Below are 72,089 nucleotides of genomic sequence, written 5' to 3'. Positions count from 1 at the left end.
CTGTATTCTAAGCTTGCGTTCCCCATCTCAGTGTAAGCATGGCAGAGTCGGGGCCAGTTTCCTCTGTGCTTTGTGCCTCATTTCCTAACCTGTTAAGGGGACTCCCGATGCCTCACATGGCTATTCTGGGAGGGAAAGCTTCCCCTGCCCGCGTGTAAACCATTGACGTCCTCTCTGGGCAGAACAAACCCGAGTTTCAGATGCCTGTCAGTAGCAATGATGGTCTGTTGCAGGGCTTATTTGAAGAAGAGAGTGTTACTGGAAGTGCTGAGTCAGCCTGTCTCATTTGGTATTTAAAGGAGACTTTGGAGACGTTAGCTGCTGGGAAAGCTGTTTCTTCAAGAATTTTTTGAGCCCTGTTCTGGTGATAAACCTGTCACCTGATAAGTACTAAGTAGTAACTGTACATTTTCAAGATAATGCCACAGCAAAAATGTGGTCATTATATGCCACCAAAGGAAATGCATTTGACTTTGGGTTTTAGATAGAATGTTCAATAGAAAACATGTTTTAGGGGTGCTAGAGTGTATTTTGCAACAGTTAGCCTGTTCCTACCAGAAAAGCTTCCTCTCTTAGCATGAAGGGTACATAGAATCATGAATAAACATGTATGCCAGATTCTCCTGAATTAAATAACTATTGATTAGATATTTACTATATGCCACGAACTGTGCTAGGTGTAGGGGATACAATGATAAGTAAGTCACAGCCTTGTCTGAAAAGATTTCTACACAAGAAGGGAAAGACATATAAACAAATGAGTACAATAAAAATGATCAGATATTAGGTTAGGAGTATGCATGGGAAGTAAGAGTGTAATGAAGAGGGCTCAGTCTTCTCACGTGGAACAAGAGGGGAACCAGGAAAGATGTTGGGAAGTGTCAGATTTAAGCTGAGCCTGGACAAGTGCATGGTGTGGACAACCCGAGGGAGAACAGTTGGGAAGGGGTGCACTAGGGCCAGTGGCTCATAGGTTGGTGAGGCCTGGGCTGTTTTTTTGTTTGTTTTATAAACATCTTTATTGGAGTATAATTGCTTTACAATGGTGTGTTAGTTTCTGCTTTATAACAAAGTGAATCAGTTATACATATAAATATGTCCCCATATCTCCTCCCTCTTGCATCTCCCTCCCTCCCCCCTCCCTATCCCACCCCTCTAGATGGTCACAAAGCACCAAGCTGATCTCCTTGTGCCATGTAACTGCTTCCCACTAGCTAGCTATTTTACGTTTGGTAGTGTATATAAGTCCATGACACTCTCTCACTTCATCCCAGCTTACCCTTCCCTCTCCCCATGTCCTCAAGTCCATTCTCTATGTCTGCGTCTTTATTCCTGTCCTGCCCCTAGGTTCTTCGGAACCATTTTTTTGTTTTTAGATTCCATATATATGTGTTAGCATACAGTTTGTTTTTCTCTTTCTGACTTACTTCACTCTGTATGACAGACTCTAGGTCCATCCACTTCACTACAAATAACTCAATTTCGTTTCTTTTTATGGCTGAGTAATATTCCATTGTATATATGTGCCACATCCTCTTTAACCATTCATCTGTCGATGGACACTTAGGTTGCTTCCATGTCCTGGCTATTGTAAATAGAGCTTCAATGAACATTTTGGTACATGACTCTTTTTGAATTATGGTTTTCTCAGGGTATATGCCCAGTAGTGGGATTCCTGGGTCATATGGTAGTTCTATTTTTAGTTTTTTAAGGAACCTCCATACTGTTCTCCATGGTGGCTGTACCAATTTACATTCCCACCAACTGTGCAAGAGGGTTCCCTTTTCTCCACACCCTCTCCAGCATTTATTATTTGTAGAATTTTTGATGATGGTCACTCTGACCGGTGTGAGGTGATACCTCATTGTAGTTTTGATTTGCATTTCTCTAATGATTAGTGATGTTGAACATCGAGCTGTTTTGAGGAGAATTTGGTGGGAGATAAAGCTGGAGACAAAAGCAGGAGGAAGATCATAGAGGACTTGGTAAGCCATGATGAAAATCTGTACTTCGTCTAGCTGGTGATGGAGTTTAAGCAAGGGAGTAGCATTATCATTTTGCAATTTTTTCTTTAAGAGAAAGGAGTCATCTTGACATTTAGGAAATCAGTTAGGAGACCACAGCCCAGAAGAGAGACCAGAGAACTGGTACTTAGGCAGTTGCAGAATGTGGGGAGGAGGGAAGGAGATGGATTGGAGAGACGTCATAGAATAGAATGCATAGGTCTTGTCTTGGTGACCAGTTGATTGCAAGAGAGGGACTAGGAGTCCAAGATCTCTGGTCTGAGTGGTTGGGTACATCAGGAGACCATTTACTAAGATGGAAACACAGTTAAAACTATTGGATAAACTCATATAAAGATTATTAATGAGGGCTTCCCTGGTGGCGCAGTGGTTGAGAGTCCGCCTGCCGATGCAGGGGACATGGGTTCGTGCCCCAGTCCGGGAAGATCCCACATGCTGCGGAGCAGCTAGGCCCGTGAGCCATGACCGCTGAGCCTGCGCGTCTGGAGCCCGTGCTCCGCGACGGGAGAGGCCACAACAGTGAGAGGCCGGCGTACCACAAAAAAGAAAAAAAAAAAAGAATATTAATGAATTCAGTATAGGATTAACAGTGAATTCTTTTTTCTCCAAGAATACTCAATAACTTGATAATTCAAGGCCTCTCAGCACTTTCTTGTCTTCTTCCTCTGCCAAGATGTGCAGGTAGTTGAAAGTGGATGTGTGCTTATCTTGAATTTTCTGGTGGATTTCTTCAGTTCTCCACATGGGAATGTGTGTGGTACCGCACAGATATTAGCTCTGAGAATACTGCTGTCTGCATTCACAGTGACTTTTTCTAGCAACTCCAGGTAACTATCAAAGCCCCAGTGAAGTATACAAATAGAAGTTGGAGGTTTTATGAAGGGGTGAGAATGTATGTTTGAGTTACCATGCCACTTTTTAAAAGTCTCAGATTTTATAAATAAATAAAACAATTATAGTAATTTTTAATGTATTATTTGTGTATGTGTCTCTTTAAGCTTTAACAAATACATGAAAGAATGTGAATTGTCCCCTAGGATACCAACAATAGAGAGCAATAGTAATTAAGCAAAAAACAAATAAATTGACATGGATGTATTGGGGCTAATATAAATCCTGTGCAATTGGCATAAAGGAATTTTTTATTTTCAAAACAGAACTAAATCTCTTTTCCATTATAGATTTAACTTAAGTAACATGATAAATAGTGGTAAATTGAACTTTATTATGTATTCATGAAATGCAGTTTAATACAATTGTTATTTCTGGCATTTGTGGTTTAAATATATTCCCTTATGGGTAGATGTTATTTTTAATGTGCAAATTCAGAAATAATGACCTCCAGTTCCACTGGTGATTTAGGGCTGATATGTACACATGGACAATAAGGGGGAAATAGTCTCTAATTCCCGACTTTATGAACATTTCTAGTGCAATCTCTGATCCTTTAAAAACTGACATTAAACAAATTATTTTAAGGTTACAACTGTATTACCAGTGAAGAGAAAAGTAATAAAGTAAATATTTTCCAAAGGTTTTTAAAAGAATGGTATTTGACAAAGACATACCTGAAGGGGGAATACTCATTTACTAAGAACAGGTTATTGAAAACTCTGCACGATTTAAAAAAAAAAACCGATTAAAAATTCACATGAAATGATACCTTACTGGCAAGCTCAGAATATAAAATTGGAAACCCAAAAGGAATAGATAAACAGGTAAACAACACACACCAAATAATTTCTACAAGCCTCTCAGAGAATCAGTAGGAAACTGTTAAGAGAAACGATGGGACTTTGTTATAACTTTTTATTTAGCTGAATTCTTTTCAGCTCTGGGAAGTTTGTTGGGTAGATAAACCAATAGGAAGAACAGTGTTAAAAAAAACAAAACAAAACAAAAAAGGACTTCAAGAAGCCCCCAGTTCATGCTAAACGGTGTGTGGTGTGAATTCCCACCAATTTTTCCTTATCGGACCAAGAGTGACCTTTCTCCTGAAGCTGAGTTCTGATGACTATTTGATCTATTTCTTTAAAAAAATCTGTTCTGGGGAATGTTGGAAGGTTGAGTTTGACTTTCATCTGATTGTTCATTGCAATTTGTAAAGATTAGGTCAGACGTGTATAGACTGAAATCCACAGCTGCTCTTCAGGAACGGGTAGCCCGGGGTTGAAAGAATGGAGACGTCTGGGGTTATCCACTTGTGACAAATGTCTGTGGAATGTGAGGCTTATTTTGGGCACTGGGACCTTACTTTTCAGCATAGCTGTGGTCTTCTCTGGAGGCAGTCAGATCTCTGGGTGCAATGCTTAAGTCCTGTTCTATTATGGAGAATTGCAAAGGAGGTTTCTTTAGATCCGAGAAGTTATACGCAGACTGAGTGACCACTGAGGCGGGCCATCTGATGGGAAAGCTGGTCTAGAGACAGAAAACTTCAGCTATTGGAATCATCTCAATGTTACCATTCTCAAAGTTTTCCTTTGAGCAATGACCCCAGATTCTCTAATTAGAGGGCTACTTCTTTCGTGAAGGGATAATTCAGCACAGGTCTTCTGGCCCTTATCCACAATCCGGACACTCCAGAGCTCTAGAAAGTGGAAGTTATTTCCATAATTTATTTTTTGGCAAAACCTGACCTCATCTGAATTTATTTGATAGAACAAGCTGACCTGAAGTTATATAAGGTTATGTATAGCCTTTATCTCACCTAGTGTAAATATTCATGCATTTTGATTATTGGGTACTGCCTCAGATTCTACTCAGGGTGTGATATAATATATGATATGTACACTTTATTAACTTCCCAGAACTTGAAAAGGTTTGAATTCTGAAACCCATATGTATCCAAGGATTTCAGATAAAGGAAGGGACTGTGGAGCTGTAACCACAAATGAGTCTTGATTTTCCTTTTTCTGCATGCAAATACCCACTAATAATGTCCTTAAGGATAATTTGTTTGGGGAAGTTAAATAGTCTTTCTAAAATTTGATTTAAACTATTAACTTGCTTAGCAAAATTAATAGTAAAATTATCACAAGTTCTGAATTAGCTGCGTTTGAATTAATGAGGCTTCATTATAAGCACAAAGCAGCATTACTTCCAAGGTCTGATTTTCATTAGTACAAAAGAGACAAATAAAGCTGAAGAAAGGAAAAGAAAAGAACCAGAATTGCCTATGTGTGTGCCCTGTAAGCATTCAAAGTGTCTCTAGATTTTTTATTAATAAGGAGATGAAAATATGTTTATATTGCCTGCCCCAAGTTGATCTGGATTAAGGCTGCCACAAAGTCCTTTTAGTCCCAGTGGGCTGTGTGTTATTCCTGGATGCCCATTTCCTTATTCTTAAAATACTGAGGCTAATAGTTTTCTCAACAAAACAAAGAGGAGACAAATGATTTTCTTTCTTTCTTTCCTTCTTTCTTTCTTTCTTTCTTTCTTCCTTCCTTCCTTCCTTCCTTCCTTCCTTTCTTTCTTCCTTCCTTCCTTTCTTCCTTTCTTTCTCTTCCTTTCTTTCTTTCTTCCTTTCTTCCTTCCTTCCTTCCTTCCTTCCTTTCTTCCTTCCTTCCTTCCTTCCTTCCTTTCTTTCTCTTCCTTTCTTTCTTTCTTCCTTTCTTCCTTCCTTCCTTCCTTCCTTTCTTTCTCTTCCTTTCTTCCTTCCTTCCTTCCTTCCTTCCTTTCTTCCTTCCTTCCTTCCTTCCTTCCTTCCTTCCTTCCTTCCTTCCTTTCTTTCTTTCTTTCTTTCTTTCTTTCTTTTCTTTCTTCCTTTCTTTCGAGAGGACAGGTAGGAAGCCTGGGATCCAAAGAACATTTTGCAAAGTGCAAAAGCAGGTAAAGCTTAAGGAGGGTAAGGGTAGAATTTCAGGGCTGAAGGAGAGGTGGGTTTCAAGGGGCAGCAGGAAGACAGGGTTTGGGAACGGGCTGCACGGGTGGGCAGCGGGGCTCAGGGCTTAGGCCGGGATACTCGCATTGCAATCTACTCTGCTTCTTTAAAATCTGTTATGCCCTTTTCTGTTTGTTGGCAAAGAGGAACTGTGTGTTTAGTTCCTACTGAGTAGAAGGAGGTTGTCTGTCTTTTAACCATAAATTCACACATAAATACTCCAGGATAATCCCTTTACTAGACAAAAATGGTTTTTAACTTGAAGCCCATGGAGATGTGGCTCTTCTAAAATCTTGGCCAGCTAACTTTTCTCTTTTTCCTTGTGGTTCGGGACTCTCTTTTTCTGGTTTCTCTTTCAAGAGGATGTTGTCACTGTTCTTCTCCAAAGCATGCACTCAGACAGAACAGCAGGCAGAGGTGGCAGACACCTTGCAGGAAGAATTTGAGGAAGGCGTTGATGTAAGCAGATTGGCTGTTTATATTAAATACGTTGGAGTAGGGCCCCGATAACAACGACCTCCCAAACACTGAGGAGCCCCAAAGGATGACGGGAGATCAGCTCACCCACCGAAATGCTGTTAGAGCTGGAATAACTTCTGTGGCAGAGCTGTCTTCAGTTCTGTGGGAAGCTCGCAGGCCTGGTGTTACTGTGCATAGGCATCTGGGTTCGGCCAGGTAGCTGTACTCGGGCCTGTGCAAACATGCCTGCCTCCGTTCCACTGCACTGATTGATGTGATGGCGGCTTCACAAGGTTTTGTCACATGAAGGATGAGAGAAAGCCCCCACCAACCAAAGAGACTGGGTCCCGGTCACATTCCTTGGTTAGAGTCTTTATTCTATGAGATGGAAAGAATATAGGCAGAGCAATGCATTCCAGAATCTCAGAGGGAGGTTATGACATGAAAACTCATTACCCTGTAAAATAACAGCGAATTCGCCAGAAAATGTAAAATATTCTTTGGGGGAGGGTATCAAAGAAAGAGCAAGGGGTGGGTTTAAAGCAAGGGGAGAAGGCGTTGGGAATGTTTGGCCTGGGCCCAGGCAGCCTTCAATTCACTTTCCACACTGCTGTTGGTTATAGTTTGGAAAAAATAAAACAGGCTAACTTTGTTATGTCTTATTTATAGAAATCAGCGAATTCCCTGCGCCTCCAGGATAAGGTCCTGGCATACAAGGCTCTTTATATGCTGATTCTAACCTAAGTCTCTGCCTGATCTCCTATCACTTCCTCCCTGCCCATCCCTAGGTGCATTTGCAAATGAATTTACCATGATAGTAGGTTGGCAGACCTTTGCATGCCTTGGACATATATACTGTTTTTTTTTCTCCTACTTTCTCCTCCTCTTGGCGGGTTCCACCTCATTTTTCAAGACGTTGGTTCAAATGCTACCTCTTCAATGGAGTATTTTCTCTCATTCATTCATTCATTCAACAGACAGATAGTGATTAAGCAGTGTCAGGCACTGGGTTGGGCCCCAGGGTGAAGGGAAATGATGGACAAGATGATCCATTACTTGTCCCTCAGGAGCATCAGTCTTACTGGGTATCTTGCCAATCAGGGAAGGAGTCCTGGAGGGAACTACTGTCAAGATGAGAGCTGAGGGCTCACGAGGCCTTACCCAAGTGAAGGCTGGGTGGCATGTACCATGCAAAGCAATATCATAATGAACTTGATTGCCTGCTATGATTCAGACGTTCCTCTATCATGTTGTATTGTAATGAGACCTTTACTGTCCCCAGTTTCATTCCTAGTCTGTGAGCTCCTTTGTCGTAAGACCATGGCTTAGCTTCTTCTTTGTCCCCAGAGTCTAATTCAGTGCCTAGTATTAAAGACTGTGGCTCTGCTGGGTTAGTAGGAACTGGAGAAACACAGCAGTAACTAAGACTACTGCTGTCACACAAGACCAGCCAGGTCACAGTGGTAGCAACTTCACGTATATTAAATGGCAATCCCATTTTTTGTTTGCTATATTCCATCTGCTAGTAAAGTAATTGTTAAAATGTTTTCATTCTTTCGAGATTGAGGAAGCATCTCTTGCATCCTTATAACTTCATCCTTTCACCTGGTAGTTAGTAGCACCCTTGGTAACCACTGCAGGTCCCAAGGGAGTCTTTAGTCCACCTGATGTGCCACCAGGAAGTCCCGCATTAGGTGCTGTGAGAAGAATGGTAATCACTGGTCAGATCGTTAAGGGAGCTATGATAGTTCCCATGCTACAAGCCAGGGGTGTCTCAACATGCTGTGGGTGTCCTCAATGGACAGGAATGGAGAGAGTACCAGCAGACCAACAGATGCCCAGGTGGCTGCCATCTCACTGGAAAGTCCTGAGTAGAAGGTGCACGCAAAGCATGGTGCTGCATGCTCTAAGAAGTCTATGAAAAAAGTGTCTTTTTCCAGGGATCGGTGGTGGGGGTTGGTTAGGTGGGTGGATGGATGTCTGAAGCATCAAGCTACTCTACATGCAAGTGAGCCAACCACAGTCTTTCTAAGAGTCACTGTCTCGTAATGTGAATCTATCTGGATCCTCTTTGACTCAGCTTTTCTTCTGGGTTCCAAGAAAGCAAGCCCCTTTGAAGCTTTGCAGAGAAGGTGATGGAAATTTCATCTTATTCCTGGAGCCCTATGTACCATTCAACACAGGAGTTGGACACCCTTTCCCTGAGGTCTACTCTCTTTTTACTCATATTGGCTAAGTCATCTCAATTGGTCCTAATTACTCTCAGGAAGGACTAAGAGAAACTTTTGTTCTTTTAGGAACAAGTACTGGTCCACAGTAAAGGCCATACTTCACAACTCCTATGGCTGTGTGCCCCAAGAACCAGTCTTTAATCCTCCTGGATATAAGGGGAACAATGGGCAGGTCAGACTTGGGATTTTGAAATCCAGTTGAAGCTAAGCATGAGTACCAAAGAATCAAATTTACCAGGACAGAAATCTTAATGCACAAATTAAGAGGGATTCTGTAAAAGAAGAGAGGGTTGGGTTTCTGTTTTGGCATAGATGCCAAGGGTCCTTTCCGACCTGAAGATGCTTGTGTGACTCTCAATCTGAGAATCATTCAGTTTCTCTAAGGAGTACAGATTAGGTGATCTTTTCTTTGCTAAAGGTTTTCTGACATAATGGTTAATAGTTTGCTATTATTTCTAATAGAGAAACTGGGACAAGAATTATTCTCTGACTAAAGTCTTAATGGGTATTCTAATCAGCAAATGTTTTTTCAAACTGTTGTTTGAAGGATTCAGTGGCTGAGGGCTACAGAGGGGCTGCAGAGGTGTGGAAAGTCTGATCCATATTGAGGTGGGAGTGAGGGAGTATGTGATGAAACTTTTTGGTGTTTATTTAGGATGAATAAATAAATGAAGAAATGTAAACAGATCCTAGCTTCAGAGGGTTTCCCTCCATCAGGGATGTAAGTTTGCATTATGAACTAAGAGTGGTAGAATTTGGTCAGTTTTGGGGATCTCAGCATCCTGACCTGCCAATGATAGCATACCTTTCTTCTTCTTCTTTTTTTTCAGCTGCACCACAAAGCATGCGGAATCCCAACAAGGTATTGAACCTGTGCCCCCTGCAGTGGAAATGTGGAGTGCTAACCCCTGGACCACCAGGGAATTCCCAGCATACCTTTATTCTTAATGGGTTAAGACAGTAGATGCAGTTGTGTGTTTGTCTTCTTTGAGTTTTACAAGAGAAATCTTAGACCCCTGGAAACTTCAGGCACACCTGCTATTCTGTCTATCCAGTAGAATGGAGAACACTTCTTTTCCTTGCCTGAAAGTTTTATTACTATTTATTTTTAAGGGAAAAAAACGATGTAATGGTGTTTTTGTGGTCGAAAGGTTTGATGTGAATGAAGAACCAGAGCAAAGGTAGGATAGAAAGTGTCTACTGGTCCTGAATAGCTCCTAGGGCCTTAGCTCAGAATACCTTGACTCTGTGAATCATCTGTGGGCATTGGTGAGCTGTCCAATCACTATGTTTCACTTTGAAGGAATTATCTGCTCCATAATGGAGATTTTGTTACTGAAAAGACCCTAAAGCACACGCCGCTCAGTGGTCCCTTTTAGCATTTTATTTCCTTCAGAAATAATGATGCTTCCAGTACAGCTAGGGTTTCCACTGAAAGAACACATATTGCTTGGGATTCGACCCTCTAAACCAGGGGTTAGCAAATTATGGTCTGTGGACCAAATCCGGTCAGCCCCTGCTTTGTACTGCCCACAAGCTTAGAATGGTTTTTACATTTTTAAATGATGACATTTTAAATTGTTAGACAATTTGCTTACATACTATCCTTAATTTTGCCTCTTGGCCTGCAAAGCCTAAAATACTTACTGTCTGGGCCTGTGCAGGAAAAGTTGACCAACCCCTGCTCTGAAACCCCTGACTTACTATTATTTTATTATTTTTATTTTTTGCTATCTTTGGTCATTTTTTTTTCCACATGAACTTTAAGACAACTTTATTCAACCCACATTCCTCCCGAATCCAAGGAATAAAATTGTAGTTTTCATATTATATATTAATTTTTGGATGATTGACAATTTGTCATATTAAATCTTCTTATTCAAGAATATGATAGATTTCTCCCTTTGTTCAGAACTTGTTTTATGTCCTTTGATAAGATTTTATGGTTTTCTTCACGTGTCCTGAACAATATTTCTTATGGGATGTTTTCCTATTTTATAGACATCCCTATTGTGAATTAAACATTTTCTCAACATCCATTTTAGCTATTTAATACCAGTATAGAAAAATAGTTACGGATTTTTGTGTGTTTACCAAATTCTTTTTTTTTTTTTAACATCTTTATTGGGGTATAATTGCTTTACAATGGTGTGTTAGTTTCTGCTTTATAACAAAGTGAATCAGTTATACATGTGTTCCCATATCTCTTCCCCCTTGCGTCTCCCTCCCTCCCACCCTCCCTATCCCACCCCTCCAGGCGTACCAAATTCTTTGATTAATTCTAATGGTGTGTTTGTTTTTTTTTCCTTCAGAGTATCCTGAATTTTATATATATAGAATCACATCACCAGCAAGGTAAGAAAATTTATCTTCACTCTTCCAATATTTATATGGACTGTAAAACCCCTGACTTTAATGGTTGTCATCTGAAACAGGGATTAACATCATAGCAAACAAAAGTACATCTGTAATGAACATAAATGCAGTTAACCCTTTATTTTAGGTCAGAGTTCACAAGGCAGAAGCCACAGCTGTTGTGTGTATTTCGACTTGAGATGGTGCAGTGTGTTTAGGCAGAGTAAACCCCTCAGGGTAATCATACTGTGCTGGGACAGCGTGGTGAGAGCTCGGGCTGGGGAAGCCGGAGCCCTGGGCCGTCATCTTCCCCGCTCTGCTGTTTGACGTGGGTAGAGGCCCGGTTACTTCTCTGAGCCTTGGACTGCTCGTGTTTTACACTTTGTCGTCTCATTTGGAAAGCCGAGGCTCTTCATATCCCCACCCCACCCTTCTCAACAAATACTGTTTCCCATGGCTTCCTGCCTTGCCCCCATCCCTCCGCAGGCCCTTAGTTCTGAAGATATAATTTTTTGGGTGTCCTCCTGGGATACACTTGATTAAATTTGAAGAAAGAGATCATATCAGAGCAATATGCTATTTCACATCATTTTTTGTCATTTCTTGGAGCAGCTTCTGGGTTTAGGTTCCTGCCTCTTTTTTAGGCTAATACATTATGGATGAGGTACAGCTGTGACCAATAAAGATCCTTCTTTCAGAGTGAAAACAGGTCCCCTCGGTGTGGCCCAAAGGCCTGGGTGAGACAGAGAAGGGGGCTGACACCCTCTGGCACATCTCTGATGGACCTTCCAAAAACGTGCCCCTTTTTGTTTGATTCTTGCTTTACCTTCTCTTCCGTTCTGTTAGCCCCTAAATCCACTTTTAAGCCTTCATACTGACACATTTAAATGCAACATAAAAAGAATAAAACAATATCACTGTTTATTCTGGTGAATGAATAGCCAGGAAGCACTGCAGTACCCATCTAGCAGCAGACTTTCTTCTGAATTCTAGATGTTTCAAGTCATTGTGCATGTGGAAGCGCTGAGGCTCTGAGGAAAGCTGCATTGCATGACTTCAGGGAGTGATTTACATTGTGGGCAATGAAAAGGGGGCCCCCTGGAGTTGTGCAGCTGGTCCCAAATCCCGTATGGTTTGAGTTGATTGAAGTTTTGATCATTTGCGAGAAAAAATTAAGAGAAGACATGCTATTTATACTCAATAGATATTTATAGAGTTCCTACTATGAGGTGCTACAAGGGATAAGTAAAACAACTCCTGACTCCAGGTGGTTTCAGGTGAAGGAGAGGATGAAATACACAACAGAGTGGGTAGAAGTGTGTGCCCAGTGGAGTGGAGAGGAACAATCGAAGTACTCTGGGAGCTAAGGGTAAGAAGGTGTTGCTTTTAGCAAAGGAGGAGATTTCGCGGAGGATATGGAATTTGAGCTGAGGCTTGGGAGGTGGTAGAGTTTCACTAGATAATGAGGGGGAGTTAGGGGAAGGGCAAGAGCACAGGCATGGTAAGCAGGTGGGGAAGTGTAGAGTGTTGGGGTGAGTAGCTCAATTTGTTTGAGGTGCAGCTTCCCATAGGAAAACTGCACGGTATTTAGTTGGGGAAACTGCCTGAAGCACCACATTTGACCTCACCTGCATGGCCTTTAGCTCCAGAGTTAGACTTTCTTTCTGATCATCAGAAAAAAAGGGAAAGGAAGCCTGGATGATTGTCCCTGACACTTCATTTCAGAATAAAGGGCTGCAATCATTCAAGGAGTTGTCTCAGAAGTGATGAATTTTCCATCCCTATTTGAGTAGCACTAGTATCTCATTTCTGGATACAAAATAGTCATGCCTATCCAACAGTCTTCTTTGCCATATTCCCATCTCAGCAGAAAAAATACACCCACACCCCATCATCCATCTAGAACTATCCACATGGTTAGTATTCTTCAGTGCAGGGCTATCACCTGTCTGATTGTCGCTTCATTTGAGACAGCCCAGAAATTTCTTTTACTCCCAGTAAGCAAAGACCTGATCAATTTAATCTGGCCAGCATCAACCTGAAAAACATATGCTGCTTTATAGGAAAAACACATGTGTGTGAAACGGCCTGATCCCTCACCTTCTTCATCATTCACAGCTCTCTTCATGTAGGTGAAGCAGAGATTTTGCATGCCTCAGAAGTAGGTTGAATATGTTATTCTACCCAGGGATATTACTGCTCATCCAGAAGAAAGGCCTATTTATACTGAAGGGGGGAAGAGCAAACACTGAGGCCATTTATTTGCTAACTGTGAACCCCTCGGGCAGAATGAACTTGAAGATTTAAAATTCTGTGTGGACTGCCTTGTCAAGTTTCAAACTTGCCTGATCAATTTCTGCATTGATCTCTTATTGCTGATACATAGTTTTCTTGGGTGTTCTGCATCAAAATGCCATAGATCTACAGTGCTCCCTAGCAGAGTATAGGGTGCCATCAAATTGTTAACATGTTGTATTAGTCAGCTTGGGCTGCCATAGCAAAATACCAGAGACTGGGCAGCTTAAACAACAGAAGTTTGTTTCTCACAGTTCTGGAGGCTGGTAAGTCCAAGATAAATAGGCCTGCCATTTCAGTTCCTGGTGAGAGCTTTCTTCCTGGCCTGTAGACAGCTGAGTCCTTGCTGTGTCCTCACATGGCCTTTCCTTTTTGCATGTGTGCAGGGAGAAAGATCTCTTCCTCTTCTTATAAGGCCACTACTCTCATCATGAGGGCCCCACCCTCATGACCTAACCTAACCTAATTTACCTCCCAAAGACCCCATCTTTGGGACCATTGCATTGGCGGTTAGGGCTACCATATGTGAATTTGGGGGACCCAAACATTCAGTTCATAACACATGCCATAGAGACAGTGGCTTCCTAGGAAGTGTTGTGGGGAGTTGAGGCCAGGCACAAGTCTTGGAATGCCTCATTGTGTCCTACGTCCTGTCATGAATGAGCACTAGTGTTTCGTGGGTTGAAAAAATGAGGAAAGCATGTGAAAATTCAATACCACAATAGTGTGTTGACAGTTGCTCAAAATGATGATGATGATAATAATAATAACCATAAAGTTAATACATACTGAGCACAGATTATGCCAACTGCTGTGCTACGCTCTTTCATATATATCATTTTGATCCTCACAAGAAGATGTGAAAGTAATTTTTACCTCTTCCATCTTAAAGAAGAAGGAACTGAGGTTCTGAGAGATAAAGAAAATGGCCCAAGGTCACATACCTAGGAAGATCTGTTTGACTTTAAATCTCATGTTCTTTTTGTATACCACTTAGCCTAAGAGGAAAAATAATATCCTCTCTGAAATTTATTTGTGAAATTTAATTGGTAGACAAACACAGATTTTGGGGGGAATACGGAATGAAAAATTGATAGTTTTAGATCAATAAAAACGTCTAGAATTCCCTTTTTATAACAAAAGGAAGTTAAAAAGTTAAATGACAGAGAGGACTGTGGAAGTCAAATAGGGAGAGCTGGAGAGTGTTTGCCAGAGAATGCAGACTAAAGTAACATCAGTGTGATCCAGTGGAAGAAATGCAGCGCTAAAACAGGACTGCCACATACAGCTGGGCTGGTGGTGCACTGCCCAATGCTGAGGACTGCCACTGAACACTGTACTTTACACAAGCAGTACACAGTGGAGATGAGCAGTCCACAACATGTGGGGACATGTTCAGTGGTCCTGGCAGAGTCCTGAACTCTAGTTGAGGCTTGCCACTATAGTAGAATTAAGCTGGGCAACTCATTTCCCTTCCAGTTTTGGTATTTCCATTGTAAAATAACTGTGAATATTGGCTTTTAAAACTGTTTTTAAACTTGTACTAGGCAATAGTTTTTTGGGGAAAATGGAGAAAAACATGGCTAGCTATTATCTTTTGTGGGTTTATAGAATAATAGAAGACTAGATATTGCTTTTGAATCATTTTTTTGGATTTTTCCTTTATAAATGTAAAATTATATTTTTGTTACATCTTTTTAAGCATTATCCATCTATAATACCAAATAATATTTTTTTCATGTTTAGTTGTTAGTATTTGATTTTTATTTTAAATAAATAATAGAGCTGAAATGATTTCCTATATTATATAAGGAGAATTTTCCTTGAGTTAAGTTAGCAATACCGGGGAAGCAGGAGATGTATACTTTAGTCTCTGTTGCAGTACTAGGAAACACACATTTATTTTTAAATGAGTGAAATAAGAAAAATATGTTAATCTTTAGGATAAACATGTGATTAAGAAACAAGATTTTTTTTAATCTAAAGTGATGAGAATAATTTAAGCCTTTTCTTTTGGATTATATATTTAGATAATGTGAAATAAGATACAGTAATGAGATTTAAAAACAGATCTTAAAATATCCTTAAAGGTGGAAATAAACTATTCATGCTATAAATTAAATGATCAATAATGACCATGAGGCAGGCTGCAGTAAATATTTCTTCTGTTTTCATAAATTGTTTCTCTTATCAGTAGAGCAGCTTTCATGAAAAATAAAAAGGCCTACAGCAAAACTAATTATGATATTTACATCTTAGCTTTGAAACTGACTTGATAGTTTTTTTTTTTTTTTTTTACTGTTTCTGTCCAGCCTTTTTAAAGGGAGAAAAGATTTAATAATAATGTACTTTGTAGCATTATTTATGATCATCAGTTAAATCTGGCACATTTGAGGTGGCTTTATTTTACAAAGTTCATGGCTGGAAGACAGTTTTCACAGTTTTTCTGTAAATAGTCCATTATTCTGAATCTTTTGACCTGGGAATTTTTGTCCTTGAAATCTTAGGTTATTAATTTAATTGGTGTAATCCTTGGGGATCCATTTATCTTATCTTTGTAATCAAATAACTGGGGTTTAAGCAGATGCTAAGCAGAAAACCAAGAGAGGGGGTCTAGCTCAGGAGGAGAATCCTTTGTCCTTCGTGACTATTCTCAGGGGCCTTCCTTTCCCCACTAGCTGCTCTGGGGCAAGGAATGCCAGCACCCTATGCTAGAAGTGGCCACCATAAACTCTTACATTTTGATCTAAGCTCAGTTTCTATTTTTCTGTGTTCTTTGAAGTGCTAATTAACTATAACAATCTAAGATGCCAGTGGTCGCTGCATGTGGGCAAAAGGCAGAAAATGATTTGTAGTCTGATTCGGTTGGCATCTTCTTGCCAAAAACGGAAACTAGAAGTTGATGATGTAACTAAACGAAAGTGAAGCATTCAAGGCCAGTCTACTAAGAGCGTGACTTGAATTGAAGCCGAAGAAACGTCTAAGGAGACTTTCTTCTATTTTCTGACCTTTTCATATTATGAACAATAAGGACATCCAACCTCATCATGTTTTAAGGAAGGCTGTTCAGTTTATCTTCATGTAAGTAAGTTGCGATGAGGTCAGAAAACATTGAAAGTCTAAAGTTGCCAAAATGATGGGTAAACATTTAGCACGCTTTGAACAAATTTCAAAATGCATTTTCTGGGGGCTCTTGACAAAGAAAGTATCCAGTGGTAGATTTTGTTTTTCTAAGACAAGCACAGGTAAAGGTCAGCAATCATTAGAGATTTGGACCCACTGCTAGTAGTTGATTTTTCTTCATGATGGTTAGGAACACTTAAAATGGCTCATTTCAGTGTTTATCGTAGTGTCTCACATGTCTACTGTTTTCAGAATAGCTGCAAAATAACATTTTCTATGAATAACTGTAATTTAGCAATAATTGGATGCCCAACATATAAAGAGAATGATACACAAACACATACAACATCTGCTGTTATTGTCACTAGCGGTTGAAGGCACATGCTGACTTGTCCCATCATGTATGTGCCAACATTACATTGAAGAAGACCTGATTTCTCAGTCAATACATTTTGTACCTTGGGGAAAACTCAGAAATAATAACCATCTTAGGAATATCTTTATCAAGGCCAAAGAAAACAAAGGGTTATATGGGGAGAGTAATGCAAACATATTAAAAAACAAAAAGTAGATAACAAGTGTGATTGTGGGACCTGCAGCCTGTGACAAAACTGTGACGGGAGAGGCAGCTCTCACAATATGAAGTAAGGGGTTCTTTACCTGAACTGTTCTGTTTGACCTTGTTCTTGTCTCTTCTCAGTATTGTTTCTCTACTCATGGGAGTCTCTTCAGTGAGAGAACTAAAGTCAAGAGAAAAATAAAACATTACCTAATGACAACCAGTAAAGGAACCTTGCCTGATTCCATGAAAAAACAAGAGCTTTGATTCATTAAAGAACATTAGGTTGGGAGAGACCTTAGATGTTATCTACTCCAACCCCTGACTTTATAGATGAAACTGAGGTTTACTCACTCTTCATTCATTCATTCATTCATCTATTCATCTATTCATGCATTTGACAAATAGATATTGCCCTAATCTAGGCACTGGGGAACAAGAGAAATAATGGCTCAGACCTACTGAATTTACATTCTAGTGGGAGACAAGCAATAAAACACATAAATATCTGGTCACTAAGTTTAGATTATGATATGTGCTGGGAAGAAAATATATCAGGATAAGAATGACTAGGGGCTAACTCTAGGTCGGGTGGTCAGGGAAGGCTTCTCTGAGGTGGTGGCATTTGTGCTGAGACTTGAATGATAAGCAGGAACCAGCCACAGAGCATTCCAGCTTGAGGAAGCAGCTGACACAAAGCTCCAAGGTGAGAATGAGCTCAGCAAACCTGAGTAAGAGAAAGAAGGAGCCTGGTGGGCAAGAGGGAGGGGGAGAGGATGAAATCAGAGCAGTTGGCCATGGTAAGATCACAAAGGCCTTGTCAGCTGTGGTCACATGTTTAGATTAAGAGAATCTAATCAGAAGAGCTGAGTGTGCTGAGTTTTAAGCAAAGGAGTAAGACTGTGACTTCCTTAAGCAAAATCAGACGGTTTAGAACATTTATTCAAGAAGCATTTATTTGAGTGTCTCTCTTTGTTTTTTTTTTTTTTTTTAGTTTTTATCATATACCTTTTATTCTATGTGTTTTTATTCTTTTTTTTAAAACATCTTTATTGGAGTATAATTGCTTTACAATGGTGTGTTAGTTTCTGCTTTATAACAAAGTGAATCAGCTATACGTATACGTATATCCCCATATCTCCTCCCTCTCGTGTCTCCCTCCCCCCCTCCCTGTCCCACCCCTCTAGGTGGACACAAAACACCGAGCTGATCTCCCTGTGCTATGCGGCTGCTTCCCACTAGCTGTCTGTTTTACATTTGGTAGTGTATATATGCCCATGCCACTCTCTTACTTCGTCCCAGCTTACCCTTCCCCCTCCCCGTGTCCTCAAGTCCATTCTCTATGTCTGCGTCTTTATTCCTGTCCGGCCCCTAGGTTCTTCAGAACCATTTTTTTTTTTTAGATTCCATATATACGTGTTAGCGTACAGTATTGTTTTTCTTTCTGACTTACTTCACTCTGTATGACAGACTCTAGGTCCATCCACCTCACTACAAATAACTCAATTTCGTTTCTTTTTACGGCTGAGTAATATTCCATTGTATATATGTGCCACATCTTCTTTATCCATTCATCTGTCAATGGACACAGATGCTTCCATGTCATGGCCATTGTAAATAGTGCTGCAAAGCCCAGAGATAAACCCACGCACATATGGTCACCTTATCTTTGAGTGTCTTTTTGATGCACAGAGCAGTGCCACATGCCACGTGCTGAGGAGTTACAGAAAAAAATCTTGGACACTTTTCCTTCTTTTTAGAAGCTCACAACTTGGAGAGAATGAAACAATTGATGTTGCAGTTATGTAACAAAATCAAAACATGAAACATAATGTGAGCCAATGGGAAGGAGCACTGAGTTAAAAATTAGAAAACCTGGGCTTCCCTGGTGGCGCAGTGGTTGAGAGTCCTCCTGCCGATGCAGGGGACGTGGGTTCGTGCCCTGGTCCGGGAAGATCCCATATGCTGCAGAGTGGCTGGACCCGTGAGCCATGACCGCTGAGCCTGTGCGTCCGGAGCCTGTGCTCCGCAACGGGAGAGGCCACAACAGTGAGAGGCCCGCGTAACGCAAAAAAAAAAAAAAAAAAATTAGAAGATTTTTGATTAAATTCAATTCAATCAGAATTCAATTCTGATTGAATCTGTTTCACTGAGTCTTGGTTTTGTCTTCTAAAAGAAGAGGAATAATAATGCCTGCCTTGCCTATCTTATCAGGGCATTGTGGTAGAGCAAAAGAAATCATGTTTGCAGAAGTGCTTTGGGAAGACCCCTTCAAAACCATCAAATGTTATATTAATGTGGCGAGGGTACATGGTATTGGTACTGGGATTGGATAAGGGACCAGGTTATGGAGAATTTTAAATCTAGATTAAGAATTTATTTTATTTTGAGGGCAAAAGAGTTCATTAGAGGTTATAGAAGAGGGGGAAGCTATGATGAACAGTAGTTCTATTCATTAATGAATACATGGAAAACTGAGTAGGGAGGAAGGAGAAAAGGAAAAGATTCTTCTCAAGGTTTTGAATTCTAGTTCCTGGAAGAAGGATGGTGCTATTGCTGGAAATCCTCAAGTTATGAAGGGGACGCTGTTCATGGGCCGATAACGAGCCAGGGTCTGAAAACACTGACAACCAGGAGATGGCGTGCTCCTCATGCAGGGCTGGGCTGCGGGGAGTTGGGGATCTTGGGCAGGAGGTTCAGATTTGACTATCATCTTATATTGCAGGTGGCTAAACTATGAAATAGGCTCTGTTAGTGAGTGAAAATTGGTAGAGAAAGTACTGAGGAATGAGGACTGAACCTCGGTTTATACCCAGAATCAAAATGGAAAAGATGTAGACAGAATGACAGGTAGGGAAGCAGGACTGGAGAAGCACAAATGTACTTTTTCTCCAGGAATGTGCTGCCTTCTTTTCTTTCCTTATGAACTCAACCTTGACCTTTTGAACCCAGCTCACATTCTCCAGGACATTTTTTTCTGGCTTTGGTTGGGTACACCCAGTGAATCTTCCATTAACATGCCAGGCCTCTTCGTTACTACGGGACTCTTTTCTGACTTCTCTATTGGATTATAAGTTTCTTGAAAGCAGAGATGGTGCTAACCCCAGTGCCTAACACAGACTTGGGTCCATCAGTAGATGTCTGATGAATGACTGCATCCAGAACTGAGAGAGAAGATGGCTTTGAGAAGAAGGGATGGTGGACAGGAATAATACGTAATGTGGTATAAAATATTAAGCATTGATGGGAACATTTGATTCCGGTATAGGGGTCATTAGAGATCTTCAAGTGGCAGAATCGCTACAATAGGATTGGAGTAGCCTGACAAAGAGCTCACTGAGTAGGAGGGGAGGGGTTGTAGAAGGGAACGGGTGGTAATAAAATGGAAGTGGAGGGGTCATTTGCACCCCAAATTTGGTGGGGAAGTAAAGGAGATATAGAAGAAGGGGGGAACAGAAGTTTTGTTCATTTTTTAATTTTTGTTTTTGAGATAAGGAAAACCAGGATCATGGATAAATCATGAGTAAATCCCCCCAAAACTATAGTTAGCTATTATGCCTACGTAACGCCAGACATTCAGACACTTTTGACGTTGTGCCATCCACTTTTACGGGGAAACTTCCCCTCAGGCACAAATTAGAACTGAATGTGGTGGAACAATATTACATCATGAGCTATGACTAAATGCTCTGCCAATAGTCAGTCTAAAGATTATTTTAACCTAGATGGCAACTGCAAGTTTTATTTTATTATTTTAAGAACCTTTATAGCTGTATTTCCACGAGAATGAATTGCTGGTTCATTTATCAGGTGTGAAGGATGGGATGTTAACCGGTAGGCCTGAAAACTTGGGAGAAGGGATAACCTATTTAAATCATTGTTGGTGAAGGTGTGGAGAGGTTCCTGACAGGGCTATGAGGTAAGGTGGAGGGAATGCCAAAAGTTAATTGATGTCCTTCCTTTGGGTCAGAAAGTGTAAATTTCTCTCACAGAGATTTTGAGGTTGACAGTATTTGCACCTCCAAAACTTTATTGGCATGTAAGTTTGAAGTTAAAATGCATGTAGTCATCCTATTTATTTCTATTAAAATATGCCACTGCCTCTGGTATACTTGTGCTCAGTTTTCAGACTGATAAAAACCTTCAAGGACCTGGTTGTAAGGCCACCTCCTTTTTCTAACTCTCCCAGTAGAGTAATTTGCTTCCTTCTCCGTGTTTCTTCAGCACTTGTCGCTGTGTGTACTCTGTGGTGTCATAATTTATTTTGGACACAATGTCTTTTCTGCTAGACTGAGCTTTTTTAGGCCAGGGTCCTGTTTTAACACTTTCTGCATCCTTGGCACCCAGCACAAACCAGCCAGAGCAGGCTCCTAATAAAAGTCTGTTGAGTGGATGAATGAAATGGCAGGGAAAGGACCTTATACACACTTGGATTCTTCTTAAACACATAGTTGATCAATTTTGTTTTTAAGACCTACCTGTGCTGAAAAACAAGAGGCAACTGTGGGGTGAAGATTAGGTGAGAAGAGATGAAGCCAAGCAATGATGCAGCTGAGGAGTTTCAGGAAAAGGAACCATGTGGAGGCTGCCGGTGGGGTGGGGTGAAGGAAGTGCAGGGGACTGGCCAGCGTTTTCAGACTCCTAGATGGTACGCCAGGGAGGCTCTAACGTTATGGAATTTGCATGGAGCAGGGATGGGGAAGGCTCTTTCTTGCATCTGAGTCAGGCATATCCACACAAGGCTGCCTCCGGTGGAAGAAAGTGAGCTGTGTTGGAAAACAGGCAAGAAGAAACTTGCTTCACTTAGGACAAAATTAATTTTCAGAAGCCCACAAAAAGATGCAAAGGAAAGTTTTGAAAGGCAGAAATTGCTCGTAGAAGTTTCTAGACAACTAAGACTGATCCGGACACACTTGCATGTGGTGATAGCTTAATCATGCAAAAAGATGTTTTTTGCTGAGCTCTTTTGGTAAAAACTATGATCTTTCTTCTGTCCTATACTGGAAGAGTCTTCCCAGAAAATATAATAACCTTCTGTCTCACTAACGTATAATGTTTCACTTATTCTCAAGAGTTTGCCTGCTTCTCAAAAAATTCAAAAATATTAAAACTAGCTAAATTGTTTAAGGTTTGGCAATAAAAAGTTCCACTTATATGAAAATATAATACATTTAAATGTAAATTTAATTAATCCATTAAATGGTTTATTTGAACTATAATGAAACCTAATGATTTTGTGAGCAAATCAAATTACAATTGATAATATTTCATGTTCCATAAACTAATGAGTAATTTTACATTTGTAAAGGTATAAAGGAATGTTTTAAACCTTAAATATAGGGTTTGCGTTTTCTTTTCTCTCCAGTTCATTACATTTCATCATTTCTTGAAATTTTCAGGAGATTTGTCATCCCTAATTGCTGTGAACTGAGAAAGGCTGACACACAATTTGGGTGTGGGTTGGTGAGAGAAAGCAGTAGGAATTTCCTGCCCTTGATAAGATAATAGGGCAGGATAATAAGATCAAGGATTTGGGGAAAATCACATGACTAGGAAATTTTTCCTACAGTGGCTTCTCTGAAGGCCCAGGTGTGTTTCTATGTTTATGTGGCATGTAGTAAGTGACTGTCCCAACCTCTTGGGACTATTTGGATGCCTCAACCCAGCAGAGTAATAGAAAGACTTGGACTTGAGTCTCAGCTTTGTCACACGTACCCTGGGTGATATTAAATAAATAATTTAACTTTTTCATGCCTTAATTTTCTCATTTCCAACATGGAGCAGCTGATACTTGCCCCACCTACTTAACAAGGACGAAATCATAAAAGTTACAGAATGTTACAGCTGAACGTAAACATCTACTTCTACCACAAAATCTTCATTTTCTGGGTCAGGAGTTAAGTGACTGGATTAAAGAATGCAAAATAGGACTTCTTAGCACCTGTACTAATTGAATGTGCATGGCCTCTTGCCAAGGAGGGATCTAGATACAGTATTTCCCAGACTTTGAGTCTCTTTCTTTCTGGGCATCTTCTGGGTCTAGTGTTCCAGGGAACACACTTCGGGGAATGTTGGTGTCATACCATAATGAACAAAGTACACTAGGATTGTAGGGGGCCCCTAAAATTAATGGAGGACACTTTGAAACAGACAAATTTCTGAAAAATAAAAGGCTAATGATCACTTCCGTCAAGACTTCTTTTATAATGACAAACTGATGAGAACTGGACTATCTGGATTACAAATCAGAATATTTTTAATGTCATAGAAAGAATCATTTAGTGTCATCAGCCATATCTGATGACAACTGTCTCCTTTAAATTTTGTGGAAACACAATGGAAAGTATCAGAAGAACCTCCTTTACTGTTGAGAATTTTACACTGCCAAGCAGCATTTTAAAGTTTAACGATTGCCATTTTTATGACTTGAATGCCACACTCACAGTTATTGCTTCTTTCTATATGACGATGTCTCCTACTGCAGAGGGACATCTCTGCTCCTTGAGCAGTACTGTTGCCTGCCACCATGTGATGGTTCGGGCTGGGAATGGTGGTGAGGGTGACGATGTCTATATACACTAGAAGGGGCAGCCACTAGGGACTCACTGTTCTTGAAGGAATGGAAGAATAATTCAGTCCCTTATAGAAATCCCTTTAAAATAAGGATGTTGGCAGTTTGTGTCCTCATATATAAGAAATATGGAAACTAGAACTCCAGAGAAATTTTGAATTTGGAAAATTGACTTTACCTTTCGTTGTTTCAGTTAGATGGCTGGGTGGTGGTGGTTGAAGAACCCACCCTTGGACCAGGGAAGGGGCTCTTTATTTTATTCTCCAGAGTGCTGTTTCTTTTCTTTCTTTCCTTTTTTAAAATATTTATTTATTTATGTGGCTGCGTTGGGTCTTAGTTATGGCACACGGGCTCTTCTTTGTGGCGTGTGGGCTTCTCTCTAGTTGTGGCACAGGCTCCAGAGCGCGTGGGCTCAGTAGTTGTGGCGCCTGGGCTTAGTTGCCCCGTGGCATGTGGGATCTTAGTTCCCCAACCAGGGATTGAACCCACGTCCTCTGCATTGGAAGATGGATTCTTAACCACTGGACCACAAGGGAAGTCTCCAGAGTACTGTTTCTTAACTTTTACTTTTCGAGATGTATCCCTTTTTGATTCTGTTGAAAGCTATGCACCTTCTCCATAGAAGAATGCATAGAACTGGTAGAATCTGGTAACTCATAAAAGCCCTGTGATTATTCTTTGCTTAGAGCTAGAACCCTTTGCATTTAGAATTACTCTGTGCTTCAAAACTAACCTGACCCCTGTTTTATTTTCCCAAAAGGAAATTTAGAGTTCTGCATTAGGAAGATAGGTTGTGGGAATACTGGGGTCCCTCCTCCAAAGTTATTTCTGTTAACTGTATATTGAGATTGACTACTTTTTACTTTTTCTGGTTTCAACTGGATACTTGCTCTTGGGTAAAGATGACCACTTTCTTTCTCATGGGAAAAAAGAAAGTTTCCCACTGAAAGAAATGACTCTGAGAAAGCTTTGGTTGAGAATTCATTTGATTTTGTATTTCAGATAATAACCTAATATATTCCCAAAGAGAAGATTTGGATTCACCTGTCAGAACTAGGCTAGGCTGCTTAACAGTGACTATGTAGGCTTGAAATTATACCATTCAGTTGTTTCTGAAAAGTATATATTACCACTCCTTTCAAAGTGTCTGCCAACAAATGGCAGGTGGAGCTGTAATTTACAAGGCCAGAAAATGTTTTAGAAATAATCAAAGCATCACAGACAGGGAGACCAAGTTTTAGAGATGTCTCTGAGCCAGCACAAACTTTTTTTTTCCTGGGCAAGTTAGGATCTCAAGGCTACAAAAAGATGTTAAACCTCATAGTTCCTGGCATATACCAGTGTTTGTGCCCTCTAAAAATGAGATCTACTTATAACGTAAAATGGAAATTTTAGGATAAGTGTCTGGAGTATGGTAATGGGCATTGTTATTTCGTATTCCACGTGTAATTAAGGATGCATCAGTATTTTGCAATATGTAATACCTGCCCATACGTGGCAAATTTTAGATATAAGAACATATCATAGCACAATGTGGGAAACCAGCATAAGAACTCGGTATGCTAGGTATGAACTGAGCAACTTTACTTTAGCGTTTAATAAAATATTTGTGTGTCGGAGAGACTAATGAATGCAAGACACGTGAAAATGAACTTGGGAACTTGAAGTTAGGTCTAGTCTCAGAATACAGCAAACTATAGACACAGAAGAAAACGCAGACCAAGTAATTTCCTTTAGCTTTACTTACTTCCAGGAAAAGTGAAAGATTCTTGTAGAGGCCATTTGTAGTTCTTTTTTGGCTTCTTAGTGAATGAACTCCCTTTCTGTTTGAAGAATTTCCCATCTTCAGAGTCCTAGTGGGAAAGAGGGAACACATTCCACTATGGGAGTGGAAAAGGCCAGATGAGGGCTCTGCCAGCCTCCCTGAGAGCCAAGCGCAGGAATGTGGCTTTGCTGACTTAGATTCAGTAGGTCGTAACATGGAAGCAGGAACTGCTGGGATTTCTGTGGGCTGTAGACAGACTCCCTTCAGTAAGACTCCATGCAATGAAGCTAGGGCTCCATTCTGGTGTGTACGGGTGAGGGTGTCTAGCTACAGGGTCCTACAGCCTGCACTGGGGATGCCAACAGTGCAAGAGGCTGACGACTGGCCAGGTCTGTGCCCAAGAGCAGTGGGGTTCTCACAGGACAGTCCTGAAGTACGGTTTGGAACATTGTTATTAGTTTGTAGCCTCAAGTCTGGCTCTTGGCTTTCTAGAGAGAAGCCTTTTAAGAATTCCTTTTCTGCCTAAATTAGAGATGTTTTTGTTGCTACAAAGAACCTGACAAATACAACTCATGCTTGATTATGTTGTATTTTAAGTTCCCTGCTGAGAAGCCATAAAACCAGGTTTTTTTCAATGTCCAAAACTTAGCATAATTGTCCATCATACAGAGAAGACATTGGAAAACACTGCAGACTTGATTGTGGTGCTTAAGATAACACAGCTCTGCCTTATAATCCTGACATTGTCTCTTACTCATGTTGTGTGCCAACATCACATTTCTACTTTGAAGAATATCAGGCAAGACCAAAAAGTTAACATTCACTTCCAAGAAAAAGTTACACACCTACCAGTGAGCAAAAGCCAGAAGGAAGTGCTCCAAGGTCTTTCCAAATCAAGGTCCTCAACACTGGATGCCCATTAGAATTCCCTGGGGAAGCTTTAAAAAATCCTCATGCCCAGGCCCCACCCCAGATCAATTAAACTCAAATCCCTGGTGTGGGAGTTCGGCATCAGTATTTTAAAGTTCCCCAGATGATTATAATGGGCAGTGAGGATTGTGATCCACTCTGAATGGAACCTTCTCCCTTGCTCTGAGCTCTGGGTGTGGTTTCAATATCATGTGTATCGAGAGGGACTATCGACTTGTCTGTAACATATATTCCCTGAAATAGCACTGACCTTTTTGACTTCCATATCATATTGCCCTGATATCAGATTCAGTGAAATTGGGCACTAACCCTGACCTGTCTCCTTTTACCTTTGCTGCTTGCTAGGTTTCTCTGACCCACTGAATGGCTTACCATGGATGCTTCTCTGCATATAATAAAATTCAATTCGTTTTTCAAGCTATATTCCATGCAGCCATTTTTCCATATACATGTCTCTACCCTTCCATTTAAAATTTTTGCTTTTAAGCAGTTTAGATAATTGCATTTTATATGTGCATGTGTTTTTTCTAAGGCACGAGAGAATACATTACTGTGTTTAATTTTAGATATCAATTCATTCTGCGTGCTAATAGGGTAGGCTTTAAAATGTGTCAGTCTCTACGTTTTACAATGATTGGCTTTAGTTGGTTTTCCACTCAGAGTTTGGGTTTGGATTAAAAATTAAATATGCTTTAACTCTTCTCATTATACCATTTTGCATACATCCAATTAAATTTTACTAATTAGCTTTCTACCATCATTAATGTTTAAATGTTGTGTGTTCAGGCAAAGTCACTGTTAACTTCCAACTATTCATATTGCCAATTACCTTACAATCAGGTTTTATTTCAGTATGGAATTCTTTCACACTATATATATATATATATATATATATATATATATATATATATATATGATACTGATTGTCTCTATTATAACTGGAGTGTAGCTCGACATTAAAGATATGTGTATAAGATTTACCATTCAGTTAGAAATGTTACAGGGATAAAGATAATATATCATAATCCTTAACTGAGGAAAAGTGGAAATCTGTTCTACCCACCATTTAACAAAAATCAGAAATTCTGACTTAAGTGACTCATTTTCCCTGTAATATATACAACACTGTAAGCTCAAGAGAAATTTTACTTTTCACTTGTACTGGATGGAGTGTCACAAAATCCATGTAAAATTTATTTTATTCTAGATATGAAAAACCCAAGGAGTCAAATTCTTTCCAACAGGGGATAATTCTACATGAGATGGCTTTTTCCACTTTCTGCTTAAATGTTTCACTAATATTTAACTAATTAACTAATGCAACAGAGTTTAATCATGGAAGGAACTCTTTAATAATAATTGAGATGCCAGAAATGAAAATAGCTTATATTTTGCAGAAAAAAATGAGATGTAAGAGACTACTCAGTTGGTATTGGTGTGTCATTTTTCATAGAAAAAGAAAAGCTTTATAAGTTTAGGTTTAGTTTTAGTCTCAATATACACATGTATGATACACCCCATTCTTTGAGAAATTGATAGACATCAACGCACATTACATTGTCATGTGGTCACTGAAGATGCAATGAGATGATAAGCTTCTTGAGGATTTGGACCCTGTCTTCTCTTCTGCATATCCTCATCTGTAAGACAAGAGGGTAGGACATAATGATGGTTAGCGCCTTGCCCATCTCCACAATTCAAATTCTTGGCCTTGCCCTCCAAAGCCTAGCACAAAATTGAACTGTTAATAAATACTTAAAATATACCCATGAGAATGATGTTACTGTATTTCACTGATTCAAAGATGGACTTTTTGTTTCACTCTTATCATCTCTGAAATCAGCATTCATATTATAATTGATGTTGTGTCAAAGATCAGTTGGCAGTGTGTTCCTTGTTTGTTTTTTTGTCCCCCCTCCTTAGTCACATAAACATGAATGGCGCATCTTACAATAAAGGAGGACTTCGAGTCAATGAAATAAGGCATTTATTCCTACTTCTTTCCAAGAGAAATTTGAAGCAGTTTATCAAAGTACATAAAATAAGGTAAAGTAAATAGATGTAGTATGTAAAAATAAAATAAAACCAAGGTAAGGTGAATTTAAAAAATAAAACAAAACAAACATATTACAAGGTCTTGTCAATTTGCAACTCTGTACTCCAATTTTGGCTCTATTTTTCTTGTTGTCTGAGGCAAAATGAGAAATAAGAATGATACTTTCTTCCTAGCAAAAGCTTAAAGTGGAGGTCTGGGTAAAATTCTTTAATACTCAATAAATATGCTATGTACAAACCAGTTTCCTATATCAAGATTTTTCTAGGATCTCACGAACCTCCCTTCTCTCTTTCCCATGCCCTGGCAACATTTTTCTTTCCTTTATAAATTTCTTATCCTGACTATACTATGTCTCATTTGTCACTTCTATTAATTTCAGCTTATCAAAAAACCAATACTTAGTGTTTTTCAGTGACGAACCAGTCATTGGGATTTCAAGCGCTACAAGAGCAAACACATCCCTGACTTTATGCTTTTTTTCCTCAACTTCAATTGATAAGATTAGGATGATGCTATTTTAGACCTAGATCTCAAACAAATGGTTAACGTTTAAAAATACCTTGACGTGTTACATTTGTTGTAGAGGTTATCACAGCAGTAAGTCTGTTTAGAATTTGTGGTTATTTCGGCTTTTTTTTTTCCTCCCGTCACAGAGTGTATTGATATATGTGCCTAGATTCTGGTGTTTATCATCACCTTGACACTGTCTATTAACAGGCTGTGGAGAAAAATGTCCATCTGAATAAAAGTGAAAGTATCACAGGCTGGATTGTGGGGCTCAGTTGTATGACAGACCAACTGGGCTGTTGCAGTGTTGCCTCAGTGAAGCAATCCTTTGTTTAGTTAAAAAAATAAATTTTCAATTTTCTATGTTAAGTTTAATAGAATTATCGACTAATTTTATTATTTGCCCCCTGGATTTTTATTTGCATTGAAATATATTTTAAAACAACATTAAGTAATTTAAAATATTTATATACAACTTTTATCAGCATCTTTATTCAGCTTGTTGATTAGATTTTTCCTGATTATAATTATATCAGATTAAACATTTGATATAATATTTAAATGCACTCAACTTTTTTGTAATTATGATAGTTACATATCATGTATAAGTTAAAACTTCTTACAAAGTTTTATGGAAATGTATGGGCCGTTGGAGATGCTGAGTGGTATTTAATAAAACCCAATACAAGATTATTAAAACATTTAAGAATCATTTACTCCCATTTCCACAGGGCTTGTGCTGTGTTCAGGATACAATCTGATGGTAGAAAACTGTTTAATTCGTCTCGGTAATAAAGAAATTGAAGATGTTTTCCTATAGAACAATTAATTCTTGAAACAGAAGCATGTGTCAGTTGAAGTACATCTGTGATACAACCTCTGCTTCTGCTGAACATAAGGTTATCTCTGAGCTGTTTTAGCTGAACATGAAATGGGATGTCCATGACAATTCAAGGCTAGCGGTCCATGTGATTCTATAATTACTTTTGCCACTTTGCTTTTGTGGAGTCATTCATTATGAGGCTGGTCTTATCTTGTCATACCTCCATATCATTAGCAATGTTTTAGTGTATTAGTGACCAAATGCAGGTTTCACGGTTGGCGATTAGAGTGGGCCAGCTGCCAGCAATGAGGGAGATTTGAAACTCTTTAATTGTCCAGTGAATTTCTGTTACATTATAACAATAATATTGAGCTCATGTTAAATAGAAGTTTCTCTAATGAATAAGATACATGAAAATGAAGTTGTCCATATACAGAAATTAAGCCAATAGACCTGGTTAACAAATGATAAGTCATTGGTATTTTCCAAGTTAAAATAAATTGACAATCTAACATTACTCTGACTTATTGTAAAGATTGCAAATCTGAATGTCTCGGGTTTCAAAGGGGAACAGAAAGAAAAAAGGACCTGAACCAAAACTCAGTGCTAAGATGTGATGAGTTGATGTGAAGTATCCTCCATTCTGAGATCAATTGTTTTGGATCAGTGGTTCATTTGTATGAACTTAGTGTTTTATCCAGTGTAGGCTCCTTAGCACCCCCTACCCACCCTCTCACCTCCACCACTGCTTCCTCCCTCCTCTGCGGAGTACTTCTTTCTCAGTTGGTCTAACTTTCCCTGGTAAAGGTCAAAGTGAAGGTGATATGCTGGGGATAGGGTTAAATTTATCTGATGTTGTCTTTTACAAAAATATGGGAAGGTTCATTTCCTTTTAAAACACAATTTGTCTTTTTCTGGATAACATTTTCAATGACATACAAATGATATCATTTATTTGGTAAGGGCTTTTAAAAAACCCTTAAATTAGGATGTCTCTGTTACCGAAAGTAGGGTCTGGCTGCTCACCACTCAAAAGCCAATAAAGAAGCAATGTTGTTGGTGGAAAGGAAAGTTTGCTTTATTTCAGAGGCTGGCAATGGGGGTGGGGCAGGGGTGTGTGGCAGACTCATGTCCAAAGGCTGACTCCTGCTGCTGACAATCATAGGCAAGAGCTTTTTTTTTTCAAACTATTTATTTATTTTAACATCTTTATTGGAGTATAATTGCTTTACATTGTTGTATTAGTTTCTGCTGTATAACAAAGTGTATCAGCTGTATGTATACATATATCCCCATATCCCCCCCCTCTTGCATCTCCCTCCCACCCTCCCTATCCCACCCCTCTAGGTGCTCTCTGTGCTATGCAGCTGCTTCCCACTAGCTATCTATTTTACATCTGGTAGTGTATATATGTCAGTGCAGCTCAATATCAAAAAAACAAACAACCCAATCCAAAAATGGGCAGAAGACCTAAATAGGCACGAGCTTTTATAGGTGAAGGGAGGGAGCTACATGCAGAAACAGTAGTCAGCTCTGACAGTCACCTTGAAATTGGTCATCAGTGGTCTGACCAGCATCATCTTGATTGCTTTAAGTACAGTTAGTCTTCAATTCCAGGGTCGGTTTGTTCCCATTTCTTTGAGGTTAATTCTCGGAAGTGTGGCAGCTTATGTCATGGCTACAGCCTGGTCATCACGTAGTTAACTTCTTCCACCTGCTGGGGGTTTCAGTATCTACAAGACAGCTCACAGGATATGGCTTAGAATATTATCTATAACCCTTGAGAAGGAACTACAGGTCCTTGATTTGCTCAATGACTAAATTATTTTTATTTTTTCCTGTTTGACTGCTTTCTCTTGCTTCTGCATTTTCTCACTTGTCTGATTAAACATTCTTTGACTAAAGTTTTTCTACAGACAAAAGGCAAGTCGAGGACATGGCAGCAAGGACCATAGGGTCCTGCTCCATTTCATCTCCTCAGCTGAATTAATCATCTTCAGATTCATTTGTTTTTAATGCTATGGATCGATTTTGCTTTGTGTGTGAACTATAAAATATATAAGCAGGTAATTTTATGGTAGCGTATTTCCAAACACTTAAAAGATTTATGAAAATGTGGGGCTTTTAGTTTCAAAATAAATTATAGGAGAAATAATTGAAATTTTAAATTTAATCACAGGTCAAGAAAATAAACTTAAGCATTCCATGGCAATGTTAATAAGATGCCCGGATTGCATGAGTATAAAATTTGGAATGTTAGACAAGGAAATGTGAACTTTACTAACCAGCTTAAACAAGATGAACAAGTTGTCATTGCAATGAAGACCAATTCGTTGGTGTTTTAGGCTTTTTGTCTACATTGGCATCTATGAAATCAAATGTTTTCAGGTCAGTGGTACAAAATGGAAGCATTAAATTGTGTGGGGGGGAAATTGAATTAGTTCAAATTGAGTCTTGATTAACTTGAAAAGATATGTTAACCCTTTTAATCCATCCCCAGCTGAGGACTGCATGTCTTACAGCATGACTGGAGATTTGGAAAGCATTTTAAATTCAAGGCATTCCATTCTATGTAGGAGTATATATCTGACCACAAAAAGTTGGCTTAAAATTAAATTTTATGAACTCTTTTTTTGGTAAGAGAAATAAAACACTTAAATCTTACACAAAAGAGGTAGAATCAAATAAGAAACAGTATCTAAACCTTTTAACTAGAAATAATGGTTAGATTTTGTCTTTCTTTGTCATGTCTCACAAATAACCATGAGGTTCACATAAGAATTTTGACGCTAATATAATGTAAAAGGGAAAAGAATTGATTCAAACTAGTCTCCTGCTGAAAGAAATTTGCCCTAGATAAAGGCCAAAATCTTGAGGATTTTCGTCTGTGTAAAATCTCTTAAAGAAAAATTGTGTGTTGTATTAAATTAAATATATGTTATTTTGATCATTTTTTTACATTGGTGAATTTACTGAAAGGTTTATCATTAAGTATAATAAATGCAATAAATGTTACATCATTTTTCATAGAATACATTTCAGAAAAAGTAGAGTCCAAATAGTGTAATAATAAATCAAAATGAAGAAGAAACACCAAATAAATCTTACATATATATAATCTAGATCCAGACTTTTGTGTAAAAAGAAAATTGTACAGACAGTGCAATTGGACCATGTGAATCATTTTTAAAGAATCAAGTTCACAGCTGGCTGGACTTGGGCCATACTTTATTATCTGAGAATATTCTTTTCTGCTTTCCTCAAATTTTGCAAATGTATTACAACATCTCATCTGTCAGTCCTAATACTGAAAGGCCATCTAAGCTTGAAATTACCCACATTCTGTCTTGTAAGTTATATCGCGTGAGTGGGCCAAAGTCTCTGCCAGCAGGCCCCAAACAATGAATAAATGAGAGAGCAGCCCATTAATAAATAGTGGTTGATTCAAGGGGAGGGTCATGTGTATTGAGGAAAAGTAGTTCATGTAGGAGACCCAACTCTATGTATTTTTAGATTTTGGTGGTACCGCTAAATGTATATTGAATTTAAGCAGTATATAATACATTACCTAGAATTCTCTAACTAGAAGTCGATTTTTATTTTTGAAAAATGCACAGGTCTTCCTTTCCACATTAGGGGACAATTATGATTTTGTTGGCTTTCATGCTTTTTCAAATGGCTTAAGATCAGAATTTCTCTATGGGGCTGTAGACATTGTTATGGATAGAATGCAATAATAGGCAAACAAACAGCTATCTGGAATAACTAAGTTAGCCAAATAAAAAAACAAACAAAACAGTGACATGCAGTAAGTTAAAGTGATTGAAAAAGGTAAAAAGGGTAAGGGAAAACTGTTTTTTTGCTATAGTATCAAATGCAATATTGAGAAAATTAGGTAGATGAGATTTTTGTTTCCTTATTCAAACAAATTTATGAGATAGTCATACATGTATTACCAAGAACATGGAACAGTGAAAAAACAGATATTGAACCTTATTTATTTATTGTACCAAATTGGAAATTATAATCCAGGGATACAATTTGATTTAAAAATGTCTCATGAACAGCAACAATCTTGAGTTTATGACAGTCCTGGATTATAGTCAAATGTTTGTATTTAACTTTGAGCAGTTTTTCCAAACCAAACCACATTTAACAAGTATGATTATCCCTATCATTGTTCTAGCATTGTAATGTTCACAAAGGAAGAGAGTTTACTCCATTATAGGGAAGTTATACAGAGGAAGTTAATGCACTTATTAGTTGAGACTGTAAATCCTACTTACCTCTTTGTTTTAGAAGACAGGTACCATCTATTCTAGCAGTTCTCAGACTTTAGCATGTATCAGAATCACCTGTAGGCCTTGTTAATACACAAGACCTATCTTTGGATTTTCTGATTCAGAAGGTCTAGGGTTGGGATGAAAATCTGCATTTTTAACAAGCTCCCCAGTGATGCTGATGATGCTGGTTTGGGGGCCACTGGTTTATTCTAACTCCTTTCCCCCTCAAAAAAAAGAGGGGTATGTTTTTCGGTTATTGTTCTTTTTTTTTTTAAATATCAAATCATTATTGTTTGAACCTGACTCTTATGAAACCAGGTTAAGTGTTGGGACTCAGACTGAGGACTTCAACTGGCATAATGATACATTGGTGTAATCAGGCTTGGCCTGTGGAAAGACCTTCTCAGAATATGAATAACTTTATGGTAATCGCATGTAGCTTTCCTAATTCCTGGGAAGAAAACGTCCTATGGGAGATTGTTCATTAAGTTATTTCTTAGCTTAAATATTTTGTAATAATTCAGTTGATACTTATTGTGTTCACTGGATGCGTCCTGAGCTAAATATTTTGTGTTGTTAGACTAATCCTCACAACTGTAAATAAAGTAAGTATTGCACCTCATATGGGTGAAGCAACTTGTCTTTCATAAATAGCAGGGCTGGAGCTCTTAACCATTTTCAATATTGTCTCTATCACCTCATTCTGCCTTGAGAACTTAAGCAGATGGGTCTTGGGAAGTTAGTGAAAATCAATCAGGAAGACCTTGTATTGAAAGCAGTGTTTATGAATCTATGTTGACTTCTAACCCTCTTTGCTAGAGCAGTAGTATTCAAATTAGGGACTGGCCTTGGGTGTCAGATGAGTCATTAAAATGTACAAAGGATATATTAAAATTTATATTAATTTATATAAAAAACCAAAATCAAACGACTAATGACCTAAGATAAAGATTGCCACTGTTGCTCTCAGTGCCTGCCTCACCCCTATACCCACTGAGGATCACGTGATTCCTGAGGATGGGCCAGAAGAGGGCATTTCAAAGTGGAGGGGATGGATGCAGGGCATGTGGGGGACCCTGACCTCCATGTTGGTCTTTAGATGTACTGCTTTTGATGTCAAGTGGGTTTTTTTGTTAAAAAAAGAAAAAAACTTACAAAATAGATAAGTAGTTTAACAAGATTCCTGTAAAGGAATTGGTTTTAATCTAGTCCTAACAATGCAAAATAAGTAACTCACCAGAAAACTGCAGAATTGATCCTTCTCTTTTCTTCCTACCAGATGAATTCTCCTTCAGCCACTTCACACAGTAAAATCAATGTTGAGGTAATCAAACTCTGACAAGACGTTCAGCCCAAAATATTCAAAATTATCAGGAAGGCTGTTTGTCATGTGGATTTACATAGAGTGTTTTAAAATCATGAACCTTGCCCTAAGCTGATAATACGTCTTGAGGTATTAGCTATTAACAGCAATATATACTATACAGTACACAATTTGTAATAAATGAATATGTATGTATTGTGGGTACATGCACAAGAATTTTTCTTTTTTCTGAGAGCAATATGCAATTAAAAAAACTTGGAGATCATTTATTGCAACAATGAATTTTTCAGCTGGTAAGGAAAGCTTTTCAAACACTTGACATTTCTGGATCTCTATTGATCTTGCTCTCTGATAGAGAAATGTACAGCTTTTTGGTCTGACTGAAGTTACCTTAAGGTTGGTTCTCTATGTGTAAGTCTCCTGTAAAATGGAAATATGCATAGAATTGTTGTGAAGATTGAATACATTTATGCATGAACATGCTTAGCACAATGCCAGTCACATGGTAAAGGTGCAATAAATTTGAGCTCCCTTGTTGGTTTATGTGACTAGAAGAAGAATACCTTATACAGTTTGAGCAAGAACTTGGTAGACAAGTTAATGGTTTCTATGCTTGGATTTCTTGGGTCACACGAATAGGCTCTGGGAATGAGTCCTTTAATGACTGAGAGTGCTCTGAGTTATCTTGATCATAGAATTTGTTTCCACTCTCTAATTCTCTTGTTTTTAACCTACAAAAGCAACTCCTGAGATGCTCAATATATCCTAACATAGTAGGTAAGAGAAAAATAGAATATGGAGGACTCGTTTAAAGTTATACTTTAAAAGAAATTGTTTCTGGGCTTCCCTGGTGGCTCAGTGGTTGAGAATCTGCCTGCTAATGCAGGGGACACGGGTTCGAGCCCTGATCTGGGAGGATCCCACATGCCGCAGAGCAACTAGGCCCGTGAGCCACAACTACTGAGCTTGCGCGTCTGGAGCCTGTGCTCCGCAACAAGAGAGGCCGCGATAGTGAGAGGCCCGCGCACCGCGATGAAGAGTGGCCCCCGCTTGCCACAACTAGAGAAAACCCTCGCACAGAAACGAAGACCCAACACTGCAAAAATAAATTAGTTAATTAATAAACTCCTACCCCCAACATCTTCTTTAAAAAAAGAAATTGTTTCTAAGGGCTTTGAAAGATCTGAAGGGTTATGATTAAATTTCAAAATGGCTAGTAAATTTCTATTATGGAAAGGCATTTTGACACAAGTCTAATAGCTGTCCTTCTTTCAATCAATTTTAGATTTGGATAATCAGAAAAAGATCAGGTTCTTGCAAAGTAGGAGAGTTCCACATATTACTATTATATTTGCAGCAAACCTAATGCAAGATGTCTTTGCAGGTATCAGTGAGACTTAGCTCCATGTGCTGACTTCCTTGCCCCAGCCCCAGCTTTATTGAGATATAATTGACATATAACAGTTTGTAAATTTGAGTGGTACAATATGATGATTTGATACACTTATGTATCGTGAATTGTTTACCACCATAAAGTTAGTTGAAACATCCTTCATGTCACATAATTACTATTTTTTGTTGTTGTTATTATAGTGAGAACATTTAAGATCTAATCTCACAGCAGCTTTCAAGTATACAATATAGTACTGTTAACCATAGTCATCATGTGGTACATTAGATTCTGGGAACTTATTCATCTTATAGCTGAAAGTTTGTATCCTTTGACCAACATCTCCCCATTTCCCCCATCCACCTACCCCTGGAAACCATAAATTTACTCTCTTTTTCTATGACTCTGACATTTTTAGATTCCACATATAAGTGAGATCATACAGCATTTGTCTTTCTCTGTCTGACTTATGTCTCTTAGCATAATGCCCTCAAGGTCCATCCATGTTGTCATAAGTGGGAGGATTTCCTTCTTTTTTATGACTGAATAATATTCACATGTATATGTATGTATGCACACATACATTGTACATACATACCACATCTTCTTTATCCATTCATCTGTCAATGGACACTGAGGTTGTTTCATGTCTTGGCTGTTGTGAATAATGTTGCAGTGAACATGGGAGTGCAGATATTTCTTCAAGACAGTGATTTTATTTCCTTTGGATATATACCCAGAATTGGGATGTTGGATAATATGGTAGTTCTATTTTTAATTTTTTGACGAACCTCTATACTGTTTTCCATAGGGGCTGCACCAAGTGCTGACTTCTTTGAGTGGTTTTGACACCTCTGTCAACACTATGACATATTTCGCCATAGCTTTTGGAGTTTTTATGTTTCAAAGCTTCATTGCTTTGAACTGACTTTTTTTTAAACCAGAAAAGCTGTACTTTATTTACTGTTTAATCTCATACATGTATTATTATTCCCTTTCTTTTAGATTTGCCTCCAAACAACCCAAAATATTTTACCTCCAAACAACCTTAAATATTTACAGACATAAGAACTATCAAGAAAATAACTTTGTCACATGTCACTCTTTGCCTTAAATGAGCCCTTCCTTTCTGTACTGGATCAAATGCAGGCAATTGTTAACACTTAACATTGGATTGCACTTCAGTGAGTTTATATCTGAACAGGGTAAATAAACCATCTTATGTTCTGCTTAATAGGGTACTGCTGCTTTCTAACAATTTCTCAAATAGCCAATGCATAAAGCTTCTATGCTGGGACTGATTTTTTTTTTAAAGTTCATTGTGAATAGCAAGATAAACAACCTGTGGACTAAATTCTGTGTAAGTGTGCCTACTTTAAATAGGGTTAAAAAACTCCTTGATGTTGCTATTTCTTTAGCTTGGCAGTAAAACAAAATCAATGCTAATTTGATAGGAGCTCACAAACCAAGTTTTGCTTTCATTGCCCTTTTAAAAAGAGTAAAGGGCTGTAGTTAGAATTAGAAATTACTTGGTTGATATGCCTGTTGAATAGCAGATGATTTTTATTCAATCCACTTTTAAAATCCATCACCTTAATTTTAGATATATTACTGAGAACAAGACCGTTGATCAAAATGGTTGCATTAAACCTGCTTATAATTTTGCAAAGTGATTTTTAATTCCCCCTAAACACCCTTCCTCCTGGCAGAGGGAAAAAATTGCTCATGGGCTGTTCAAAGTTGGCTCTGTTTTTCTTAGATGATCTTTAATTACACTTTAAAGCAGAATTTCTTTATGGGGAGTTGAAATTCAGCCTGTTAGAAAATTACAGGGGGTATTTGGGGATCTGCTGTTAGTTGCAGGAACAAATAGATTAGTAAGACAAATGATCAGTAGTCTAAAAAAATTACCTATGGGAGATAATTATTAGACCAGGGAAGATCTGGCTGTGGTCATGATAGCTGCCTAAATTATGAGCTTATCAAACCTGTTGTAGAAGCTGCTGAGGAGATTTATATTAGCCACTAGGAACCACTGGAGGAGTCATCTTGGAGATTAATAAATTTACTCTGACCTGGTCTCATACCTCAGCTCAAACCAGCAGTGATCTAGGCTGGAGTTAGAGTTGAGGGAAGAGGAGGTCCATGAGCCCAGGATCATTGAGGAACCATGTACGGATGGAACCAGGGCAAAGGGTTTACGGTGATATTTTGGAGAAGGCAGGGCAGAAGGTTCACAAAACAGGGCAAATTAATGGGAATGTCTTTTCTCTTTTGAAGAGTCCAAAGGTGATCAGAATTTGGTGTAACCATCATGTCACTAGTAATCTTTCTGAGAGTCTCCCATATCATGGTGACCTAAGACCGACAGGATGGGAGGAACAGGAGCTGATAGGCCAAATATGTGAGGTAGCAACTTTATTGGAACAATTTGAACATTTAATAAACAGATTTTTTTAGCTTTCTTTATGGATGTAGACATTTCCAAGGTGAAATGTAATATTAACCTCTGGGCATATACCTAGAGCTGGAGAAAAAGGAACTGAGTGTGAGTTAACGGGATGAGGCCAGTGAGGAAAGGCAAGGAAGTCTAGAGGAATTAAGTACATAGCTCTGTCTCATACTTGACATTTTGACTTTCTGTAAGGTTTCACTCTAGTGCAGAAAGCACAAAATTCACCCGGAGACAGGTTTTATGTCAGACAACCTATCCATCCCTATGTGTGATAATTTGAAAACTCCGTACTTTAGTAAAAGATCAGTACATAGTAGGTGTTCAGTAAAAACGTGTTGAATCAATGAAATAACAAGTTTATAGATGATTTTGTCAGACAAAGATTAGTTTTATTTACAAATGGGTTGATTTTGAGGAGTTAAATTTTTTATCCACAGTTTTTTTTTTTTTTTCTTAAACTAAAAATGGGAAGGCCTCTTATTACACCAAAGCTTTCTTTCTAAGATTTGCACTTTATTTTTAGTCATTGTTTGGGTATTTTGGAAAACTCCGAATAGATCCAAGTCAATTTAACTACTTGTTAAATGACTATTCTGTATAAAGCCCTCCTTAGGCATGGGAGGATATAGAGAAAATAAAATTTGTTCTGTGCCCTCAAAGAACTTAAAAAAACAAAAGTAATATTTGTAATTTTAAATTGGAATCATAGAAAATGATAAAACATAAGGTTGTAGGTGAGTACAGTGAAAGAAATAGACATTTTACCCGCTATGGTCGGGTCAAATGAGTCAATAGTATTGATCAAAATAATGGCCGATGATGCTATTTACAGCTTTTCCATGAGTTCCTTGCCATTCTTCTGGGTATTGTCTAAGCAGATTTGTCTTTCTAACAGAAGTCATAACCACATAGGTCATGGAAGGCTTGTTTTCCATTGGTCAAACAGCATCAGGTTCTCTGCCAAAAATTTACAAGGAATAAATAATAACTTTATCAACAAGGAGGAGGCTTTAGAGGAGGCTTCTTTGCTGTTTATTTATTTATTTAATTTATTTTTTTTGCGGTACGTGGGCCTCACTGTTGTGGCCTCTCCCATTGCAGAGCACAGGCTCTGGACGCACACGCTCAGCGGCCATGGCTCACGGGCCCAGCCGCTCCGCGGCATGTGGGATCTTCCCGGACCGGGGCACGAACCCGTGTCCCCTGCATCGGCAGGCGGACTCTCAACCACTGCGCCACCAGGGAAGCCCCATTTGCTGTTTATTGATGTTTGCCTTGTGGACTGACACTATGTTTTATACATCTTTGTTTTTGTCTTATTTAGAGCACAGCACAATGGAATATTAATGTTTGTTGAATAAACATATGAAGGGCTATAGACAACTTTTTTCTATTCTTTTATAAGTTTGTAACAAGAACATTTGCAAGGGTGAGAAATCTTTTTAGGGTCATCTCTTTCTATGTTCTAAAAATGCTTCAAGTGGCAGAAGGGTAACACTGAGACCACTTCTGAATGGTCCCCATCGGTGCTCACATTTCCCAGATCACAGGCTGTCCTGGGACAGACTGCCCATTTGCTTCACAGGTGAAACAATTCTGCCTTTCTGAATTTTGAATAAAATGCAGCACGAGAATAAGGAGATTATGGCCTCTTGGCTAAAAGCTTAAGCTTTAGTGTCAATATCCATTAACTTTTGTTTTTTAACAAAGAACTGGGGTCCTGGGGTTCACCATATCTGTCTTCTGTTTTCATTCCTTGATTGGGAAGACTTAAATCAGATAGAGATACTCAGCTCACCCACCATACCCGCACATGTGCATGTGCACAATACACACACACACATACCATCACAGCAACACATGGAGAAGAAATAGAGCAAATAATGGTGTATGTGTAGGGATAAGAAGCTGTTAAAATGTCTTGGCAATCTTCTCATGTCTGAAAAATTGCAGTGTACATATTTGACCAAGGCCATAATGGTACCCTAGTCCCTAATCGTCAGCTTCACCATTTCATTTCTGAATGATTGAAATTCTGAAATACTCAGGAATTGGTTAACTGGATAAGCAATTCCTGGAAGGGAACAGTCTTAGAAGAACTGTAATGTGCAACTTGAGCCTCAGGAACTTTAGTCTGAATTACTGTGGGACATTTTATTTTATGTTACTGTAGAGGAGAACAACACAATTTTAGTCTAAGTTGTAGCTGGAATGGTTCGTTAAAAATCTGACAGCTATGCACTTATAAATACCTAACTTTAAATGACCATGAGATTCAGTTCTATTATCATTCACTTACTCCATGCTATAAGAAACTGGACAAATCTAGGGGTAGCAAAATATTGAGTTGACAGTGTGCCTGGGACATGGAATTTGTAACACTATGTGGTTATTTTATGAGACCCAGTGAAGGTTTCCAACTGCACAACATTCTATTCAAGGTAACCCAGAAATACTTTCTTAGTTTGGTAACTCAGTGATCCTCCAACATAGCCTCTCCAGGTTGACCATTGGTATTTCCAAAGTATGGAGGAGCTTAGAGCTTTGATGCATCACCCAACAATATTGGATCTGTCTGTGGGACCACTATACATTTATTGTTTCCTTTTGTTTTTACATCCAAATAGAAATATACCATCTCCAAGGGGCCGTGAGAGTCTTTCTAACTAACTTAAATGGTAGTGGCAGAAAGAAAAACAAGATACTGTGTTTACCATTGGTGATTTCCAAATTGTTGTGTCTTCCAGATGGGTTAGAGGGGTTAAATTACTACAATGAAGACCATTTTGAAAATGTTTCTTTTGGTATCCAAAGGCATCAAATTAAAATCTTAGTTTTGTGGAATTTTAACACAACCCACATTTGGGTAGTGGCGGTGGGGAACATCATAAGGGTTTTGACTTACTGTTATCTCGAAACTCTGCAATGTTAACTGACCACCAGCGTTGTTTTCTTTGGGGAGATAATGTTTTCCAGCTGTTGCGTTACCACCTCTTCCTTGTTTCTCTTATTTGAGACACCACTTGCTTTTCAGTGTAACCAAATAGTTAAATCAGTGTTGAGTATATCACTAGATAAGAAAGAATAGACCGAGTTTAGAATACAGAGCCTCTCTATCAATTAGAAGTCAACTCTGAGCTTCAGGGTGATTATCATCAAGGCCCAGAGGAAGCTACCAGCCATTAAGCAAATTGTAGAGAGGTAACTGTCCTTTCCTGAAATGTAAAAGCTCTCATATATTTAGTTTTAACCAGACTAGGTTAATTGTTTCTTATTAACGTAAAAATGGAATTGTAGCTAATGCAGATGGGTACAAGATTCCAACACTGGCCGGCTTTACTCAATGTAGAGTCAGGAAAAGGGGCAATTGCCCATCCAATTCCCATATACAAGGGAACTTTTAATATGTGTCCACAAGGGCAGCCCACCCAATACTCCATATAGGCTTTTAAAATATGCCTTCTTAAGGCTCTCACAGATTTAATAAAACCTCCATCAAATTTTGGTGTTGCTGCAGTCCCAAACAATCAAATTTTAAGAACCTGTGAGGCCTCACCTGGATTTGCACGGCGCCAGAACTAGATGGAGCTTTTATTAAACCTGATCTCACACTGTTGGAGATGTCTGTGGAGTCAAGTGAATGAGCAACAGTGGGGCAGATCCAATCAGCAACCCTCCTCGCAGGCATCCCTTCAGCATTGCTTTCCTGTTGTATGTTGCAGTGTTTACATAGAGTTTTCACAGAAGGATTCATTTAGGATTAACCTAATTGAATAAACACAAAGCTGCATAATTTATGGACCAAAATACTTTTTCCTGGTAGGGTTGCTGACTAGCATTTCCTTTCTCCCTAATGGAATACTGCAAAGTCCCATATTGTTATAATCAGAATTTCATCTTTGAGTCAATCCAGTTCATTTGCATGATATGATTTTATTATAAGCCAGATGAATAAATAATGCTCATGAAGAGAGCCTTTTCTTCAAGCAAAGTAATGGATATTTTATATATATATATATATATATATATATATATATATATATATTCCCTTAATGGAAATGGGTAAGTCCAGTAGCAGAACCTATCATTATGGGAATTATACTGAATTCTTATTACTGTTTCCCCCAAAAAGATAACTTAGGGAAATAATAAATATTGTGACTTAGATTTTTCTAATGAGAATAGGATAAATAAAAGAATGCATGCTGGGAAGATGGAGTAAGATCCTAGAAAACTAGCCTTCATGGTACTTCCCCATTTAAAAATCCACAATTCCCTCTTCCCTGTTAACGTCAAGTTTGAGCTTCTTTACTTGTGTTTCAAGAGCTTGCATAATCTGGCTCCATCGTAACTGCCCAACCTGATTGACCTTGCTCATTACTACTTGCCCTCCATCAGGAATTGATAAGCAGTGATAATCACTCCCCATGGGCCCCATGCCTCATTTGCTGAAAACACATGATGGCCTTTGCACCTGCTGATGCCTCCACATTGAATGGCCAACTTCTGGTGCCTGCCAGTTTAAATTTTAGCCATCTTTACAGGTGTTGCTCAAGACCCATCCTCTCAGGGATAAAAGACCAAACTCTGACTACTCCTTCCTATGGTGAATTTTTGCTTCTGTGATAGGCTGAAAAATGGTCCTCCAAAGATATACCTCTGTCCTAATTTCCAGAATCTGTGAATGTAATCTTATTTGAAAAAAGGTCTTGGCAGATGCAATTAATTTAAGGGCATTGAGATGAGAAGATTATCTTGGATTATCTGGGTGGGAATAATGCCATCACACGTGTCCTTATAAGAGAAAGGGAGATGGAGATTTGAGACACACAGAGAGAAAGGGGCAGTGTGACCATGGAGGTAGAGATTGGAGTGATGTGGCCACAAATCGAGGAATGCAGACAGCCCAGAAGCTGGAAGAGGCAGAGAATGAATTCTCCCTAGAGCCTTCGTAGGTAGTGCCACCTGCTGACACCTTGGCTTTGGACTACTGGTCTCCAGAATCATGAGAGAATAAATTTCTGTTGTTTTGAGCCATTAATTTTGTGGTAATTTTGTCACAGTAGCCACAGGAAATTAATACACCTTTGGAAAGTACTGCACATTTACTGTTTGGTACTGGTAAGTTCCAGATGGTTCCCTAATACGTCCCGTGTGGCTGCTCTCTTCCCAAATAGATTATAAGTTCCTGGCAGGCTCTCAGAGATAACTGGCATAGAATTGCTCCTAGAATATCACTGAATTCTTTTGGCATAATTTATTGGTTATTTTTAATATTCTGGGCAAGACAAAATGCTGGTTGTATTTCAGTGATCTATTGGCTCCTGCTTCAGGTAAATAGTTCATCTCTAGAATGAGATTGTGGGTCTATTAGACTGTTTTCTCTTAAGCTGGCTGTTGCCAGAGTGTAATAAATGTAGGTCTTCCATATGCCTTTGCTATTTCGTTCGGTCTCCTTGTCATTTGCAAATCTTCTCTAAGGTGATTTTCTGATTCCAAGGCTGCTGACCCCTGTGCAGTTCATTCTCATCTGTTACAGAACGTCAGTACTGAATTGCTCCTGCCCAGATTTCTCCTCTTCCCAAGGGAAGGAGACTAAATGGCTTAGGAGGTTGGCAGCATTGTATCTCAGATTAGCGTGCTGGGCTTATGCAATTTAAATAGGGTTAGCAAAATTAGCAGGTACTGGAAACATGCACTGCCGGATCTCATGAGGCCAATACCTGCATTTCCCTTGATGTCCAGGGCTCTCTGGAGCAGTGCCCGCAGTGACTCAGCATTCTTCCAAGGAACATGGATGGATGGGGAATGAAGTTCAACACCCTATGCTGGTAGTCTTCTGACAACCCTTCAAAATGATTCCTTTATAAGAAAGCTGAATTTTCAAGAATTAATTCCTTCAAGTTCAAGGTGTTGGGCCTATTTTTATATGCCCACTCACTGAAACTTTTATTTCATCATGAATGTACCTCTCCTGGTAGGAGATACAGGCTGGTTCTGTCCTTTAGAACTTTAGAACCTCTGAGGTGCACATTTAGGAATCTGAATTGCAGAATCCAAAGGTTCTTCTAAAGGAGATCTGAACTAGAAATGTTGACTCACCACAAAACTAATCTCTCAAGACATATGAAAACTTTTGATCAGATTAATCTACAGTTGCAATTTAAGGGTGTTAAATAGTAACCCATGGGGTTAGTCTAAGGGGAGCTTCAATGATGTTTCTAATCAAGGGGCTACTGGTATCAAAATAACTAGTGGCTTCCCAACTGTCTGAAGGAGAAGGACAGTTTAGATATTGTAAAAAATAATCCCATCCCCTTATTCTGCTCTTTATCCTGTCCTCAAGTGGGTCCTCTTGGTGAGCCTGTGTGTAGGTTCTGTGGTGTTCCTAGTATGGCCTCCATGAGAGGAACCATGTAAGCAAAATCCCCTTGATAATGAGATAAATGTTTTTTCCTGATTTACTGATTCCACAATTTTACATGTTTAGAACTAGGTAACCCTACTCAGTGTAGCACTTTTGTTAATTTCCTTTAGGTTGAAGAAAGCCCTTGGTAGAGGGAATTCTTTAGCTGGAAAACTATTTTAATCCCTTTCTGAGTGGTGGCCCAATTTGTCTAACTCTTCAGATATAGTTCAGGTAGAATGGACACAAAGAAGAGTCAACCTAATTTACAAACAGCAATAGTTTATGACAACCAAAGTCATCCAATTGGCTTCTGAGTTACCCCTGAAAGCTCTAAATTAACTTTATTATCAACAAAGTACAGGTCTGAATTTCTCAATCTGTCACTCTGTAAGAGGAGCAGGTAGGCTATAGGCTTAATTTTTACCACTAATCAGGACCATACTCAGTCTAACTAAATTGAAAAAATTTAAGAACCATTTTAGACACTCTGTAGTATTTATTGGCTTGTCAATGGCCTTTGATTCATATACAGGAACTGTCAGTTAGGCATGCCATCTGATCTTGATCTAGCCTTTTAAAGTTTCTTTAGAGCATTTGTCAATACACCACATCAAAAATCATAGTGGGCAAAGCAATTCCATTTTTAAGTAGCACAAGAAAGGGCTTCTTCTGTTGATAGTCATTTCTAATGGTTTTCTGTGGTTCCAGTATGAATTGGATGACCACTACCAAATGCAACACATACTTTGCACTCTGCTGATTCCTGAATGTCACCTATGCTTAATATTGCCTTAGGATTCAGGGATTACTTCACAGAAGAGGGTGATACTGGAAGAGTGGCTTTGCCAGGCAGATAAGGAGTCAGGGAGCACTCTGGCAGAAGGAACAGCATATTTACGTGTAGGTGGGAGAAAGCCTGGCACCTTGGGGCACTTTAAGTGGTGCCTTATGGCTAGAGCATGTTATAGTCCTAAGCTGTTGTCCCAAGCTCAGCCTTGGAAGATCTCAGCCTGCAGGTTTATCTCCCTAAACAGGTGAGGCGGTCCCTTGCTTTTTCAGGGAATTGCTTTGGTCTCTGCTGTTCATTTTATGTCTTAAGCCTGCTTTCACTTCTATGTGGGTTTCCTGAATTTTTTCCTTTGCCTTCAGATAAGCTCCTTTCTCCTGCCCAGCCTTGGGGACAACACCTAGCACAGAGGTCTGCCAGGATTTGTAGTCAGGCTTTCCCCCAAACAGTTCTCTGCTTTCATTGAATTCCCTTTGGTGGCAGCTTTCAGGCAAGTGATATCAGCCTCTGACTTTCCCAAGCTCTGTTCCGGACCTCATCCTTTGTCTGACTAGGATGGGGATCTAGTGCCCAGGAAGTAAAACTGGAGTAGTGGGAAAGGGCCAGATCATTGAGATCCTCGCTTGTTAGGTTAAGGTATTTGGAGCCTACCCGTAGGGATGGTGAGCGACTGGGTGATTTTCAGCAGTGTATTGAGAAGATCAATATCCATTTTAGAAAGATGACCTTGATGGTTTGGTAGAAAATGGACAAGGCGCGGAGAATAGTTAGGAAGCTATATCAATACTCAAGCCTTCTGTCAATGCTCAAGTGAGAATTGAGGAACAAACGTAACAGCAGAGAGGATGGAAAGGGAAAGAAATTAAAGAGATTTTTAAAAGATAATGTTGATGAGAATTGTTGGTTTGGATGTTAAAGTTGAGGAATGGGAAAGAGAGAGGCTAAGGGAACTTGTTGGGTGATGGTGCCATACTCCCTGTAACTGGGAACCGAGGGGGATGATTAGGTTTAGGAGGAGTCAGTGGGGTGTCAGTGGACTTAAGTCATGTACATCTTGAGGTGGAGGCTCCTGTGAGGAATCCAGGTGTAGCAGCCCAGGAGGCAGCTGAAAGCATGAGGACAGAAGGCTAAAGCTATAGTTCTATGAGTTGTCATTGGCACCCGTATGTCGTGGTGGAATATTAGTTAGCCCTTAAATTGTAATTATTGAGACTAAGTAGCAACATGGGTACATGAAAAGATCAGGATACAAAATTTTATCTACTTTGGACTTCAACTATGTAAAATTATGTTTTATTCATTTGCAAATGAATAAAAGTGAGAAGGGGAAATGGAAAAATTAAACACAGCAGATTTGTTAACATAGTGGGTTCTTTTTAAATTTAATTATTCATGTCCAGCTTCTTTTCAAAAACAATTTGTGATGTCATGGAATTTTGTTAATTTTATAAAAAATTACTTCTATTGTTAAAATGTTATTTGTATAATACATTGAAAATTAATATAAGATATCATATGAGAAAAAAACTTTTTAAACTTCCGTGTGAATGATTATTATAATATGAACATTGTTTTTTTTGCCTATCTTTAAAGAAGTGGTGTTTTCATAATTAACTTCTAGCACTTTCTTCTAAATATTTGTATTATTTTATCAATCCTCTACATCCTTTTGAAGATCACAGTGAGCCAGGGAATTTCCTGAACACTCAGAATATGGAAAAAGCACAAGTAAAGTGATAGATGACATTTGCTTGGATTATAAAACTATTTTTTTGAACAATTCCTATATGCCAGGCACTATGCCGATGATACATAAAAAGAATAAAACATATTCCCCATCTTCAGGGATCTTAGAATTTGGTGCAGGAGATGAAGGGCAAATAGGCAATTATTCTACAGCATGATTAGTAAAATCATGGATCCTTACCATGACTCTAAGGGAACACATCATAGGGACATTGGGGGCTTCCCAGAGGAGACGGTGTCTGCAGTGAGTCTTGAACTATTTATAGAAATTGAGGTGAAGGGGTACAGGAGGTACTTTCCAAGAAAGGGAACGCATCACATGCAAATACTCCAAGTAAGAAAGCACAACAGGTTTGGGAAATTTGTAGAAGGTCACTCTGACTTTTCGAAGAGCTAGTAGAGGGGGGAGTTAGGCTGAAGACAGAGCAGGTCCTGAGTGGTCTTTTTTGAACTTGGACCTCTAAGAAATGAGGAGTCATTGGATGACTTTTGCAAAGGGAGTAACATGATTAGAAAGATGATTCTGGGTGCAGTGTAGTGAATGGATCGGGAGGGTTTGGGAGGAGAGGCCAACCCAAGAGTTGTTGCTATGATGCAGGAAGAGAAATTAGAGCCTGAATTAGGTAACCAAGTGAAGGGAATGAAGATGAGAAATCTTAATGCAGAGCAATCAGCAATACTTGGTGACTGAGTGTAGAAGGTGAGGGAAAGAGAAGAGTCAAGGATGACTCCTGGGTTTCTGGCTTTGGAAATGGGGTTTCCCTCTCCCCTGAGATGGGAAAAACAGAAGAAGGAGCAGATGTGGGTGGGAAGATGGTAAATTCAGTTTCGGTACATTGAGTTGGAGGAGTCTGTGGGAGAGCCACGTGGTGGAAATGTCTTGTGTGTGGTGATATTTACTGGTTGGGAGCTTGGATGAGAGATCTGGGCTAAGATGAGAGGGGGCTAAAATTGGAGCTGACAAATGAAGGACAAGTCAGTGCTGTTCTGTGTGTGGCACATATAAGATGCAGATGTAAGCTCAAATGTATCAATATATGAATTAAGGAATGGAGTCAATGGATCCTTTGGAATCGGAGAGCACTTCAGGGACTGTCTAGTCTATAAAATTACCGATGAGTCGGTGAGGATACTGAAGTTAAAAAAATGAGATTTAACAATGACAGAAGTTAGACTCAGAAACCTAGACTTTATGAATTTATGTCCAGTTCTCTTTCTGCTCTATATGGATGCTGGGTTGGAGGTAGAGAAAATAACTAAATGAGGAAAAACATGAAAGAGGAAACGGCTTTAGAGCAAGAAGCAGGAGTTTGCCTCTAAGTAGTGGGAAATGAGACCACCATCCCTGACCCTCACACCCCCTGCCTTCCTAGAAGGCAGTCATTCAAATTCCCATGGATTGGCCACCATCTTGGAACCCAGATTTTCTCTCTTTTCCCTTAAGTTAGGGGTTATTTTGACTCTGTGTGAAATTTATGAAGCATTGCTTTGTTCTGGGAGAAATTTTGTCACCTGTATGAGTCAAAAGCCGTGACTTCCATTGCTCTGTGACCCAGGAAAAACTATGGACTTTCAAAAAGAAAGATGCAGTTATGTAATAGCTTTCTCACTGCTGTGATGTTTCAGGGCAACCTGACTGTAATGTCATTTCCATGCTTCTAAATTGTTTTTATCGTAGATGAAGTGAAATGAAGCTGTTAAGGACAAGCTGAATGGGAAATGCATCTGGCAGCTCTGCAAGGTATGCATCGGGCTGCCCTCTACTCCGTGAGAGCGACACCTTGCTTTTATTTTGCCCAGTTCTTCAAAGTGAAATGGTAAATAGCATTAGCAGATCAAGTCAGGAGGACTTAAGTCAGCTTTGTAGTGAAACTTGGTGTTTCTTTGCTGTTGGACGCATTTGTGTGTTAAGTGCCCCCGTCTGTTCAGGTCTCAGATGGGGAATTTTTGAATTTGGATTGTAGTGACTCACCCAGGTTGGTGGGCAGTTTGCAGGGTAGGTTATGTGTTAAAGAAAATCAGCCATTTCTGTAGGTTGGCCTCACCGAGGCTTGGGTAAAAGGTTAGGAGGACAGACCGCATTAGCCTGGAAGGTGTTTTATATTATCAAAGCTAGACTTTCTCAAGGCAGTTTGTCCTTTGGCCAGGGGGAAGATGAGTTTTCTAAATGACTTAACTAACTTCTTTTTTGGCATACTTTTACAATTGGTTCATTTCCAGGTACCAGAAAGAATGTAAATATGGAACGAATCAACTTTTTCCACATTTTTCTCTAGCAGTTCTTTTATGAAGAACAGATTTTCCATAGAGGAAATTAAAAAATACATAAAACTGAGAAACTGTGGTGTTGTTGAGAACGGCCTCATTTTCCATGTCACTTTGTAACTGGCAGTGCACACTGCATTCAAATGGCATTAATATAAAGCATGGAGTTTGTTTCAATTAGCTTCATTTTTCCTCGAGAGGAGGAATTATCATAAATCCCTGAAATAACAGTTGACTCACAGAGATGCTTGTGTCATTGCATTAGGAATTTTTTTACATCTTTTTTCTAGCTACATCTAGTTATAAAAATGATGAAACTCCGATTTAATGCATTTACTATGGGCCTTTTGCCTAAATTAAGAAGGGGGAGAGAAGGGCAATGGTATAACTCATTTCTCAAAGACAACAAATTATTTTTTTTACAGTAAATTTGGGTAGAATGATTTTTTTTTCCATTTTAGAGCATTTTTATACAAGAAACAAGAATTTTCATTAGCATTTGCTTCAGATTTTTTTCTTGGATGCCATTCTTTTGAGTGATCTGAAAATATTCTTCTGGTGCATCTGTAAACATCTGAAAATTCGATATTTGGTAAAAGACAATTGATATGGACAGCTCAAAAAGCCAGAATTTTATGCAAAGCGGTATCTGGATTGCCATCTAAATGAAAACCGCATGTCAAACAGATGCCATAAATATGAGTTCAGACAAATGCCCATTGATAGTTTTTCCGTGGTGCATCTTAGATGGTTCAGCGAGTTACAGATCTTGAGAAGTACAGCCTGTTTGGTATGCTGAAGGCAAGTTAAAGTTCCTTTCTTTCTATAGTGACACTACAAGTCTAACCTTTATTGTCAGAGTCTCAGCTGAATTTTCTAACAGCAGATGAGTGGGAATTCATGGAAATAGCATGTGTTTCACCAGTTTCCTTTATTTCTCCCTCAGGACAAGCAGCTGTCAGGTCAGCCCCCCCATCACAGAGCTTGAAGCCATCAAGAGCAGGGATATATTTGCCTTGTTCTGAGGGCAGGCTTTCTGCCGACTCGGGAGATCACATAAATACCTTCAGGCCAGCATATCTGAGTCATCAGTGAGTGACCTCCCTGACAGGCTGCAACCACAAAATGCGACTTATGGAGCCCTCGATGCAGGCTGCCCAGTGCCAGGTTCCACTGAAGCAATAAACAAGAAGGGATGAATTCATTCACATTCACACCCCCAGTTTTCTACATGGTAGGAAAATAATTCCAGAGAGTAATAGTAACATAAAAATGCAGCCACAAAACTTTTATAACCCTGTTTCCTCAAGTGCTTTACAATGAAATCCAGAATCTTTGATAGATCTTGTTCTGTGTCCTAAGTTCATTTTTAAAAAATTTTAAATTTAATTTTATTATTTTTTATACAGCAGGTTCTTATTAGTTATCCATTTTATACATATTAGTGTATACATGTCAATCTCAATCTCCCAATTCATCCCACCCCCAGCCCCCCACCACTTTCCCCCCTTGGTGTCCGTACGTTTGTTCTCTACATCTGTGTATCTATTTCTGCCCTGCAAACCGGTTCATCTGTACCATTTTTCTAGGTTCCACATATATGCGTTAATATACGATACTTGTTTTCTCTTTCTGACCTACTTCACTCTGTATGACAGTCTCTAGGTCCATCCACGTCTCCACAAATGAAACAATTTCCTTCCTTTTATGGCTGAGTAGTATTCCATTGTATATATGTACCACATCTTCTTTATCCATTCGTCTGTCAATGGGCATTTAGGTTTCTTCCATGACCTGGCTATTGTAAATAGTGCTGCAATGAACATTGGGGTGCATGTGTCTTTTTGAATTATGGTTTTCTCTGGGTATGTCCAATAGTGGGATTGCTGGGTCATGTGGTAACTCTATTTTTAGTTTTTTAAGGGACCCCCATACTGTTCTCCATAGTGGCTGTATCAGTTTACATTCCCACCAACAGTGCAAGAGGGTTCCCTTTTCTGCACACCATCTCCAGCATTTGTTGTTTGTACATTTTCTGATGATGCCCATTCTAACTGGTGTGAGGTGGTACCTCATTGTAGATTTGATTTGCATTTCTCTAATAATTAGTGATGTTGAGCAGCTTTTCATGTGGTTCTTGGCCATCTGTATGTCTTCTTTGGAGAAATGTCTGTTTAGATCTTCTGCCCATTTTTGGATTGGGTTGTTTGTTTTTTTGATATGGAGCTGCATGAGCTGTTTATATATTTTGGAGATTTACCCTTTTTCCGTTGATTCATTTGCAAATATTTTCTCCCATTCTGAGGGTTGTCCTTTCGCCTTGTTTGTAGTTTCCTTTGCTTTGCAAAAGCTTTTAAGTTTCATTAGGTCCCATTTGTTTATTTTTGTTTTTATTTCCATTATTCTAGGAGGTGGATCAAAGAAGATCTTTCTGTGATTTATGTCAAAGAGTGTTCTTCCTATGTTTTCTTCTAAGAGTTTTATAGTGTCCAGTCTTACATTTAGGTCTTTAATCCATTTTGAGTTTATTTTTGGGTATGGTGTTAGGGAGTGTTCTAATTTCATTCTTTTACATGTAGCTGTCCAGTTTTCCCAGAACCACTTATTGAAGAGGCTGTCTTTTCTCCATTGTATATCCTTGCCTCCTTTGTCATAGATTAGTTGACCATAGGTGCGTGGGTTTATCTCTGGGCTTTCTATCCTGTTCCACTGATCTATATTTCTTTTTTTGTGCCAGTACCATATTGTTTTGATTACTGTCGCTTTGTAGTATAGTCTGAACTCAGGGAGTCTGATTCCTCCAGCTCCATTTTTTTCCCTCAAGACTGCTTTGGCTCTTCAGGGTCTTTTGTGTCTCCATGCAAATTTTAAGATTTTTTGTTCTGGTTCTGAAAAATATGCCATTGGTAATTTGATAGGGATTGCATTGAATCGGTAGATTGCTTTGGGTAGTATAGTCATTTTCACAATGTTGATTCTTCCAATACAAGAACATGGTATATCTCTCCACCTGTTTGTATCATCTTTAATTTCTTTCATCAGCGTCTTATAGTTTTCTGTATACAGGTCTTTTGTCTCCTAGGTAGGTTTATTCCTAGGTATTTTATTCTTTTTGTTGCAATGGTAAATGGGAATGTTTTCTTAATTTAACTTTCAGATTTTTCATCATCAGTGTATAGGAGTGCGAGAGATTTCTGTGCATTAATTTTGTATCCTGCTACTTTATCAAATTCACTGATTAGCTCTAGTAGTTTTCTGGTGGCATCTTTAGGATTCTCTATGTATAGTATCATGTCATCTGCAAACAGTAACAATTTTACTTCTTCTTTTCCAATTTGTATTCCTTGTATTTCTTTTTCTTCTCTGATTGCCATAGCTAGGACTTCCAAAACTATGTTGAATAATAGTGGTGAGAGTGGACATCCTTGTCTTGTTCCTAGTCTTAGAGGAAATGCTTTCAGTTTTTCACCATTGAGAATGATGTTTGCTGTGGGTTTGTTGTATATGGCCTTTATTATGTTGAGGTAGGTTCCCTCTATGTCCACTTTCTGGAGAGTTCTTATCATAAATGGGTGTTGAATTTTGTCCAAAGCTTTCTCTGCATCTATTGAGATGACCATATGGTTTTTCTCCTTCAATTTGTTAATGTGGTGTATCTCATTGATTGATTTGTGTATATTGAAGAATCCTTGCATTCCTGGAATAAACCCCACTTGATCATGGTGTATGATCCTTTTAATGTGCTGTTGGATTCTGTTTGCTAGTATTTTGATGAGGATTTTTGCATCTATATTCATCAGTGATATTTGTCTGTAATTTTCTTTTTTTTGTAGTATCTTTGTCTGCTTTTGGTATCAGGGGATGGTGGCCTCATAGAATGAGTTTGGGAGTGTTCCTTCCTCTGCAATTTTTTGGAAGCATTTGAGAAGGATAGGTGTTAGCTCTTCTCTAAATGTTTGATAGAATTCACCTGTGAAGCCATCTGGTCCTGGACTTTTGTTTGTTGGAAGATTTTTAATCACAGTTTCAATTTCATTACTTGTGATTGATCTGTTCATATTTTCTATTTCTTCCTGGTTCAGTCTTGGAAGGTTATACCTTTCTAAGAATTTGTCCATTTCTTCCAGGTTGTCCATTTTATTGGCATAGAGTTGCTTGTAGTAGTCTCCTAGGATGCTTTGTATTTCTGTGGTGTCTGTTGTAACTTCTCCTTTTTCATTTCTAATTTTATTGAGTCCTCTCCCTCTTTTTCTTGACGAGTCTGGCTAATTTATCAATTTTTATCTTCTCAAAGAACTAGTTTTCAGTTTTATTGATCTTAGCTATTGTTTTCTTTGTTTCTATTTCATTTATTTCTGCTCTGATCTTTATGATTTCTTTCCTTCCACTAACTTTGGGTTTTGTTTGTTCTTCTTTCTCGAGTTCTTTAGGTGTAAGTTTAGATTGTTTATTTGAGATTTTTCTTATTTCTTGAGGTAGGCTTGTATTGCTATAAACTTCCCTCTTAGAAGTGCTTTTGCTGCATCCCATAGGTTTTGGCTTGTCATGTTTTCATTGTCATTTGTCTTTAGGTATTTTTTGATTTCCTCTTTGATTTCTTCAGTGATCTCTTGGTTATTTAGTAACGTATTCTTTAGTATCCATGTGTTTGTGTTTTTTACGTTTTTTTTCCCCTGTAATTGATTTCTAATCTCATAGTGTTGTGGTCTGAAAAGATGCTTGATATGATTCCAATTTTCTTAAATTTACTGAGGCTTGATTTGTGACCCAAGATGTGATCTATCCTGGAGAATGTTCCGTGTGCACTTGAGAAGAAAGTGTAATGTGCTGTTTTTGGATGGAATGTCCTATAAATATCAATAAAATCTATCTGGTCTATTGTGTCAGTTAAAGCTTGTGTTTCCTTATTAACTTTCTGTTTGGATGATCTGTCCATTGGTGTAAGTGAGGTGTTAAAGTCCACCACTATTATTGTGTTACTGTTGATTTCCTCTTTTATAGCTGTTAGCAGTTGCCTTATGTATTAAGGTGCTCCTAGGTTGGATGCATATATATTTATAATTGTTATATCTTCTTGGATTGATCCCTTGATCATTATGTAGTGTCCTTCCTTGTCTCTTGTAACATTCTTTATTTTAAAGTCTATTTTATCTGATATGAGTATTGCTACAGCAGCTTTCTTTTGGTTTCCATTTGCATGGAATATCTTTTTCCATCCCCTCACTTTCAGTCTGTATGTGTCCCTTGGTCTGAAGTGGGTCTCTTGTAGACAGCATATATATGGGTCTTGTTTTTGTATCCATTCAGCGAGTCTGTGTCTTTTGGTTGGAGCATTTAATCCATTTACGTTTAAGGTAATTATCGATATGTATGTTCCTAATACCATTTTCTAACTTGTTATGAGTTTGTTTTTTGTAGGTACTTTTCTTCTATTGTGTTTCCCACTTAGATAAGTTAGTTTAGCATTTGTTGTAGAGCTGGTTTTTTAGTGCTGAATTCTTTTAGCTTTTGCTTGTCTCTAGAGCTTGCAATTTCTCTGTCGAATCTGAATGAGATCTTTGTGGGGTAGAGTAATGTTGGTTGTAGGTTCTTCCCTTTCATCACTTTAAATGTATTGTGCCACTCCCTTCTGGCCTGTAGAGTTTCTGCTGAGAAATCAGCTGTTAATCTTCTGGGAGTTCCCTTGTATGTTATTTGTCGATTTTCCCTTGTTGCTTTCAATAATTTTTCTTTGTCTTTAATTTTTGTCAATTTGATTACTATGTGTCTCGGTGTGTTTCTCCTTGGGTTTATCCTGCCTGGGACTCTCTGCGCTTCCTGGACTTGGATGGCTATTTCCTTTCCCATGTTAGGGAAGTTTTCAACTATAATCTCGTCAAATATTTTCTAGGGTCCTTTCTCTCTCTCTTCTCCTTCTGGGACCCCTATAATGCTAATGTTATTGTGTTTAATGTTGTCCTAGGGGTCTCTTAGGCTGTCTTCATTTCTTTTCATTCTTTTTTCTTTATGCTGTTCCATGGCAGTGAATTCCACCATTCTGTCTTCCAGGTCACTTATCCGTTCTTCTGCCTCAGTTATTCTGCTATTGATTTCTTCTAGTGTATTTTTCATTTCAGTTATTGTATTGTTCATCTCTGTTCTTTAATTCTTCTAGGTGTTTGCCCTTTAATTCTTCTAGGTCTTTGTTAAACATTTCTTGCGTCTTTTCGATCTCTGCCTCCATTCTTTTTCCAAGGTCCTGGATCATCTTCACTATCCTTATTCTGAATTCTTTTTTCTGGAAGGATGCCTATCTCCACTTCATTTAGTTGTTTTTCTTGGGTTTTATCCTTTCCTTCATCTGGTACATAGCCCTCTGCTTTTTCATCTCGTCTATTTTTCTGTGAATGTGGTTTTTGTTCCACAGGCTGCAGGATTGTAGTTCTTCTTCCTTCTGTTGTTTGCCCTCTGGTGGATTAGGCTATCTAAGAGGCTTGTGCAATTTTCCTGGTGAGAGGGACTGGTGGTGGGTAGAGCTGGGTGTTGCTCTAGTGGGCAGAGCTCAGTAAAACTTTAATCAATTGTCTGTTGATGGGTGTGGCTGGGTTCCCTCCCTGTTGGTTGTTTGGCCTGAGGCGATCCAACACTGGAGCCTACCTGGCTCTTTGGTGGGGCTAATGGTGGTCTCTGGGAGGGCTCACGCCAAGGAGTACTTCCCAGAACTTCTGCTGCCAGTGTCCTTGTCCCCACGGTGAGCCACAGCCACCCCCCGCCTCTGCAGGAGACCCTCCAACACTAGCAGGTTGGTCTGGTTCAGTCTCCTACGGGGTCACTGCTCCTTCCCCTGGGTCCCGATGCGCACCCTACTTTGTGTGTGCCCTCCAAGAGTGGAGTCTCTGTTTCTCCCAGTCCTGTGGAAGTCCTGCAATCAAATCCTGCTAGCCTTCAAAGTCTGCTTCTCTAGGAATTCCTCCTCCCATTGCTGAACCCCCAGGTTCGGAAGCTGGATGTGGGGCTCAGAACCTTCACTCCAGTGGGCGGACTTCTGTGGTATAATTGTTTTCCAGTTTGTGAGTCACCCACCCAGCAGTTATACAATTTGATTTTATTGTGATTGCGCCCCTCCTACCATCTCACTGTGGCTTCCCCTTTGTCTTTGGATGTGGGGTATCTTTTTTGGTGAGTTCCAGTGTCTTCCTGTCGATGATTGTTCAGCAGTTAGTTGTGATTCTTGTCGGTGCTCTCGCAAGAGGGAGTGAGCACACATCCTTCTACTCTGCCATTTTGAACTAATCTGTATCCTAAGTTCTTAATGATTACAGCTTGACATAGTTTTAGTGAGAAAACTTGGCTTTTTAAAATATGAATTTAATGTCTTTTCATTAGCAGACCTCACCTGGGTGAGGTGAGGAGGACCACTTTTGCTGTTAACCTGCCTTCCTTTTCTGGGTCCAGGGAGCTTCCTGGGATGAGGAGGGAGGAAAATACTGACCCTTGTTTTCAGGTGGATGTCGTTCTGTGCAGAGAGAATTTATTTACTTTGTGTCACTTAAGAGCATTGGTTCTCCTGTGTTTCTTCTCAATAATAATATCTACTATTTATTTATTGCTAGATCATTCACCTAGATCATTGCATTTACTTCTTAAAACAACCTTGAGATATTTGTATTAATATCATTGGCCTCATGGTGAAACCAAAGCTGATGGGGTAAAGACCGAAGTCATGCCCATAGGGGTAAATGACTAATTTGAATGCTGGCCAATGAACCACAGCGCCTATGGGGTTTTTTGTTTTTTGTTTTTCATTCACTTAGCAAGGCATGAAAAAAGTGTGTATCAGCAGGGGCTGTTGAATACCTGTATTCATTAACCATATTACTTAGTATATTATCATCCCCATTTTACACATAAGGAATAGATATGTTAACTTGTTCAAAGATCACATGGCTAACAAGAGTCAGAGCTCAGATTTGAAAAGGAAACCGCACCTTAGAGTTTGTGCCCTTGGCCAGTGTACATAATACCAGGTCAAGGAGCTTGAACTTCATTCTGAGGTTGGTGAAGTGGTCTGGTAGGCAGAATAATGACCACCCAAACATGTCCATGTCCTAATTCCCAGGACATGAGAATGCATGTCCTAATTCCCAGGACATGCTATGTATGGCACAGGGGAATTAATGCTTCAGAGGGAATGAAGGTTACTAATCAGCTGACTGTAAGATGGGGAGATTATCTTGGATCATCCAAGTGGGCCTAATGTAATCCTAAAGGTTCAGAAGAGTGGCAGAGGGAAGCAGCAAAGGATGTCAGAGTGAGGCAGAGAAGGACTCAACCTGCTGTTGCTGAAGATAAAGGAAGGGGCTACAAGCCAAGGAATGCAGATGACTTCTAGAAGGCGGAAAAGGTGAGGAAATTGTTTCTCCCCTAGAGCCTCCATAAAGGAATACAACCTTGCTGACATCTTGATTTTAGCCCAGTGAGACCTGTGTCAGACCTCTACCTACAGAACTGTAAGATAATAGATTTGTATTGTTTTATGCCACATAATTTGTGGTAATTTGTTAAAGCAGCCACAGTAAACTCATATGAGTGGCATTGAAGAATTTTCCTCAGAGTTTGGGCACAATCAGATTTGCTGTCTTTGTGAGGCCCCTGTGTTGGCCATGTAGAGTCTGGATTATTAAGGGGTAAGGCTGAAGGCAGAGAGATGAATTAGGAGGCTTGCAAAGGCAAAGGCAACAGAGGTTTGGAGTCTGCCATACACTGGCGGATGTAGTTTTGTCTGTTTGTCAAAGCATCCGTGAAATGAATGTTGTGAAGTTGAAGAGAAGGAGCCAGAGCTGAGCACATCTTTAAAATATGGGATAGAGAGTAGATACTTGTTGGAGCTAGGTGTCAGAGCAAGTAGGAGAAGGGGTGGATGTTGGCCTTTGGATGGAAGGGTTGTGTTGGTAGGGAGAGTGTCACACCCTTTCTGATGGTATTTGGGAACAAAATGGTGGTTGTGGTGGCAATGGTTGAGATGATGACAATGGTGGGGGTGATATTTGGGCAAGGTAGAAGGAAATGCAGCCATCCTGGCCTGATGTCTGTGGAGAAGGAGGGGAGTTCATCAACTGAAAGCAAGTGAGGTAAGTTTCAAAATAGCCCCTGTGCAGAATGGGGTGGGAGCAGGCTGGTGAGGTCAAAACCTTACCCTTTATGGCATCACGTTTTACAGTTGTGTCCTATATCTCTTCCGCCCACCAAATGCTCAGCAGCCCTGGAGTAGGAGCACAGACGGGCATGTTAAGAGGTGGGGATTTGGAAGAGAGTGAGAGTTTTTACTCCCCTTTTTAGTGGAGGAGTGATTTTTATACAGGAAAGAAGGAAAGGCTTTATTATCTTGTCTGAGGCTGATTTCGCGAATTCCCAGCAAGCACAACCATCCCACGATTCTCTACAAAAGAAGTGTTGGGACTCTAGAGGTACATGGTCTCTCAGCTACCTTTGCCCACCTTCCAGGTACCCAAACAGAGCGCCTGGGCCTGAACGGGCACAAGGGGATGGTAAGACATTTTTTCCCCCATAGATCACATGGATATTCTGTGCTCTGTCAAGATTTGCTGACGCTTTGAGGTGTGTCTGCTTTTGGTCCTCTGGGAGGCAAAGGTGCCAAACCACAGAAGAGGTACAGGGAAGGCACACACTCCCTCTATGTCTGGAGGAAGAAGGCCCTGGAACCTTCTGGCAACAAAGAGAAGGAATAAGCAGAACTAGTGCCATCTTATGTAAGGCAAAGTGGGGGAGATAAGAAGACATAGCATTCAATCCAAAAAGTTCCCCGAGGGCTGGTAAACCTCTTTGGGAGGGAGATCCTACAAAGAATGCACAGCTTGCTAGGTTTAGAGTTCTGTTTAATATCAAAGGAAACCTTTCTCATCTTTAAAAAGAATTTAAAAAGAGAGCCTGTAATCCCCAGTGCCTCAGATTTATGCTTTCCAAATGTGGACCTCTACTTCTCTATGTGCTCGATATCTTTTTAATGGGCTACAAATATTTGAAATGTGTAAACACCATGGGAGGATGAGTATTTTAAGTGTATAGGGATGTGGCTGGATTAAGAAAACTAGGATGTCATTATGGAAGCAGAAAGCATGAGATGAGATGTCCCAGCAGTCTAAATTGCTGGACTGGAGCACACCCTTAGGGCAGATGAAATGGAAACGTTCTTGCATTTGAACTTTCAAAACTGTCACCTGGACAAAAGCATGCAGCACCTTTCTTATTGGAGACATGCTGTCTTTGGACTTTATCCTTTCTCAGGGGAGGGAGGGAATCATGTTGCTTTTCCTTCTGTACTGACCTACCTTCCCAGAGGAAGCGGGGTCAAGTGTGTCTTGGAAACGCTCTGGTGGGTGATTCTGATATACTCTTCTCTTCCTCCACCCTAATCCTTCCCTGATGGGAATTAACAGATTCAAAGCCAAATACTGACATGATCAGAAAAGATTGCTTATTCTAAATAGAGTGATGAGTTTCCAGGCAAAATAATCTCCGGAGTCTTTTCTGTGGTTTTCCTTAATGGACTCCCTTGACCAGACACACCAAAACCAGAGATCTTCCATTTCCCCAGGTGCAGAATGGGAGGATGATATACTGCAGGATGTTTTGGTAAAGATTAAATGAGATATTAATGCAGGTGAATCACTTGCACGTGGAGAGCCCTCAATAAATGTCAGTTCCCTTCCTCATAGCATCAGTTGATGATGAATTATTTCTTTTGTTTCCTAATGCTTATTTATGTTTTCATGCATTTATGGACGTATTAGAGAATTTAGAATTGAATGGAGGCCCATGGGTCTAAGCTGTAGGTGTTTTGTTTGCTTGTTCTTGGTTATTGAGTCCCCCTTGGTAAGTGGCAGGATGGCATAGTGGTGAGAATATGGCCTGGGATCAGATTGGCTGGATTTGAGTCCGGGCTTCACCCTTTTAAACTGCACCATCCTGGGCAAGTCTCTTAACTTCTTTGTGCCTCTATTTCCTTATTACAAAGTTGAGTAGAGGAGATATGATAATAATAGTACCTGACTCATGGGGTTGCTCTGCAGATTAAATGATTATATGTATATATATATATACACGTATATACATATGTTTGCCCTGTGTGCAAACCAGGGCCTGGCATCAAGTAAGATCTGTAAAACTACTGATTGTTGTTACTGGTTTTTGGTCAATACATATAAGGCATTTATAATGGTGTTCAATAAATGTTAGCTATTGTTTTATTATTATTGGTCTATAAGACATGGTCAAAGATTTCTGATCCATGAACCTAAATTACAGCCTCTTGAAAATAATTTCAGATTTAGAATGATTCCTAGGGCCGGAACTAGGAATTATTAGCAGTAGTTAAGGTGGCAACAAAAGTCAGTCTTTGGGTGGTGGCACGGCTGGCTGGGACTTTAAGGCCTTATCCAAGGTTCCCATGAATAGCAGAGGGTTATCTGTTTCTTAAATACCATACACTACATTTTCACACTGATGAGCAATGAAGCCAGCTGTGCCCACAGACACAAGTAAAAATAAACAAATTTGTTGCGAAAAATTTTAAAACAGGCTATTTCACATAAAACTCTGGACATTCTGCCTCTTAAACAATTGGAGGATCTACAACTCTGGGCTTGCTCTCTTACATGGAAACATCTGCTTCAACTGTGTAGAATTGCCCATTTTAGTTTGTTCATTCTCTTTTTATTTTTCCACAGTCCCCACCACTCCACAATGTATTACATCTGGCCCCTTTCAGTCATCAGTCTTACTGCCAAACTCAGTAAACCTCTGAATTTGCAACTCCTACTGTAAACTGATATAAGAGAATTGTTGAGGTCCAGGGCAGGGGGTACGTTTCCATCATATTGAAAATACTTACATCTTTCCACCATAATGTGGAAAGAGATAAAGTTTATCCAGTCTTGATTTATGACACGTTCCCTCAGCATACAAATGGGTCACTTCACATAAACTATCATTGGTGTCTCTACTAAGTAGAGTCAGTTCCTACACCTCAGGTGTGCCACATTGATGTCAATCCCTGGCAGTTACTATCAGAAAATGTTCACTGTAGTTGGAAGCCATCAAGAAGTGGTACCAAAGAGAGTAACCTAGATTAGCATGGCATTTCCAGAGTCACACAAAACATGTTTGAACACAGGTATTCTTGGTAATTATGGCTTTGTAATATAATTCTTCTGGAAATAATAGTTTTCTTGAATACCAGAGGAAAAACCCAGACATTTGGATCCAACTGTAGGGACATCTTTAGAATTTGGATATTGGAGTACTTGGGTGTCAAGTCTCCATTTCTGGAATTGGAAGCAGGAAGGCTGAAGAAGTGATGAGCTGATCTTTGGCATTTCCAGGAAGACGGGGAATATATTTTAAATCTTACGTGTAGCTGTGTTTACTCCTCCCAAAACCCGTCACTCTGGTGCTGGCACTTCCTTTTGAAATAAGTCATGAAATAAAAGGGTATTTCTGTTGTTCAAATTACAGTTGTTCTGAAGGAAATGTCCTATAATTTAGATTAATCAGAGGCCCAGATGTATGTGTCAAGTGTGCCTAGGTAGAATATGTATTTTTCAGAAGTAGGTCATGTTTCAATCAGCGTTGGAATGAAAATGCTTCTCCTTTGCTTGCCAACATGGGAGGGGATTCAGGAAATCCATGTGTCCTTAAGGCTTTCTGGACCAAGTAGAAGACCATTATTGTCAGAGTGTACAGCTCCGCCTTGCCTCACGCACTGCAAATTGCAAGACATGCTTCCTTAACAGCAGAGCTGTATGTTAATGTAACTGTCACATTAAATATTTGCTGCTGTGACTCAGTGAATGACTGTCGTAAAAGTGTGACAGTATCTGGCATTTTAGGTGTTTGTGGTGCCTAACGTACAGCCTGCTGCTGTAAATAGGCCGCACATTAGAACTAATTACATGCAAGCTATGATAGCAGGTTTATTTTTTACAACTATCTGAGCTGTGATCAGCACTTGTAATCACAAAGTAAGGAAAAAATAGGCAGTGACAGCAACACCTTCATGTTGAAAGCAAATTCTTGTTCTGAAGTGTTCTGAAGTATTATGTGTTTTCCAATAGAAAGTGAATATGATTAGTCAGAAGCAGATATAATTACAAAATACCCTGAATCTGGTTTATAAACTGTGTTTACATCCACACACATTTTTTTTCTTTATATCCAGTCCAGTAAGTACCCCAAATTGTATCATTTTTGAAGCAATATTTTTTTTTTCCTTCAGAGCACCAAGGAAAGGAAATTTGCTATCTCTTTGAGTCTCAGCGATATGTTACTTTTTGTGTGTGAGTTTTGGTTGAAGCAGAGTTACAAATTGGCTAAAACATAAAAGAGGCTGATAATGTCTGGCTCCTCCTAGCTCAGGAACGCCTCTTATTTGCCCTGCCATCCTGACCGTTTTCCAAAGCTGTCCTTCATGTCTGAAACAAGAAAACAGAGATTTCTGGAAAGTGGTTATAGACCAGGGAGTCTAAATCTGGACTTGATGGACTCCTTAGGGTCCATGGATGGGGTTGGGGGCAAGAGGAAAGAATAAACCTCCCTCAAATGCATGCAAAATTTTATAGGTATTTTTTTTTCTGGAGAGAGAATCCAGAACTTTCTTCAGTGCTTAAGAAGGAATATTAGGTTTCAGAATAGGCAAACCTATAGAGAAAGAAAGCAGATTAGTGGTGGCCAGGGTGGTGGTGGAAAAAAGAATCAGGAATGACTGCTTAATGGGTACAAGTTCCCTGTTGGGGTGAAAAACAATATTCTGGAACTAGATAGAGGTGATGGTTGCACAACATTGTGAATATGTTTAATGTTACTGAATTAAACATTTTTAAATGGTTATATTGGTAAATTTTACTTTATGTATATTTTACCACAGTTTTAAAAAATTATTATAATATACATCAAGAAGTAGGGGAAAAAAGAAGGAATACTAAGTATCACAAATTTCCAGCTTGCCTAGAACACAGGAAGTAATGAAAGTGGTTCTTGAGAGAGCACCTGGGTGTCTGCAGTCTTGAGGATGCCAAGACAAAGGGGCTCATGACAGTTGAGCAGGACTCTCTGGGACAATTGCTGCCAATGTTTAGAAAGCCCCAGAAAAGCCTACCTGCTAGGGTCCTTCTGAGAGCGTTGGAATGGACTCCATACCCCTTTTCCCAAGCCCCGTGCTAAGAATGATGGAGGCAACAGCTCCTACAGCAGCTGACCCCTCACTCTCTTTTTGGTCCACTGTTAACCTGGGAGACAGGAGCTCTCCTGGCTCTGTGGCAAATCTCTTTCCAGTCCAGTGGAGGTTGGAGAGCTGACTATGCTGGGCCACTCCTGGGGCTCAGGCACATGGAGACTGATTCCACATGTTGGGGCTCGGGCCTGAGGGAAAAGAGATCGGTCCAGGAGTCAGGCTGGGGGCTTGGAGACAAGGCTGCTGCTGCCTGGTTGACCAAGGATGGTGACAAACGCCAGGCAACCTGCAGAGGATTGAGTGGGGGCTCTGAATGTCTTGTGTGTCCTGGAATCCACATTCCTTTCTTTTTGCATCTCTTTTCCTTTCCCATCGCTACTTCCTGTGGAGACTCCAGGGCTAAATGCAAAGTCTCAATACCAGTGAATTCCCTGCTCTCCCTTCTCTGCTCTGCTTTTCCTGATTCGTTCAATAACTAGATACCTCTTCCCTCTGACTTTCTGTCCTTTCCTCTATTTCCTAGTTTTGTTCTCTCTTATTAGTATCTGGAGCTTGGCATCGTCTTATCTTTTGGCTCTCCTTATCTTTTTATTACCAAATGCAGTTCTCATTTCTGGTGCACTCTCTCTTTCGTTCTCTCTTTCTCTCTCTTTCCCCTTCTCTCCCTTCCATGCCTCCTTCCCCACCCTCTTTGTCTCTTTTTGTGCTTTTCACTCATAAGAGAGAGCAGGTGGAATGGGTAACCTCGGGGGCCTTTGCTCTTTTAAAATGATCTGAGAATTTTGAGCACAAAGCATCCTTACTTAAGCATAATGCCTAAAGTATCCCAGGGGTGATGAGAAGGGAATGGTTTTTGGTCTGTGGAAGCCCCACCTGGGATAGAGCCAACCTCCACCTGCCCTCACCCCACTGCCTTGTAAAACAGACAGTACAGCTGACGTCCACCCTGGCTCAGCTCCAGCCAGAGTTTTGACTCAGGGTGATTCCGGGTGGCACATGAATTCCCTGGGACCATCACTGGGAACCCAGAGGTGGGCTTTATTGCTTGGCTGCCTTTACATAAGTCAAAGAGCAACATTCTTTTTGAGTCTGAACTCTTCCACTTGGCATTTCTACTGAAAGATAAGTTGTATCTTGGAGAGATTTGTGGGGAGTCGTAGCTCTTTAGCTCAACCTAGCTCCTAACTAGATTTTTAGCTAAATTCAAGCCCATTTCTCCCACCTAACTCCTTCTGACTTAACCTTTGCTGCTCAAAGAGAGTCTCACAGTTTCTTTGCACCTTTGCTACTGGTCTCTCCTGTCTCATCTTGTCACTCTTCACTGCCACCTCCTCCATGAGTCCTTCTTAAACCCTCAGGGGATGGCTGTCTCCCTCAGGCTCCATGCTTTCATAGACACTTACCTGTGTCTCTGATATGTAGTTATCACAGCCTATCTTGAAGTATAGCCAGGTATATACCTCAGGAGACAGAAATGTGAAGGCAGAAACAATGTATTTTTTATCTTCCCTGTGTCCAGAACCATACCTTACTTAGTAAATGGTCATTAACTTGACTTGCAGAGTGGTCAGTGAGAACATTGATCCATACTCTTCAGCTTATCTTTCATGCCCAGTGAAGACAGCTTTTGATAAGTTTAATTTTGTTCACAACAAACATTAGCATAGCCATTTTACACTGTGGGTTTTGATCCTTCCATTAACCCTATAAGGGGGTGGATTACTTTCGTCTCATAGAGGAGGCTGAATTCTCATCATGGCACCAGAGCTCTAATCTTGGCCACTGGTCCCCAAAGCTGCTGCCCTTTCCACTTTATCCTGAGGCATATTCTGATGGTATGCAATTCCCTGCAGCCGTTGTGCTCTCTGTGATTCTCAGCCATGTCACCTTCTCCCAGGAGGATGCCATAGGTGAGAGGTGCACCTTGCTTGGTCCTTTTCTGGGGGAGCAGAACCCACCAGTCCCTTTGTCTAAGGCTCCGGGGGTGGGGTGCCTAGTGCTCTCTCTGGCTGAGACAGCGTCACAACCGTTTACTTGGAAACATCACAGCCCTTGTATGCATACAGTTCGCACTCTCAGCCTGCTTTGGGGCAGAGCCTGCTGTGATCTGTGTGCAGGCCTGGGAGGTTATGGCCCTAATTGATTCATGCATAACAATCTGAATTTCCTTTTCATTTGGAGAAGAGCGTAATCGTTTCAAAACTTTCATAATGTTGAAATTCTTAAAACTCCAATTGACTCTTACTGTCATTAAGTCTGGTCAGGGTGGTCTGCAGATAGTGCTGAAACAAACAATAATGAAAAAATGTTTCTTTTAAATTACTGACAACGATGTCTGTTAGTAGAGGGGTTCCTGTCATCAGGCAAGATTTTAGAAAGACAAAACTTGTAACAAGCAGTGGAGTGTCAACAAACTCTTCATCGGGATCCGGTTTTTGTTACATGAATACATCACCTTACTAATCCACCCCATTCTATGGAAATGTCATATAAATTGAAGGAAAATAAAGAGTGTGAGGAGACCATGGATATGAAAGCACTTTGTAAACAGCAATGGGCTTTATAAATGTGACATATTATTATAGCTTGACTTCTGCAATTCCCTTCCCCATGGTTATAAAGTATTAGAGGTCCCCTGACTCCTGTCAGATGCCTTTTTAATGATCTTTAAGCCTATTCCTAAAGGCAGGACAATGATACTGGCAGGAAAAGTGCTTAATAATTGGTTTATGGTAAAATGCTATCCTAATTAATAGATCTCATTAATTTCAATAAGGCCTCACTCCACCAGCTCTTTCTCTCTCTCCCCACAGTCGGCCAGCAAGCCCTACTGGCTTTGCCAGTGACATCTATCTCTTACTTATTTGCTTTGTCCCCACTGCCGCTACCTGAGTTTGTGACATCTGGTGCCACACCTGGACAGCAGCAACTCACATCCACCTAAAATCCACCCTCCATGGAGCCAAAGGGATCTTTTAGAAGCAAATCATGGTGGGTCCCCCTCAGCTTCAAACCCGGCAGTCGGTTCCTTGGCACGGCCTGCAAGACCCTACAAGGTCCAGCCTTCCTTGCTCTCAACTTGTACCGTCTCCATCTCCCACACTGGCCTTATTTTTCTGTCCTTTAAATGCCCGAAGCTTCTTTCTGCCTCAGGCTTGGTCTCTGCCCACCACCCCTAGCCTCCCTTACCTTAGTTTCTTTCAGCTGTTGCTTTCTGACATTACCTTATGTATGTGATTATTTATTTATTTTCCACCTTTCCTTTTCAAATATATGTTCCATGAGGGCAGGGGCAATCTCTGCATCGTTCTTTGTTGTTTCCCCAGAGCCTGGCACAGAAGAGACTCTCACTTATCTGCTGAGTAAATGAGTGCTAATTAAAGGCAGAAACTATTGACTAGGGGGAAATAAAAGAAAAAGAAGGAATCTTCCAATAAGGTGATTTGGTGTATGCTGACAGTATGTGAAAGCAGCTAGTAAAATTCAATTCAATGGAGAAAAATATGTCAAAATAACTATTTTTCACTAATCAAAATGACTGTTTTTCACCAGTTCCTGGTTAATTCCGTTATAGAAGTAATTTATTAGTGACAAAGTATCAGAAAGTGCTGTAGAATCCCATGGCTGTCCATACCTTTTGGTTATATAAGCCAAAACTGTTTATCATTCTTGAAATCCTCTGTTCTCATTCAAATTTTACAATGGAAACAACTACAGAATACAGATCATCTACTTTTCCAGAAAATAATTATTTGGGGGAAAATTCCTAATGCCCAATCTGAAAGGTTTGAGATTATGATCTTATTCTTTTCATATGTCTTACTCATTCCTTTTAGTGCGTATCATCTCATGATAAAGTGTGTTCATTCACAAATATTTTTGTGCACCTTCTGTGTACCAGGCTCTTGCCTTGGCACTGGATGGCCTGAGGCAACCAGATAACATCCCTGCTCTGGAAAAGGTTGGCTGACAATTTCCCTCTGTAGGAATTTAGGATGAATACATTTGCCACGTGCTTCCCGTGCTGCCACCTCCGTGGAATTTCAAGAAAGCCAGGAAGTGATGGTAGGGTAGTCTGGAGATTCCAAGAAAAGCCCTGTGTCCTGATAAAGACCCAGTATGAGAGTGTCTGTGTAAAAGAAAGGCAGACTAGGTCAAACGTTTTATTTATTTATTTTTTATTTTTATTTTTTTGCGGTACGCAGGCTTCTCGCTGTTGTGGCCTCTCCCGTTGCGGAGCACAGGCTCCGGACGCGCAGGCTCAGCGGCCATGGCTCACGGGCCCAGCCGCTCCGCGGCATGTGGGATCTTCCCGGACCGGGGCACGAACCCGTGTCCCCTGCATCGGCAGGCGGACTCTCAACCACTGCGCCACCAGGAAAGCCCTAGGTCAAACGTTTTTAAAATGAACTTCATAGTTAGGCCATGACAACTGTCACGCTCCCGAAAAGCCCTGCCAAGAGAGAGAAGGCTTGGGCATTCAGAGTCTTTTCAAACCGGGCTCCATGTCTAAATCCAGATTTGGGCTTTTCAGCATTGGTATCTAGTCACTGCTAAAGGAACGCCTCATGGAAAGATGAATGAGCTTATAGGGTTTGGGATTAGACAGCAAATGACTGGAACTAAATTGTATTTTGTTGAATTTCGAAATGACTCAGAAACAATTAGACCATATTTTCCTCAAAATTAACATCAGTAAAAAAGATTAAGCAAAATAAAACCCTCCTGGGCAAAAAAAAAAAAAAAAAAAATTGTAAACTGGGATTTGCTATAACCAGACTTCCAATTCTTCCATCCTTGGTTGACAAAGAAATAAACTTGGGAGTGTTGGCAGGTTTTAAGCCTTTAAGATTATTACGAAATCAGAGCTCCAAGTTTTAGAAATGTTTAAAGAAGAGGCTTTTTTCTTGACATTTCTAATTTCTGCTAAGTATTGAAATATACCACCCATATAATAATTATAGGTCATAGAATTTCAGAGCTGGAAGGAACGCTGGAGGCAATTTGCTCTGGTCCATGCATTTCTACAGAGGTGAAAAGTGAGACTCGGTGAGGCAAACGGACTTGCTCAAAGCTAAGTGTGAGCCTGAGGCAGAACTGGGACCTGAGTTTTTTTAATCTTATGGAAATGCCCAATATTGGACAGGTCCAGTCTCACTTTCCTATTTATGGAGCTCTGTAAAGTCCGTGGAATTCTGGTGTAAGAAAAATATGAGATTCTGATGGTCAGACAAGACAGTCATTATGATCACAGTCTTGCATTTTGCCTCCGAGAAGTGACCGTTCAGAGGTACTGGGCACGGAGGATGCTCATTAAAAATGGAGTGTAAAGAAGATTTAGGGAGCGAAAACCAGGCAGAAGCAGTGTGCGGCACGAACACACTGTGTTAGGGGATCCATTCCTTTGCTCTGATGTTCCTTCACCCTGCCGATGCCAACTGTATTCATGGTTGAGTTTTGAAGCCCACACTCCCCCCATTATTGCAGGCGAGGCAGCCCACAGCCCAGAGCAGAGGTGGCCAAATTAGTGAAGTACCTCTGTGAATGTCTCCTTTCGTGAGAAGGGTGTGTCCTTTCAGGACCCCCTAGTTTCCTATTTCATTGCACACTCCTGACACTAGGAGCTAAGTTACTAAACCATAAGAATGGACAGCAGAGGAAGAGCCTTTCCATTACTGTGGGGCTGCCTCAAGCTCTTTGATGCATGTTAATCATCAGCTTTCTTTGAATACCAGCGTCTCGCCACACAATTAGAAAGAGGGACCCTGCACACCTTTAATACAAAATGACACTTCTTTCTTTCTTTTTCATCTTTTTTTAAATATAGGAAGGTGCAGATACAAATTCCTGTGGCCTATGCCCACCCCGTTACCCCCTTAGAAGGCAACTGTGTCCAGCCAGGGAAGGGTATGGATATAAATGAGAATTTAAAAGGTACCAAGTGAGGAGGAATTTTGGCAGGGAAGAATCAGAAAGAGTTGTCTGAGTGGTGATGGTCTGACTCGGCCCTTTGAAAATACTTAGGAGTTACCTAGTTGCAACCAAAGTTTTTGTCTTTTCACACTGTTTTAACCATTTGAGGTAAATGGTCATCTTTCTTCTCCCATCCTCAACACACCACACAGCTTACAATGATATTTCCTGAGGCTGTGAACTCCTCAGTTTTTACAACCCAAGAAGAAGTTTAGCTAGCTGGCAGTTGGAAGACAGATCTGCAGGGAGTAAGTAGCATTGGTAATCAGTAGGCCATATCCCCTTCCAGCTACTTTTCACCCATGCCTGGGGAAAAAAAAAATTTAAATTTCCCTTGGAGACACTGTTAAATTATATTTTATTAATTAGTGTCCACTTAAATTTGAATCCATACCCAGGAAAACTAGGCTTGCTCCTAAGTAACACCAATATATAATGATAATAATAAAACAATAATATATAAAAAGTGCTTACATTTATTGGCTTATATATTGCCTTATATATATCTTCCAGAATACTTCATTAATCAATTTTTTTCGTGAAAACATGGAGCTCAGTCATTTTCATAATATTCTGAACTGATGATGAAAACATTCACATTCAAAAGTATGTACTGAGTACTAATTACTGATGATACCAACAAGACTGAACTCACTTGCCTTAAGTGAATAACCACAAAAGAAGTTTCTATCTTCGATGAAGTTTATCTGTTCGACGTTTTCCACTTTATGTTCAAAAGAGAGTGAGCAAAGCCATTTGGGTGTCCGTGTGTAGCTGGAGGATACAGATTCCACTTGTGGAATTGGTCAAGATCAGAGAACATCTTCCTTTCCTGCGGCTTAGAAACTGAGTTGTTAATATAGTTATGCTGTCTGGCATTTAGATCATGAATTTTGCACAGATCCACATCAAGGAGAAAAGAGGCCCTTTCTATGTTAGATTTGCAGAATAACTTCAGATGTTTTGACTGGAGAGCTACAGAACAGAATGAAAACAGTACAAGTCATGATCTCCTTTGTTGCCTTCCAGAATCCACCAGGCTCTGTTATTGTTAGTTTTCTATTAGAATAGCATGCTGTGGTCCTTACACAATGTGGTTTGGCTTTATTATTCCCTTTAAGATCGTGTTAATATTTAGTTGACTTTATATTTTGGGAGACCCAGTAATATCTCCTACCAGCATCTTCTATCTAAACTAGAAAGAAAGAGTTGGTGGGAATGACCTTTTTTTTAAAGAAAAATGGGAATTATTTCATATAAAAATTTTTCATAGAAATGCATGTACATAACCACGGGCAAAGAGTTTTGAGTTTTTTCCTTGCAAGCCCACCCTCACTGTCTGTGAGAGCATCAGAAGTGTCTTAGGACACTTGCTCTATGGGATCACCATGGCGCCCACACATCCTTTTGACAAGGGATGCTATATAAACTCTGAACACTTGTGAGGTTGAGCTACCATCAGCCCCCTCCAGTGAAGTACTCTGGACAGAGCACCTGCAGGCTTGTTGGAAGGAAGATATAGAGTGGGATAGAGGATGACTTTTGCTCCTCACTGCTTTCCTTCATCTCTTCTTGACCACACGGAAGTCCTGTCCCCGAGGAGGCCCATGTTGCGTGCCCAAATGCATCCAGGGAGTCACTTACCTCTAATT

This window comes from Grampus griseus (genome assembly GCF_964374135.1).
Source record: "Grampus griseus genome assembly, chromosome: 5".
NCBI lineage: Eukaryota > Metazoa > Chordata > Mammalia > Artiodactyla > Delphinidae > Grampus > Grampus griseus.
Note: the sequence above shows the minus strand (reverse complement) of the source record.